This window comes from Medicago sativa, chromosome 3 (genome assembly GCF_051527215.1).
Source record: "Medicago sativa cultivar Bolivia chromosome 3, Bolivia_mono, whole genome shotgun sequence".
NCBI classification, from domain to species: domain Eukaryota; kingdom Viridiplantae; phylum Streptophyta; class Magnoliopsida; order Fabales; family Fabaceae; genus Medicago; species Medicago sativa.
The window spans coordinates 74,083,887-74,155,339 of NC_140751.1; the positions used below are offsets into that span (position 1 = coordinate 74,083,887).

At 32.9% G+C, this 71,453-nt stretch overlaps 8 protein-coding genes across 9 annotated transcripts in view; 3 read left to right on the top strand and 5 right to left on the bottom strand.

Annotated features, from left to right (window-relative positions):
* Positions 1–6,074: 6,074 nt before the first annotated feature.
* On the bottom strand, positions 6,075–6,952 carry LOC146940083 (small ribosomal subunit protein uS13c-like). The gene is made up of 3 exons (XM_085753655.1): positions 6,817–6,952; positions 6,523–6,747; positions 6,075–6,426 (listed from the first exon to the last, which is right to left on the bottom strand). Exons 1-3 carry the CDS (start codon positions 6,928–6,930, stop codon positions 6,265–6,267), a joined length of 501 nt encoding a protein of 166 aa, XP_085609781.1. The 5' UTR covers positions 6,931–6,952; the 3' UTR covers positions 6,075–6,264.
* A 12,951-nt stretch (positions 6,953–19,903) lies between these two features.
* LOC146940084 (uncharacterized) lies at positions 19,904–20,469 on the top strand. The gene is made up of 3 exons (XM_085749841.1): positions 19,904–19,959; positions 20,017–20,246; positions 20,312–20,469. Exons 1-3 carry the CDS (start codon positions 19,904–19,906, stop codon positions 20,467–20,469), a joined length of 444 nt encoding a protein of 147 aa, XP_085605967.1.
* A 1,621-nt stretch (positions 20,470–22,090) lies between these two features.
* On the bottom strand, positions 22,091–26,913 carry LOC146940085 (inducible nitrate reductase [NADH] 2-like). The gene is made up of 4 exons (XM_085753699.1): positions 25,834–26,913; positions 25,110–25,250; positions 24,797–25,029; positions 22,091–23,725 (listed from the first exon to the last, which is right to left on the bottom strand). Exons 1-4 carry the CDS (start codon positions 26,783–26,785, stop codon positions 22,421–22,423), a joined length of 2,631 nt encoding a protein of 876 aa, XP_085609825.1. The 5' UTR covers positions 26,786–26,913; the 3' UTR covers positions 22,091–22,420.
* Positions 26,914–33,867: 6,954 nt separating this feature from the next.
* Positions 33,868–34,704, top strand: LOC146940086 (auxin-binding protein ABP19a-like). The gene has a single exon (XM_085753700.1). The coding sequence runs from the start codon at positions 33,964–33,966 to the stop codon at positions 34,594–34,596; it is 633 nt and encodes a 210-aa protein (XP_085609826.1). The 5' UTR covers positions 33,868–33,963; the 3' UTR covers positions 34,597–34,704.
* Positions 34,705–36,651: 1,947 nt separating this feature from the next.
* LOC146940087 (inducible nitrate reductase [NADH] 2-like) lies at positions 36,652–40,608 on the bottom strand. Its single transcript, XM_085753701.1, has 4 exons — positions 39,512–40,608; positions 39,247–39,387; positions 38,272–38,504; positions 36,652–38,061 (listed from the first exon to the last, which is right to left on the bottom strand). Exons 1-4 carry the CDS (start codon positions 40,509–40,511, stop codon positions 36,733–36,735), a joined length of 2,703 nt encoding a protein of 900 aa, XP_085609827.1. The 5' UTR covers positions 40,512–40,608; the 3' UTR covers positions 36,652–36,732.
* Positions 40,609–55,812: 15,204 nt separating this feature from the next.
* On the top strand, positions 55,813–57,488 carry LOC146940088 (uncharacterized). Its single transcript, XM_085753702.1, has 3 exons — positions 55,813–56,205; positions 56,886–57,041; positions 57,141–57,488. Exons 1-3 carry the CDS (start codon positions 55,945–55,947, stop codon positions 57,186–57,188), a joined length of 465 nt encoding a protein of 154 aa, XP_085609828.1. The 5' UTR covers positions 55,813–55,944; the 3' UTR covers positions 57,189–57,488.
* A 1,462-nt stretch (positions 57,489–58,950) lies between these two features.
* On the bottom strand, positions 58,951–63,564 carry LOC146940089 (uncharacterized). Of its 2 annotated transcripts, none has more exons than XM_085753704.1 (2): positions 63,378–63,564; positions 58,951–60,382 (listed from the first exon to the last, which is right to left on the bottom strand). In XM_085753704.1, the coding sequence occupies exon 2, from the start codon at positions 60,367–60,369 to the stop codon at positions 59,422–59,424; it is 948 nt and encodes a 315-aa protein (XP_085609830.1). In that variant the 5' UTR covers positions 60,370–60,382; positions 63,378–63,564; the 3' UTR covers positions 58,951–59,421. The 2 variants fall into 2 exon arrangements, with proteins under 2 accessions (XP_085609830.1, XP_085609829.1); XM_085753703.1 differs by having other exon boundaries at positions 58,951–60,388.
* A 1,386-nt stretch (positions 63,565–64,950) lies between these two features.
* The window catches only part of LOC146940090 (mitogen-activated protein kinase kinase kinase 1-like), a 7,166-nt gene continuing 663 nt past the window's right edge, over positions 64,951–71,453 (bottom strand). The window contains exons 1-9 of the mRNA XM_085753705.1: positions 71,028–71,453; positions 70,266–70,350; positions 70,002–70,064; positions 68,989–69,146; positions 68,157–68,229; positions 67,962–68,021; positions 66,551–66,661; positions 65,861–66,098; positions 64,951–65,342 (exon numbers count right to left, since the gene is read on the bottom strand). The exon at positions 71,028–71,453 is cut by the window's right edge and continues 663 nt beyond it. Of these exons, the coding sequence (XP_085609831.1) occupies positions 65,895–66,098; positions 66,551–66,661; positions 67,962–68,021; positions 68,157–68,229; positions 68,989–69,146; positions 70,002–70,064; positions 70,266–70,350; positions 71,028–71,453 (1,180 nt within the window). The 3' untranslated portion in view covers positions 64,951–65,342; positions 65,861–65,894. The remainder of the gene's footprint in view (positions 65,343–65,860; positions 66,099–66,550; positions 66,662–67,961; positions 68,022–68,156; positions 68,230–68,988; positions 69,147–70,001; positions 70,065–70,265; positions 70,351–71,027) is intronic.

A 71,453-nucleotide genomic window follows, 5' to 3' on the forward strand; every position in this document is an offset into this window, starting at 1 on the left:
CCAGTAAGCCAAAGTTTATATCAGTCCAAATTGTAGGCAGAAAAGTTACAGTTTATTGCTAGTAGTATATAGGCTAGTATATAATGGCTGGGCAAATACGGGTCAAACCGAATTAACCCGACCAACCCGATGTGATTTTACACATTCGGTTCGGGTTAAAACGGATTTCGGGTTGAACGGGTGAAAAATACGGGTTGTTATGGGTACATTAGGGTCGGTTCGGGTGGTTAAGTTGAAACCGTTGTAACCCGAACAAACCCGACCAACCCATTATTATTATTTTATTATTATTCTTCTTATTAGTTTTTCAGACCAGCTTGTTTACTACTAGGCCCAAAACAAACAAAAAAGGTTATTTTTGACCCAGCAGCCCAAACCCATCTCATAACTCATATATAACTCATTCACATTTCCCTAAACCTAATTTTTCACTTTGTTCTCAACTCATATAGCAGCAGCGCCGTTCCTTGTGAAACCACTCCTTGGAGTCTCTCACTCACCTTTCCTTCTTATTGCTCATCAGAAGCTCCATTACTTTTTGGATATGATCTTTTCCTACTGTTACTTGATGTATAATTTGATTCTTTACTCTTTGGGATGCTTTCTTCTCCATGAATTATTATGCTGCTACTTCTTCTTCTTTTAAGATTAAGTCCACGTTGTTTGAAGGAATCATCATACCTGGTTTTGTTAATGAATACATCTCTGATGTGCAGATTTAAGGTTTTTGATAGCTCAGTTCTCAAACTTTGTCAAAATAAAATAAAATAATAATCTCTGTTCCCAAACCGAAATAAACCGAAGTAACAACCCGAAATAACCCGGACCCGAATGACCCGAACCCGATAAAACCGAAATAAAAAATACATTAATTAGGGTCAAGACATACAACCCGTCGGTTTGGTCGGTTTGGGGGTTCGGACCCGAACCCGAACCGAACCGATGCCCAGCCCTATATATTATGTCTAGTTTGTAGATCTAGTTTCACTATAGTAAGTGAATTATTAGGTTATTGATATCTTGCTATATTTTGTGGTATTAAAAATTGTTGAGGGTTTCTTTTAGTTCCTATAAAAAAATTCTGCACTCAGTTTTAGTTTTTATTAAATCTAAATTTATTTAATTATGTTCAAACTTTTAAGATTTTGAACAATTTTTTGTATAAGTGTCAAGAACATTACTAAAAGTTCCGCAAAAAATTATCTCAAAATTTTATTTCTACGTCCAGATTTTTGTTACTTTTATCTTGAACTTTTGTCTTTTAAAAATATTCATATTTAATTCATTTCATGTTAAAAAATTCTAAATTTTAGTAAACGAACCTTTTATAATGTTCTAAACTTGTCTCAAAAAAATCGTTCAAAAATTTAAGAGTTTAAGGATAATTAGAGAAACTTTGTTTTAGTATGGACTAAAACTACATATAAATTATTTTTATAGGGACTAAAAAAGCTATTAAAACTAAGTAAGGACTAAACTTAGAAGTTTCAAATTTTATAGGGACCAAAAAGATTTTAACCCTATATTTTGTGAATTCGTGCAATTTATAGTTTATTGTGTTCAATTAATGTACAACAAAAACATTTAACAATAACTCACATTATCACATTAGATCTACATCAATGTTGTATATCACCTATTAAGTACATATTATACAAATCTAAACACAACATCAAAACACATCAATAATATTTAAAAAAGCAATATGAACCCAAAATATGTTACATAAAAATCTGAGTAATGGAATGTTATAAAATAATTACCCTTAAAGGATAACACAATTTTAAATCAGGAATAACTCATATCAACTAGGGGTGTTCGCGGTGCGGTTTAGTTCGGTTTTGAGCAAAAAAGTCATCCAAACTGCGAGATAAAAAAACATGCGGTTTGGTTTGGTTCGGTTGATTTTTAAAAAGTCATCCAAACCAAACCAATGTGGTTTGGATTGGTTCGGTTTGTGCGGTTTATCGCGAGATAAAAAAAACATTACATTAACTCTAATATTGTCAACTTGTTACAAAATAAACATAGGACATTTTATTTTGATGTTTATATGATAAAATATTAGGTAAAATTTATATCAAAATAGGTAAAATTAAGAAGAAACATAAGCATGAAACAAATTATTGGGAAGTAAAGAAAACAAATTCATCACTGGAAATGAATTGAAAGAGATGGAAAGGAATTATAATCGAACCTGATGGTGCAACGATGGAAAAATCGAATCAAAAGAGATTATTCTTGAACTATGTAATTGGGCTAGTACATATTTAAGTAATATTCATTATTCTTGCGGTTAGGTTTGGTTTGGTTTGGTTGCTGAGATGCAAACCGCAAACCGAACGGAACCGCTCGGTTCAGTGCAAAAGTCATCCGAATTCATCCGAACCAAATGCGGTTTTTTGCGGTTTCGGTTTGGATTGGTTTGGTTTGCGGTTTTTCTATTGGGTTGGTTCGGTTTTGAACACCCCTAATATCAACCTTCAAAACATGCTAGAAAGAAATTGCGTGAAAAATATCTAAATTCGTTGTAGAATTAATATTTTTTAGATTTGAACTGGTTAAATTTAAACATATGTGCATCTGACACATTAAGATTGTTTTGAGGGTTGTTTAAATGATGGAGGGATGTCTGCAGATTTGTTTTGTATTAGACTAGATAAGACCCCTTTTGTGGGTGTCATTATCGAACCAAAAAGAGGCCCCTTAATCAAATTATAGACCATACAATAAATGTAGAAACATACACATTTAAAGTAGACAAAGAGTGTACACAAGGTCTATCAACCTGAGTACAAATAAACCCCACTTTAGCAAATAAATAGTTGTGATTTTATGTCAACCAAAATAATAATTGACACATTGGCCACACACTATATTGGGATGTTTGGTTTATGCCCACACACTGTTGGGACTAGCATATTTCATGAATAGTGAAGTTAGTGATCATGCTTGATTTTAAGCTTTTGTAGGACATGAAAGGGACCAAATCAATTTTGATAAATACCACATCACATGATTGCTTCTATTATTTTGATTTAATCCTCAATGGCAACTTATTTATGGTCCTTGAAATGGTTGAGGACAATGGCAAGAAAGTGAGTTGTGACCCCTTGAGGCTTGAAAGTTTGTATTAACAATCGACATATTGTTTTTGGATTAAATATCTCTTGTGTCCTAATTCATTTTAAAAGTTCAATTTGTAATATCTATCTGTCAGGTATCAAGTTGCACTAACTTACATAAGTGTTAGATTAATATTTAGTTGTAAGATTAGTATTTTTCTCATTCGTCCAGATTTAAATCCGTGACTTTCAACTTCTTCAATCCTTAACTCAAACCAATTGAGCTATTACATAAGTTAAGAGGCCAAATTAATCGATTTTAAAGTTAAGGGACCAACTAAGTATTTTTGAGACAGCAAGGACAACTCATAAATAAGTTCATGCAACAACTTGTGCCTTTGTAGACCGGGTCTTTATAATTAAACGTCAAGTTGCCCAATAGAAGAACCAAGACCAAGTAATGCAAATACATACGCAAACAAAATGCAAGAGTAAAAACACAAAACTTCTTATTATAAACATAAAACATGCATCATCAATATAATTCTAGTAAAGATATTTAATGAAAAATAAAGATAGATATCAATAGCTACTGTGTCAAAAAAAAAAAGATATCAATAGCTATTAGCTACAGATGAATAAAGAATGAAAAAAGAAATGTAACAAATGAAGTTAGTGTGAAAAATCTGCCAAAAAAAGAGAATGATGATGTAAACAAAAAAAGTATCGTTACATTATGGCATCGCTTGAAAGAGAAAATAGAATTACGTGTTTGGAAAAATCACAGTGAGCCATCGTGATTTGGTCCAACTCAGTGATACAAAACACACATTAAATAATTACAGCAAATTGCAATGTCGTATTCCCCCTTTTTTCCCTGTGAATTTGCTCAATTCCCCCTACGTTTGAACAAAAAAAGGAATTATAGTTGAAAGAATAGGTGGTAAGGAAAGAAAAATGTTTGTTTGAATATTTGTTATTTTAGAGCATTGATGCATAGATAAAGAATTGCTATAAGAGTTGGATTAAATTGGGGGTGGGAAAAGAAACTTCAAAACAATTTTTAACGTACTTGATTAACAGCTAGGAAGGCCCAAATTGAATCCAATTCGTTTTCCTATTCAATACTCCGGGAATCAGGGATACGATTTTCGTTTAGATAAATGCTTAATCTGCCCCTGAAGTTTACCGAAAGTATCCTTCTGGTAGTGTACATTTGATAAATTTTAGTGTAGGGGGCAGATTGAGAAATTGTTCTTTGTTTAAGCACTAAAATGGACGCATGCAACTTATGTGATTGCTTTATAAGCCACTCGGATCAATCAACCTCTGAAATAAGCCGACGGAAGCTATGCTCTAATCCAAAAAATAACTATCGGGTTGTAACCCCCAATTTTGTGCTATTGGGAGTTACGACCAATAAATCCGACCATCTACATCTTAAAAACGACACCAAAATAAATATGCTCATATTTTTAATGTGCAGCATTGCAAGTAGTGCAGATAACATGCTGTGTTTGGACTGATATATTTTTCCAAAAGTAGGGTTGGAGTAAATTTTTAAGCAAAGGCAGTATTTTGTTTCTCTGCTCGTGTGAGGATTTTCAGTTCCTCTCAGCAGGAGCTTAGCTTACGCTTGCACTCTTGCTTGGGATTGTTGTTTTATAGCTTTGATTTTCTAGCTAGTAAGCAGGTTTGACTTGCACTTCATTTCATCTGTATTATGTTAATCAAGGGGAAACTTTTCGTACGGTAAAACTGAGTTGAAATGGCTCTCACTTTCACTCCACTAGTGAGATCTAGAATATATACATTAGAACAGAAGGGATATTTTCAATACAGAGATACAGTGTATAGCCTGTTTGTGCATGTATCAAGTCCTAAGATTGATTGCACTAGCAGTTTTTTTTTCTTTTCTTTTACTTTTACATTTCAATTGTAAAATTTGCTACCAAAATAACTATTAAAGGAATCGAACTCGGTATCTGTTTGCCTTGTTTCCAAAAGGATTGATACCACCGCACAATTGCAAAAATTTGCTACCAAAATAAATTTGCTACCAAAATAACTACTAGAGGAATCGAACTCGGTATCTGTTTACCTTGTTTTCAAAAGGATTGATACCACCACGCCACAACTTATGTTTACAATAATGACAGAAATTTTATCATATATAGTTGGATACTATACTAGATAAAATTAAAAGAAAATCAGCCAAGTACCGTCTCACCCCATCAGTGAGATAGTATAAGAAAAGGAAATAGATTAGAGTTTTTCCTCTGGAGACTACCAACAATGATGCTATAAGGCAGGCAAGGAGAACTCTAAAAGGAAAAATCTTTTGTGAGAAGCCTTTGGAAAATAATACAATCAAGTCAATGATCCAACAATAATGGGGAAATCTAGAGGACATCGTGATATCTGATATTAGTGTTTAACTGAATCATGTTTCAGGTTCATGAGGAGGATAAACCAAGGAAGAATTGGAGAAATGCTCCATGGGATCTGCTAGGTTTTCTACTTTTGCTTTCGCTACTATTATCCACATATGGCAGTGGAAGAAACCAATCATGATAATTCTCATTTGTGGCTCCAAATCCATGTTTTATGGATGGAGAAGCTCAATGCTGATAATTCCATCAGAGAGTCTTTTCAGTAGGTATGAGATGAAAAAAAAAAATCTAAAAACAAGTATGGTAACTTCACTCTATTCAATTACATTTCACTCGCTAATCGATATGCAATCATATATTGAACACAGACTCGTCTAATATCAAAGACTGAACATTTGAAGGACTGGAACATACCACACCAAAATCATCCCACAAATAAACATACCGACACAACATGTGCAAAGCACTAGACCAGTGCTGTTAAACACCGCCGCTACACCGCTATAGCATAGCCGAATGTTGTCATATAGAAGCTATAATGGAGGGATAGCCATGTTTCATAGCCGAGTTTTAACAATAAAACATCATTTTTTTGAGCTGACAAATGCTAAGAGGATCATATAACTTCAACTTTTATTTCAACATATCCAAGCAGTAGTTCACATAATATATCACTAATAAACTTCATTTAAACTTTCATAACAACAAAATTACATCCAATTTAACAAAAACAATCGCATTATCCAAAACATTTTTTTTTCTCAATTACACAAATCAAGTAACTAAATTAAAAAGGTACTAAATATTTACTTTTTCTTCTTTCCAGCAACAGTAACCTTCTTACCCTTCAATGTCCTGCAGTTATTCTTGGTACGCTGTCCTCTACAAGGAAGTCCCTGAATATGCCTTATTCCTCTGTAACACTGAATTTCTTTCAACCTCTTTATATTAAGTGCATTAAACCTTCTCTGAAATTCACAAACAAATCAAACCATTACAATTACAAAACAAAATAATAGAAAACAAAAAACAAAAAAAATGAGATTTTTAATTTTTTTTATTACCAAATCTCCTTCAGTCATGTATTTGTTAACTTCATCCCTGAGACTAATAAGCTCTTCTTCACTCAATTCCTTTGTAACTTTATTCTCCATACTGATATCAGTTAGAATCTGTCTAGCTCTGTTCCTTCCAACTCCATGAATGTACTGCAACGAAAATTCAATTCTCTTGTTGTTTGGAATTTCCACACCACCAACACGAACGCACACAATGTTTAGCCTCTGAACCTACAATTCAATCAGAATCAGAATGGAATTTGGAATTTATCTTGAATTTTGAAACCCTAATTGTGTTACCTTTGACTTTGGAGTGTTGAGAACTGGGAAAGAAACTCGATTGGAGAAGTGACCATGGCCTTTGGAGATGATTGAGAGTGAAGGTGCCACAGGCATTGAGAGTGTTTGTACCATTTTTTCTGTTCAACAGCGAAATGAAGTATTCACCATAGCCATATCCTTATCATTATCTCCCGAGAGTTGGTGTTTTCTCCTTAAAAACACATGGAAAATACGTTTTTGCCCCCAACGGGAAAGTTCCGTCTTTCTAGCTGCGGTTAGAAAATTGCTGTTGACACATTGCATATGGTTGTGTCACACATGTAAAAGACGTTTTTGCCCCCTCGGCAGTTAACTGCCGAGGAATTCAAAACCGGCTGCAGTTAACTGCCGATGAATTCCTCGGTTGTTAACTGCCGAGAAAACATGTTTCATCTGATGAAACAGTCACCTGCTCCCCCTACACACTATTTTCTCATCAACTTCCATAAACTTCATCCAATCTCCCCCCACCCCAAATCCTAAATTTTTTTAATCAAATCTTGCTCCAAAATGATTCAAGCATCAAGCATAGGATGTATCAACACACTTTTGACGTAAAAAAACAGGTATTTTGCATTTTTTTTTTTGGGTTTATTTTTTGGTTATGCAATGGGTTACTACGTCAGTTACGTAGAACCCTGTTATGGAGAATCTCGGTAGGTTACTGCCGAGGAAAACCGCGGTAGCTTACTGCCGAGGAAAACCTCGGTAGTTAACTACCGAGGAATACATAGGAAAAAAATTTTGCAACGAAAAAATGGCAGCTACTGCCATTTTTTCAAAAAAAAAATTTCTTTGTTTTTTTTTTGTTTTAGTTCATTATGGCATTGGTGTTTATGCATTAGTCAGTTGTTAATTCATATTTTTGTGTTGTTTAATTATAGTAATGACCGAGAACGCGGAAGATGTTCCGGGAGAGACAAAATGAAATTTTGTCCAAATTTCCGGAGATGTCAAACCACCTAAGGTTGAAGCCAAACCAAACATTGATGGAGCTTCCGTCCATGTTGAAGCTTCTAAATATGTTAGCCGCGGTGTCCTCCCACTTCAAGCCCACGAAGTTGACACGGCTAGGTTTTTTTCTGACGACGTTAAGTTTCAAGATAGAGAAGAATTGCTTGGGTGGGTACGTTGTCAAGCAAATAAGGCGGGATTTACAATTGTTACACAAAGATCAAGCTTGATCCATCCAATTTTGCGCCTAGTGTGTGAAAGGAGTGGAGCTCACAAAGTGCCTAAAAAAAACCGAAGCATGCGACAACGGGCTCAAGAAAATGCGGGTGCTTGTTCATGATTAGTGGATATCAAAGTACGCAAACAAAGGAATGGGGATTGAACATTCTTAATGGAGTTCACAACCATGCGATGGAGCCGGCTTTAGAAGGACACATTCTTGCCGGTAGATTAAAGGAGGACGACAAGAAGATTGTACGTGACTTGACCAAGAGCAAGATGCTTCCAAGAAATATTTTGATACACTTGAAGAACAAAAGACCACATTGCATGACAAATGTGAAGCAAGTGTACAATGAATGTCAAAAAATATGGAAGGCAAACAAAGGTGACAAGAAGCCGTTGCAATATCTAATCTCGAAGTTGGAGGAGCACAACTATACTTATTACTCAAGAACACAAAGTGAAAGTACTACAATCAAAGATATCTTTTGGTCTCATCCAACATCCGCTAAGTTGTTTAACAATTTTCCAACGGTTTTGGTTATGGACTCTGTAACGCCCCATTTTAATTCTATTATTTTTAATAGATGTGTGAATATTTTTATATGACTTTATTTGTTATATATATGATTTTATGTGAAATATATATTTTATATGATTTTTGTGTGATAAATGTTATGATGCTATTTTATTATATGATTTATGGAGTTGTATTTTATTTGAATGAATATTGTCTTATTATTTGTGGAAATAATAGGAGAAATAGAAATAGGTAGAAATAGTATTTATTTTGGTTTAAGGGGAATTAAGTAGAAATTAATAGAAATTAAGGGAGTTAAGTGAGAAAAGAAAAGAGTTGTATTTTTTGGAGTAAAAGAAAGAAAAGTGAGAACAGAAACATTTTCACGTACAATTGAGAAACAACTGGTTTTGGAGAGAAAGAGGAGAAGAACCAAGAGAGAGTTAGGAAGGAATCGATTGTTGTAGCTATTCGTTCATTTTTGCTGAATTAAGGTAAGGGTGGGATTCCTTTCAATAATCATGATATATAATTTGAAAATTGATGAATTTGTTGTTCTTGAAATTAGGGTTTGAGAAGTTATGTTAGATGATGAATTATGATGAAACTTGTTGTTGAATTACATGATTATATGTTGTTTTGTTCCCTATGTTGTATACTAAACCTGTAAACATGTTTGTAAAACAATTTGGGTGATTAGGGGATCAAAGATGGGACTTTTGAGTGAAACCATGTTGAAATCGCAGCATTTTTCTGAAATCTGAAGCAGGACGCGAAAGCGTCGCATTAGCGTCCAAAAAGCGTCCACACCTTGTAGCTGCCCAGAAATTTTGTGGAGGACGCGAAAGCGTCTCATTAGCGTGCAGAAAGTGTCCACATCCTGAGTTACGACATTTTGGACGCGAAAGCGTGCTTCTCTCGCGAAAGCATCCTACCCCTTTTTGTAGAGGACGCGAAAGCGTCCGTCTGTAGCGAAAGCGTCCCTGGTTCTGTACTACCATTTTCTGAATTTTGTTTAGTGCACCAGATGTCTATTCTGATCATTTTAATATGTTCCCTTGATTTATTAAGAATTGTTTATGAGGTAGAAATTATATATGGAAGCAGAATGATGTGAACTCTTGAATAAAATGCATTCTAATATGCTAGATTGATTCCTTTTTGTCGTTGAAGTTGTTGTATCATCTGATGTCGAAGTTGGGGAGTGTGTCATAATTGTTTAGGCACATATGTTGTTGTTGTAGTCGTTGTTGAAGTTGTATGTTGATATACACAAGTTGAGTCCATTTGCATACTCACATCTGTTGGGGGTTTATGCCCTGGAATGTTCATCATTCACCCGTTGGGGGCTTATGCCCTGGAATGTTTATCATTCACCTGTTGGGGGCTTATGCCCTGAGATGCTTTAACCATCCAAATTGTTGGGGGCTTATGCCCTGGAATGCTTAGCATTCAACGCGCGTAGATTGGTACCACCTGCATGTTGCATTAGTTGTTGTTGTCGTAGCATTGTTGAGTTGTTGTTGTCGTTGTGGCATTGTCGAGTTGTTGTCGTTGTCGCATTTTCGAGTTGTCGGTGTCGTTGTGGATAACGTTGTTGTCGTTGTTGCTGTACTTTTGTTGCTGAAAATAATTATGTTGTTGCTTATGTATTTATTTATATACTTTATTAATGATGCATGTTGTGATATGTTGTTGTTTTCATTAATTCGATGAATTATATATTATTATTATTGGATAAGTTTCTCACCCCTTCTGCGTATATGTTGCCTCGACCGTGGGTAATGTGCAGGTAATGATGGCTTGTAGGTTGATTGGCTCAAGTGTCTAGGGCTCTGATACATATTAGGATGGGGATCGTCGCGAATGTCTTCTTCATTTCTTTTATGTATCATATTTTGAAAAGACCTCGTTGTTGGATTTATTATTGTTGAGGATAATATCTATTACGTTGAGGCCTTTGTGCCAATAATTTCGTTGACGTAGGATTTGGTTGAAATTATATTTTTAAAGAATTATTCCGCTGCAGTTTATTAAGATATTCTAAACGTTGATTTTAAATAAATAGATATTTCCTATTTATGAAATTTTGATTAGCAGTGTGACACTCCGTTGTGTGGTTACTCTGATTAAAATAACTAATATTACGTACTTGGGAGATCGGGGTGTTAGAGACTCCACCTACAAAACCAACATGTATAAGATGCCAATGTTTGAGGTAGTTGGGGTAACTTCGACGGATTTGACATATTCGGTTGGGTTTGGATTCTTGATGCATGAGAAAGAGGAAAACTTTGTTTGGGTTTTAAAAATGTTGCGTAAACTTCTCACGTCAAAGATGAATATGCCTAAGGTGATTGTTACCGACAGGGATGGATCTTTGATGAAAGCGGTTGGAATTGTTTTCCCAGAAAGTTATGCAATGAATTGTTACTTTCATGTGCAAGCAAATGTTAAACAAAGGTGCGTCTTAGATTGTAAATATCCTTTGGGAAAAAAGGATCGAAAAGAGGTGAGTAATAGCGATGTTGTCAAAAAGATCATGAGGGCATGGAAAGCTATGGTTGAATCGCCCACTCAAGAGTTATATGCAAATGCATTAGTGGAGTTCCAAGATGCTTGTAGTGATTTCCCACCTTTCCTAGCCTATGCCATGACCACCTTGAATGAAGTGGAGGAGAAAATAGTGAGGGCATGGACAGACCGTGTGTTGCATCTTGGTTGTAGATCCACCAATAGGGTAGAATCGGCTCATGCTTTGGTGAAGAAATATTTGGACAATAGTGTGGGTGATTTGGGTACTTGTTGGGAGAAAATACATGACATGTTGTTACTTCAATTCACTGCGATACAAAGAACCTTTGGTCAGAGCGTTACCGTGTTGGAACATAGATTCAAAGATGTCACTTTGTACTCCGGCTTAGGTGGTCATGTGTCTAGATATGCTTTGGACAACATTGCTATGGAAGAGTCACGTTGTAGGGAAACGTTGTGCATGGACAAGGAAATTTGTGGTTTTGTTCAAAGGACATCTTACGGCCTACCATGTGCATGCGAAATTGCAACTAAACTCCTTGAAGAAAAGCCAATTTTATTGGATGAGATACACCACCATTGGCAAAGGTTATGCATGGGCGAAGAAAGTAATGAAGTTGGTTTTTCTGTCGATGATGAGTTGAAGGGTATTGTAGAACGTCTCAAGAAACTCCCTTTCCAAATGAAACTTGAAGTCAAAGAGGCTTTGCAGCAATTGGCATTTCCTGAAACCACCATGATGTCTCCACCACCACAAAAAGCAACAACCAAGGGAGCCATGAAAAAAGTGGACATTGCGAGGTCTAAAGGAAGAATTACATCGACAAGTCGGATCCCTTCTTCATGGGAGGTTGTTGATTCCCAAAATCCGGAAAGTCAACCGTCACCATCACCAACAACATCATCATATAAAAGGAAAAAAGGTGCTCGTCTTGGTAAAGCACCAATTTCCCCACTTCCACCACCTTCTCGGTATCCAAAGCCTAAGGCTATCCCGGTCATAGTTTTGAAACTCGGCTCGAACCGGCCGGTTGGACCGGTCGAACCAGGAACCGGTGGGTAGACCGGTTCGAGCATACCTTCGGATCGGCCATGCAGTTGGCTCGGCGAGAACCGGTCAAAACCGGTCAAACTCGGTAAAAACCGGTGACTCGGCCGAGTTATGGGTTGAACCGGTTCTTCTCTTTTTTTTTTTTTTTTTGCTTTTAACTTAAATCATGTTACAAAAAATGCCACAGATGGGAGTTGAACTTGTGACCCACCCAATAAGAAACAACTTCCTAACCACTGAAGTGCTTGTTCATTTTGTTTTAAATTTTCTTTTAATAAGAATATATTAAGCAAATTTTTGGATAAGATTATAATTGTCAAAATATTGAATACTGTACAATGCAAATACCCATCAATTATTATTTTTTAGTTGATTAAAATGCCTCACAAAATTAACGTTTAATACTTTACAAGGCAAATACCTATCGATTTTTTTTATAAAAATAACTCACAATATTAACGGACAAAATCATAGACATATATAATTATAAAGCTTCCCTAACAAAAATATAATTATAAAGCTCAAATATTTTATTTAAAGCTCATGAATAATTACTCTTCGCTTTTTTTTATCGCATGAATAATTAGTCTATTAAATTATGTTTGTTGGATATTTATTTTTATTTTATATATATTGTTATTTTAGTTGTTGGAGTAATCGAGTCACCGGTTCAATCCGATTTAATCTAATTAAATACCTATACAAATTTAATCTTAACACCGGGTTATCTAACCGAGTCATCCGATTCTGTCGTGCGGTTCAACCAATGACCCGATGGTTCAACCATCGACTCAGTGACTCAGTGCCTCTGCCGAGTCGATGACCGAGCCGAGTTTTAAAACTATGATCCCGGTTATGAGGCCTATTGATTATATGCCACACTTCATGCTTCCATTTATTGAAAAAGTGGTGGATGTTATTGGCGATGGACATTGTGGATTCCGGGCTATAGCCGAGTTCATGGGCTTAACCGAACAAAATCATCTCCTGATTCGTACACATCTTATTCAAGAATTGAAAGATCATAGAGATGATTATGTTGAAGTATTTGCAGGTGAGGATCGTTATAACTACATTTTAAATGGCTTACATCCTCCCGCAAATACAAAAAGTTGTGCACATCTTGTTGATAAGTGGTTGACTTTTTCGGACATGGGACACATTGTTCCTAATGTTTACAAAAGGTGTGTTGTCGTGTTGACAAATCATGAAGTTGGTAACTCGAAATCTTTTTTCCCACTAAGAGGGCCACCACCGTCGAGTAAGCAAAAAACTCCCATCATGTGCCTTGGGGTAATTCCGAATCATTTTGTGCTTATTTACTTGAAGAATGGTTGTCCACTACCTCCATCATCTACGGAGTGGCACACTCACAAGAAACAAGATGCGGTGACTTGGGAAGATGAGTATTTGGATCAACATGAGTTGTTCCGAAAGCTCATGGCTATTGAAAGTGGAAACAAACCGCTGAAACCACAAAAGGAGTCGAACAAAGCGGCGCCTATTTTGTTGGACACTCCCGAAAAACCAAAGCAACAATTTGAAGTTATTGCGGAAGATGAGGAAGATTTTATGTCACTTGATCTTCTCCAATCACTTGGCCTTTAACGAGTGATTTTTTTGTCGGTGTTAGTCCTTTTTTTTGGTAGAAATTACACCGACGTATATTTTGGGGTCAAAATTGTAATGCCAATTTTTTGTGGCCAATATCTAAGTAACATTATGTAATTTATATTGATCTATATGATAATATGACTTTTATTGACTTGAAACTAGTGCAATACTTATTTATAGCTTATTAATGTTTACGCATTTGATTTATTCGTTATTACATTCCATTTAATTTTGTTCTAATCTATGATTATTTTGTTAAAGCTTTTGTCAAGTGAAACATGTCTGAGGTTGCAAGAATTGAAGGGCGTGTTAGGTACTGCGCGTTTAAAAAGACGGTTAAGGTTATGATAACACCGACGGACTCTCTTGATGATTTGAAGACACAACTTAACACTTATTTTGAGCATCTTGGTGAAAATCAATATACACGTCACTTGTCTGCTCTAATGCCATGCATAGACCTAGGAGAAGATTGAGATGAATTCGCATGGAAAACGGCAAGCTATATGCCTTGGCTTATTAAAGACGATAGCGACGTCGGATTTATGTTTAGAAATATGGTGGAAAATAATGTATTATATATGTATGTTCGTTCCATATGCAATTGTGATGAATGTAAGTAGGGATTTAATTTAATGATGTGTAATGAGTTGTAATGTGTTGTTTGATTATGGACACTATGTTCCGTTTTGATGAATTTCAAACTTTTGTGTAGTTTGAACCAAATGTCGGTTTGATTTAATTATGGACAAATGTAAAAGATATTGTATTTTTCTTGTTTATGACCGAGTTTCATAGTTGTATAATTTGAATTGCCTTTGGAAATGCTCTGGTAAAATTACAGGTAAAAACTGGCCGAAAAATGGCTTGGAAATGCTTAGCATTAATGCAGAACCTGCTGTCTGCATTAATGTTTTCCTCGGCAGTTAACTGCAGCCGGATTTTGAATTCCTCGGCATTTAACTGCCGAGGGGGCAAAACAGTCTTTTACATGTGTGACACAGCCTTCTCAAATGTGTGAACAACAATTTTCCTGCGGTTAACCACTGCTAGCTACAGCTGCAGTTAATTACTGCTGACTCAGCTGCACTTAAGCTTGGTTCCTGGCAGAGCATTACTTGTGATTTTGCGCTTTTCAGTCGATAAAATAAAAAAAAATTGAGACTTATTCGGAAAATCTATGGAACTTTACAAATCCTCTATGTATTTTAATAGAGGTGTTTGTAAAGTTTCGAAGCATTCCGACCAAGTCTCGATTTATTTTGATTTTTCGACCTAACCGTGCAAAATCACAATTTTTTTCCAAGTGCGAGTCCGAAAAAGTCACCTAGAGGTTGAATTTTTTCACGATTTCTACACGCATGTGCAGGACAAAAAAAACATCTCCCACAAAAAATTGAATTTTTCGACAAAAGACGGATTAAATATGAATTTTTAATGCGCCTAAAACTCAAGGCACCAAAACATCAATTTAGAAATCGAATGTTGATTTTTTTTTTTTTTTGCAGACACCTCTATAAAAATACATATAGAAGATCTGCAAATTTACGTAATATTTCGACTAAGCCTCAATTTTTTTTTACCGAAACACGTAAAGTTGCAATTATTTTCCCAACTGCACGTCTGGAAAAGTCACATAGAGGTTGAATTTTTCCATTTTTTTTGCACACATGTTAAGTGCATAAAAAAAACATTTCCCACAAAAATTTAGAATTTTCGGACAACGGAAGGATTAAATATGAATTTTTATTGCGCAAAAAACTCAAGAAACCAAAACATCAAAACATCGACATAGAAATAAAATTTTGAGCTGTTTTTTTTCTTCAAATATCTCTATAAAAATACATATAGAGGATCTGTAAAGTTTCGTAACATTTCGAATAAGCCTCGATTTATTTTGATTTTTCGCCTGAAACGCGTAAAATCACAATTGATTCTCTGCCAGGAACTGCACTTAAGTGCAGCAAAGCTAGCGGTAGTTAACTGCAGCTGGGAGCCAGGGGTAGTTAACAACCGCTGGAGGCAAAAATGTATTTTCCATGTGTTTTTAGGAAAAACACATGTGAGAAAAGCAATTCCTCTTATCTCTTTTCGGACATAATGATTTAAATTCAAAAGCTCATTGTTTTCATTTGGGCCCATCTTAATTCACAATACATTTGACCACATAGACCCATCTCAATAAAATTCCTATAGGACTACTATTTAGACTGCGAGGGTTCGTTCCCTTCAGATATTGGGAGGCCGACGTTGGGGTGAAATTGCTCGAAGGGGCTGTTAGCTAAGATAGAGGTTTTATAGAGGGGTTAGCCATGAAGAGGGATTCTAAGATTGTCGAGTTAAGAGATCTTCTTTCACAATTAAGGGATCCTTAGAGCGAGCTTCTTCTACTTCCACCATGCATGGGGATCACCAAACTTTATTTTGGCCTGAGAACGTGAAAACTGATTCACATGGAGGAAGCGGCTATATTGTTTGATAAAGAGCTGCATGGAGCGGTTGACAACATTGTGGATAGTAGATGTCCTTTCTTTGGGGACCTTCAAAGGAGGTCAACTTCTTTAGCTGTTAGGTTTGGGTGGGGGATTGGGTTTGTACTCATCAGTAGAGGGTTCTTCGTATGTTTTTGTTTCTTCTAAGGCACGATCTTGGATGCTACAAGATCTATTTTGAGAGATAATCTGATAAGTGGTATGGTCTTCATACGTTTTTACAGCATCCAAGACACAATCTTGGGTGCTACAAGGTCATGCTTTGGATGGTCTTCGTGGTACAATTCCAGATTTTGACGTTAGCAATTTTACTTGCAAGGACATATAGTCCCTCCGAAAGCACAAGATGTTTTGACGAGTGTCTTTTTTAGTAATAGTATTCAAGATTTCAAAGTTAAGTTTGACATGACCACTAGACAAAAGGCAAATTTAGGATGTTTGTAAGCAACACATGCACAATATTTTCTTCCATCTATCCTTACTGATGGATTAATTCAACATATGTCACCAGTAGAGTATCGTACTATTATTAGATATCTTCTTATGATTCCACTATTTCCTATTGATGAGGTGTTCCCTGTTTGTCGTAAGACGTGTATGGATACTTTTGGAGAGCATGAAGTTTATTGTAAGGAGCTTTCCGACTTTAAGTACACACATGACTTTGTTAAGAATGTCCTTTTTGATATATTCAGGCGGACAAGAATATTAGTGAAGAAGGAGGCGCCTATGAATTTCTTAACTGATCCACTAGATAAAAGATCAACATGTAGGTGTGTGGATGTTATGGTGTACAGATGGATATGAGGAAAATGTGTGTGTAGACTTGATTGTGATTTTACCACTTGTGGGATTAAGATCCAGAGCTTTTACGATAAGAGACAACCCTAAAAGCTTAGTCTAGCAAAGTGGTCAAACATAAGAAAACGTGTTCGGACAATAAACATACTTTTATATCATTTGTATTTGACACTTTTAGCTTCCAAGCACAAGAGATTGTTGACATTTTACATAGAGTTCAAAGGGGGGGTCATTCATAACAATGTCATGTCTCAAAGTTCCATGAATGTTGTGTTTACGAGGATTGATTTTGACATCCAAAAAGGTCTAGCGGCCTAGTTTGTTACCTTCTATTCATGGTAATTAATCCTTGATAAATATAAAAAAATTCTAAAAATTACACCTTTTCTAGGTTTAGGTAAGCCGAATCCCGATGAATGGGGTCAGGACTCGGGACAAGTCTCACAAAACGTTGCATATAGATTACCCATAGACACGTCGATGATAATAAGAGTTAATCTCACACCTTTGCCGTATGAGTAAAAATAAGATTCAATCCACGTAAAAATACAGTTAAAACTCTATAAATTAATAATGTCAGGACCGGAGAAATTTATTAATTTAGAGAGTTATTAATTTATCGATAAATTAATAATTATTAATTTAAAGAGTTTTTATGTAATTATATTGTACATACCAAACAAAAAGGCAAATTAGTTTATGCCTCTTAGAATTACGTTGCAGCGAACCTTGGGACTCAACGTAAATTAGTAACTATATTGTACATACCAAACAAAAAGGCAAATTAGTCTATGCCTCTTAGAATTACGTTGCAGCGAACCTTGGGACTCAACGTAAATTAGTAACTATTGTGTTCATATGCATTGGAAATCAATAATGACTTTTGAAGTATAGTAAATGTAAACAAGAGGAAAAAATGTGTTCAATGTATTCTTAATATATTTTTTTTAGTTTATATGAATTATTAATTTATGATTTTCTTGGGACTGAAAATTATAAAGGGATCTCCCGAAAAATTATTATCTTATTATTTTATCGAGTTTTTCAATTTTTTACATTGACCCAAGTCGGGACCAGACAAATTTATTATTTTAGAGAGTTTATTAATTTACCGAGTATTAAATTAAAGAGTTTCTACTGTAATCCTTTCTATTTTTCTCTCATTCATCAAGGCTTAACATAAAATGAAATACCAAATTTATTTCCGTTCGATTTTAATAAATAAAAGAGGTTAAAGTATCAACAATTGATTTTCTTACTTTCTACTTAGGTTATAGAGAAGCTAAACTCAATTGAATTCATATGAAAATATTCACATAGTTCATTCTCAAATATAGTTTTTCAAGAGATTGTCTTAGGCAATAAATAAATCAATTCTTATATTCATTTGATGTATTGCACTATATTCTTTTTAAAAGGAAGTTGTCAAATACATGTAATATGAGAGAAATGGGGAGATAGAGAGATTGTCTTAAACAAGAAATACATCAATTACTCTGTTCAAAAAGGAAATACATCAATTATAGAGAAATTTAAACATTTGTAATGCCACGTGCATCAAATAAAAATAACTTGATGATTCATCAACTTCTTTTTTATTATTATCTTTTATCTTAGCTTCTTCTACGATTAAATTTTGGATCCACCCCTAAATATAATATAGATGCATGCATTATGAAAAAATAACATGACAAATAACTTTTATACCAACAAAGAAAAATAACATTGAAATGATGTGTTGGATTCATTTGCCTTATTTCAAAGGACGAAATGTGAAAAGAGTAACGAGACTGTGCCTTTTTTTTTTGTTGACAGAATGAGACAATAACATGATAACATATATTAACTTACGTATTGAGAAGAAAATTTAAGTTTAAATACGCAAATATTACATGCAAATAGTACGATATTTGGTTTTAGTCCTTATAATTTTTTTTTTTGTTTTTAGTCCTTTCAAATTTATCACCTTTGCTTTTGATCTTTATTATTTTGTTGTAGTCCATGCAAAATTTATTCATGTGATATAAAGGATACTTGACTTTCTACTTAGGTTATAGAGAAGCTAAACTCAATTGAGTAATTCATATGAAAATATTCACATAGTTCATTCTCAAATATAGTTTTTCAAGAGATTGTCTTAGGCAAGAAATAAATCAGATCTTTTATTTATTTGATGTATTGCACTATATTCTTTTTAAAAGGAAGTTGTCAGATAAATGCAATATGAGAGAGAGATATTGTCTTAAACAAGAAATACATAAAAAAAAAAATTGAGGGAAAATGATACTTGACTTTAACACTTAAAATATTACTAAATAAATATTACACACACATTTTGGACTAAAACAAAACAATAAGGACCAAAAGCAAAAAATGATATATTTACAAGTACTTAAGAGAATTTATTATTTTACAAGCATTTAAAAACAAAAACTTATACATTAAGAGACACTCAAAATATATTTTAACCAAAGAATTATCGATATGCATAATTGTAAAGGACGTGGTATTAAAAATCCAATGAGACAACGAGGCGACAATAGAAAAATTTATTCAATATCAATGTAAAACTGTTAAACTTGTTTATAAAAAAAAGGAAAACTTGTTTTACACTGATAATGCAAATCCTTTAAACTCAAATATAAATTACTATTCTAGAGAGTAATTTCTTTGTTCTTTTTTCCTTTCTTGCTTCTGTTGTTTCTTCTTTTTTTTTCTTTACCTTCGTAACAAAAAAAAAAAAAAATTCCAAACCTCATGCATCATTTATATTTAACCTAATTTGTTTATGATAATTTACTTGTATTTAACCAAATTTTATGATAGTCTATGCTAAATCAAATGTTTATGATAGTCTGTGCTAACATAAATAACTCGATGGAGAGCATTCTAGTAAGTTTTCCTTCTTCTGCTACTGCTGCTACAGCTAACAGGTACACCAGATAAAATAATAATAATATCTCGGGTGCAATTATTAACGTGGATGGAAGTTGTCACGGTACTCCTACTAGAACCGGGTTTGGTGGAGTTCTGCGAAACGACTCGGGTTTATTCATTGCAGGCTCCTCTGGTTTTATTCCATACTCAGATGATATCTTGTTGGCTGAACTTTCTGCCATCTATCACGGTATGACCATGGCTAAGGATTTGGGTTATGCGGAGTTTGCTTACTATTCTGATTCTCTTGTTTGCATTAATCTTATTAATGGCCCCATTAGAGGTACCATATATATGATGTCCTTATCAAAGACATAAAACATTTGCTTCATCAAATCAATGTGATAGTTTCTCATACTCTTAGAGAGGAGAACCAATGTGCAGACTTCATGGCAAAGCTTGAAGCTTCTTCTGATGTTGATATTCTTCTTCATGAGTCGTCCCCTAATGGTCTTATTAATCTTCTCAGAAACGACGCCGATGACACTTTATTTCTCCGGGAGTAGTTGGCTTTTCTTTTTGTTTTGTTTTGTTGTTTCTTCCATTTATCTTTGTAAAAAAAAAATGTTTATGATAGTCTGTGCACACGTCACAACATATTTACACTAGTATCATTAAAGAGAAATTTATATTCAACTCTATAAAACTAAACAATCATGATCAATAATTTATGTAAAAAAACAAAAATTATGATCCATAATTCAAACGTGTAACCCAAAAGTAAGGGATTTATCCAATGACATGGATTAGTAATAATATATTAGAAATCAAACGTTAACTTTTGTCAAAAGACAATGTCAATTCAATTTATCAATCAAATTATTTTATTCATAGCCCTAGAGTGAATGAGATGTTTTCTCAAAATAAAATGACTTTAACCTTGTTAAAAATCACAAATTATTATTCTTTTACATTATTTTAGTGCTCAATTATATCTGATGTTTATCAAACTTCAGCTTCGGTAATTAAAGAACAAACAAGAATTTGAGTCTAATAAGGCAGACACTAAGACTAGCTTCGAATTACTGTTTGCTTCAAGCCGACGCTACATTTAAGGACTTTTTAAAATTAAATTTTAAAACGGAAAAAGGTAACGCAACTCATTTGGATAGAAATGATTTGGACTCTTTGGATAACAGAACCAAAGTGAAGTTTGAAGGGGAGGAAGCAAATCTCAATTAGGTCATCACAACTTCACAAGAATCGAATTTCTATCGTGGGGTTGTTTTATTTTGAGAGAAGGGAGGAAAACATGATGTAGTTTTTCTGATTGGTGGTATGATCCAATGACGTGTTTGAGCTATTGTTAAATCTTATAAAAAGATACTACAATAATGTTAACCCTTTTTTCCCACCCTCACTATACATCTCATATGAAAAGACATTTTAGTAATTTTATCTCATGTAAAAGAGAGTGCTACATGAGGTGGTGAATGTCACATGCTTACGTGTTACAATTGTGTGCGGAAGTAGAAGATGTGTGTGCCATCTACGGTGTCAACTTATCACCAACAGTACCTCTTTGGTTGGGCACCTATTGGCCACTAAACGCCACACACAAGCGTAAGCTTTAGGTGTGATCAAACAACACGACCCAACTTTATATACACAATTTTTTCTGCTTTTAAACTAACCATAGTTGCACAATAATGCGCTTGTATACTCACACTTAGTAGAGTAGCCATTAACAACATCAAGAGAGAATACCACAACATCTAGTAAGCTTCTTTGCGGCGAGACACCGACTAGCTTATCCTCAAGATCCAACATTTGAGTTTTTCTCCAATGTGAACAATGTTATGTACCACTTCCATTTCGTTAGCCATCCATTGCCCTTCCAAACACCTATCTTTGCAACCATAAAATCTCCAAACGGAAGTAATTTAGACAATAATTGAATAACATTCCTTAAGAGGAAGATGACCAATCTCTGATGACATAGCTTCGAAAAGAAACAAAATCTCTCTAATTTTCTTGTCACTAAGTTTTGTTGTTGATATCTTTTTCGTTATTAATTCATGTCACTATTTAAAGTTTTCTAGTAGCTAATAGTTAAGTTATATGAGTTCTCTTGTGTTTGTGTATGCTTAAGATGATTATTTGTTCTATACTAGACCAAGCTCCCAATTCACCCAAAAGCCAATGGGATGCCCTATAACCTCTCATAAAAGCTAATAATCTTGCATCTTCACACACACACGTCTAACTAGTGAAAAACAATGAATGATGTAGTTTAAAAGGTAAAATATATATATATATATATATATATATATATATATATATATATATATATATAAAATACATCTAATTTTTTGAAATAACAATACATGATGGATTTTTTATGACAACACACTGATCAATACATGCGTAATTATTTAACTAAATGCAATAAAATACACAACTATAAATATATACAATCTATTGACGATATAACGTTATTGTGTGTATATACACACACTAAAACACAAGCAAGTTGTTCTTGATATCATATCCTAAGTTCTCCAAATCAAACTTCACCCCATGAATCAACGGAGGTGGTCCACATGCCAATGCCAGTGTATCCTCTGATGCTTCTGGAACATGTTTCTTCAGTATACTTTCAGTAATGAATCCCACACTATATTCCCACCCTTCTCTTTTACTTTCTTGCACCACATACCACACTTTGAATCGTTCATGCTTCTTAGCCCATGAATCCATCTCTTCCCTCAACAATATATCATCCTCACTTCGATTAGCATACACAACATGCATTTCAGTTAGATCTTCTGGGTCTTCTAGAATCGCTTGAGCCACTTGGTAAATTGGTGTTATCCCCGTTCCACCGGCCAACATAGCTAACCTCTTTGCAAACTTAGGTTTGCCATGAACAAGAAAATTTCCTCTACCAGTATACTCTATGTGTCCCAATGGACCCTTTACATCCAAAATAGAACCAATAGGCAATGAATCTAAGTGTTGAGACATTAGGCCACCACTAGGGAATTTTGGATGAACACCTTTGAAGTAAATCTTAACCAATAGATCAAAATATCCCTTTTCATCTACACTGCTTGTTGGAGTGAAAGCTCGCATGCATAGCTTTTCTTCAATAGTATCACATAAAAATAAGTGTTTTCCAATTGGCAAACCCAAGAGTTGGTCTTCACAAGGTAATGCAAATCGAAAAATCCTAACATTGTGGGAGATTGATTTTTTTGACACAAGCTTACATGAAATTCTCTCACGTGGGTTAATTAAAGCCACATTGTTTTGCATTTGTGTAATAATAACTTTGTTGTTGTCTTCAACATTATTGCCATTGGTATCCGTGGTTACAAGCTCGCCGATTAAGTAATCGTCAAGCATTTTCTTTGCTTTATCAGAGTGGATGGCTTCAAACTCCTCAGTACAATCAGTGCCAGCGTTGATCAGGATGCTATCGACGCCTCCTGGGTGGTCTTTGAGGTAGGGAGTGCAATCATAAACGTGACCGTTAACTATGATCCAAGCTGAATCAGAGTTATTATGTTTTTTCACTTCAAACATGGTGTAGGTTTTTGAGCTAATGTTGTTTGTGTCCAATGATGAGGAGAAAATATTATTCTTAGGGTTTGGGTCAGAGTTTGATGGTTTTTGATATACTTGTTCTTTTTCTTTGACCATCCAACCACCAGATTGGTTCCCAGGTTGGGTTGGATGCTCAAACATTATCCCAATCTCTCCCTTTTGAGGCTTGTGCACGTTTGTTTTCACTCTGAACCGACAATTGTTCATCATGCCCTATACATTTCAAAATAAATTTTAGACACAAAATTAATACTTGTTTAGACATAATCATATACAAAATAAAATTATTAGGGGTTAAAGCGAATTAGAAAGTCTAGTTATTTGATACTTGTTTAGACATTTCTAAATTGAGCTTATAAAACATCAGAACTTAATTCGATAGTGATTTTATATTGAAAATTCATTTTCACAAAATCTAGTTATATGACTTTGAGGGTGAATTTTTCTTTTGGCCTTTGATTGTCTATTAAATAAAAAACCTACCTAATATCGGGTCTCTAATATGAACCTCCTATAAACCAGTCCAAAGATAACCCTTAAATTTTTTGTAAAGAAATTAATTTTATAACAGAAATGGGGAAAATATTTGTTTTTTTTTTTATAAATTTTTTTACTAAAAGTAATAATGGCTTTTCTTTATTTTATTTTTTTTGGCGATTCATATTAGATCAACTCTACAATATTGACAATCTTAGTGTCATGCAGCCGGGATTTTTTTTAATTTAAGGTGAATATTTTTTATAGTAAGGGCATTCGTGTGCCCCTTGACCTGGGGTGGTCTTGATCATATACTATACCATTAAATATTACTTAATTAGTTTAATAGCAAAACAAGTTTTATCGTACAGAGGAATTATTATTTTTAGTTACCCACTTACGCTTCCATCTTGGCATACTATTTTATATGTCTATATGTCCTTGTCTCACCCTCTGACTTTTTGATATCGATGGTTACCACTTTACCATATTTGCATTTTTTTTAAGGATGCCATATTTGCATTTATATATATCGTGAAAAGGTACACGAGGTGTTAGAAAAGAAAATAATTAAAAAAACACTGGTTTGAGAGAAATAGTTTTCTAAGATAAGAACTTAAAAACTACTCTCTGATCACATTTATAAGAAGAAAAAAAAAATACTTTCTAGGTACATTGAATAACTAATGTATTTGACCTATAATTATGACCGAATACATTAGTTATTCAATGAACTTAAAAAGTTGTTTTTTGCTTATAAATGTGATCGGAGGGAGTAGATTCTAAATCGTGATAGAATATTCTTACCATAAGATTCCAATTAAGATTTTCAGGTTGCGTGTTATTAGCCAGGTCCCATGCACGTACCGCAATCTCTTTGGCTCCAAAAAAGTCTAACACTTCAACCTCTAAAGACCAAAAGCACCAACACCAATATTTACCATATTTGCTTGGTTTCTCTGGATGCTCCAATTTGCATACTTGCCATGTTTCACCACCGTCCATTGTCACCTCAACTCTTGTCACCTTTCTCCCACCCCCTTCACATAACATAACATACAAATTAATTTGTGTGCTTAATTAATGACATGAAATTAATGATGTATGGAATAAAACTCACCGGAATATGCATAGCCTTTAAGTAAATAAGGCATCTGAGTAGTGTCTGAGTTCACGGCCAATATCTCACCGTGGCAAGGCGTCGTTATCACGGAGTTTATGTTCAACTCGTTGATAATATATTCCGGCTTGTAGAACCAAGCTAGTACAATTTTGAAATAATTCCAAAATCAACATCAATATTTAATTTTGTACATTAATAAAAGCAGTGGGATGCTAGGGACAGTGTTTATGAGAGAGTGTATGAGCAAGTTCCCCTAGCATTCCTCATAAAAGAATGGAATTCATTTTTGAAGGAATATATACATTTTCCTTCAAAAATGTATATATCTTCTATTAGCTATTACTGGGACGTGCAATGGGGAGAAGTTTGTCAAAATAAGTTATGTTAGTTATGATTTACAATTTTTTATATAAATTTTATGATATGTTAATCGATTGTTCTTTCATTAGCCATATAAATTTTATATATCACTTGATCTTGATGTAATTTATTCCTTAATTATTGATATAGTAATCAATACCTCTGAGACACTAGTTAAAGAAGCAAAAAAAAAAAAAATAGTAAGTTGAAAATGTCACTTTTAAGGAATTGACTGCACAACGTTTCATTTCAAATACTACTATATTTAATTCCTTAACTAGTGTCTCTGCCCTAAGGGCACTATATTTTCAATTTTATTTTACTTTTCTTCATTTTCTCGTGAACGAGAATAGTAATATACCTTCTTTATTGGCAAGCTCAACATCAACTTGCGAGGGAAGTAACCGATTATCATGGTAATGGTAATGGCTATCAGATTCTTTGGTTGTTACAATGATTCGCCTCAACCATTTCACCATTCTCCCTGCAGTGAAACCAGGAACGATAACCCGTACAGGAAAACCATGATCAGGAGCTAAAACCTCACCATTTTGCATATACGCCAGAATGATATCGCTTGTGCGATCCAATGCAACCTCACTGAGGATACTAGTTCCATATTTTGAACCACCACCGCCTGGAAGTTCCTCAGCACCTTCAAAGCATACATAGAGCCCCCCACTTTTACGATTAAATATTCCACAATGTTTGAGCACGGTTCTCAATGGTGCACCACGCCATACTGAAGTGGAAGTAGCAGACGGACCCCAGTTAAATCCAATAGTCTGCTTCACCATGTTTTGCTCCTTGCGACGATTCGCAGAGCAAACAAGCGTGACAGGAAGTTCACGGCTTGGAAAGTCATGGACGAGTTGGTCCATCGTGAAACTGGCTGTGTTTTTTACCAGGCCAGTTACTTCGATGGACCAATCATCCCAACAGGCTTTGGGAACATGTCCGTGATTGCGAACATAGTGGAGTGGAACGGGAGTTATGAAGCCATGGTGCATGAGGCTTTGGAGTGGTGGCTCTGAGTTGAAAGGGTGTTTGTCCGTGAGACGGATCAAGGAAGGATTTCTTTGAATCCAGTGATCTAAGGTTCCCACATCGCGAGGGTCTAACACTGAGGATTCTACTTCAGATATTCCCTTTAGGATTATGCTTTTGACCATGTTCAAGTACTTTTCATCCTCTTCTTTGTTTGAAGGATCTGATAGCAATGATGTTTTTGGGCTAATTGTTTTAAAGGGTTCAACGACGTTATATTCAAGACCAGTGTAGTAGGGTCGACGATTTTCAATGGAAGTAGACATTGAGGGAAAATTATTAGGACAGTTTTGTTCAAGGTATAGTGTATTTTTTTTCACAAGGTATAGTATATTTTTAGCAAGACTCCAACAAGTGAATGAATATTAAAGTAAAATGGAATCTTGTTTGGGATGAAAAAATGGAAGGAGGGAGGGGATTTTATAGAGGCATCTTGGTATCATGGTGAGAATGGGCCAAGGGGCTATAGTGACTCAAATTAATCACGTTTTTATTTCCTCTCACATAAATGCTGTTTCGAAAGTGACGTTGTTTTCGTCAAACACTTAACAATTCTTTTTTTTTTTTTATTGTACACATAATCTAAGTAATGGCCACGTATGTTTCGTGCTCTTCTTGCGTAAAATTCCTTCGAGACTTTGAGCAAGTCCTTTCCTGCATATAAGCCAAATAATTGAAATGTACAATAAGAGGTTTTTACGATAAAAGCAATCTCGTCGGTATAAACAAGTTTTACATATAAATTGAATTATAAGTTTTTTTAGGTTACATTTGAAGGATAGTGAGTAATTTAGCCATCAATAAATTAAAATTAGTCACTTGAGCAAATTTGTAAGTAAAGTGGAAGTTGGTTTATGGGTACCCCTTGGCACTTGCATTTTTTTTGGGTACAACACCACTTGCATATTTATTTTACTACTTTTAATTAGTTGATGAGTAAATTATCCATAATTCTTCAAAGTCTAATCCACACCTAAATTAAATCATAATATTGGGGTGTCTTATATGAACTTAATTAAAATATCCATAATTCTTTCAACAAAAAAAAAAGAACTTGGTTAAAATATGGACTTACTATAGTAAATTTTTTAATTAATTAATAAGCATGTGTTTGGTACAAGATGTTAGATGCATGGTGATGATCAAAATTGCAGTGACTTTTCATGTCAATGCAGAAGCTAGCATTTGTGGCTTCTCGCAATCACGACGAAAACACATCAGGGACCGTGAGAAATATGAATCTAGGGTAGAAAATGGGAAACCAATCACACTAAATATTACATCAATTTTTTCATTTTTGTATTATTATAATTTTTTGTTATTAAAAATGGTAATGATCGACCTTTAGATCATTTTTGAGAAGTATATTTGATGATTCCATAATATTATCATTATTTATATTTAGGCAAAATTACTTCAGGTTTCTTCTATCTTATTGATGTGTATCAGTTTATAGCGCTTTATTTTTTTTGTGCCGTCCAAATCTTTTATCTCTTGAAACGTTTGCAAGTTGTTGCTTTTTTTAATTTTCATTAAAAATCGTTGATGTGGCTTGCCACAAATGGTTATTAGGGTTGATGTTTTCTAAGTTTTGATTTAAGACAATAAAATCGTTGATGTGGCTTGCCACAAATGGTTATTAGGGTTGATGTTTTCTAAGTTTTGATTTAAGACAATAAGACTCAGTTTTTTTATTTGAATTTTATGGATTTGATGAAAAAGATGATGACAACAACGGAAGATGATGATGATAGTAAAGATGATGATCACATATGAAGAAGATGATTATTTGTTTTTTCTAAGATTTATTAACGAAAATAATTATTTATAATTAAAACTATTGCTAATAAGCATATGTGGCGAGCCACCTCAAAATTGCTTTTAATAAAAAAAAAACTAAATTATACATGTTTTAAAAGATAAAGAATTTGAGCGGGACAAAACAAAAGATAAAGGATAAAAGTGTTACAAATAAATAAGATAAATGACTGAACGAGACAAAAATAAAAAATAAAGAACTCAAATGTTATAAATAAATAAGATAAAAGACTCATAGAGAAATTTTGTCTCATATTTAAATGCGGTGAAAAATGGATAAACGGATTATTTATTTATATCCGTCTTTTCGCTAGTCTAACTAATGTTTCAAATCTTTTTTGCGTTTTTCAAATGCTAAATATAAGCATTGATTTAGTCACAAAGCCGTCAATCATTTTCATCATATGTTTTTTTTTCTAAGAGAATCATTTTCATCATATGTTGACCTTCTCATTTTTTATCACCTAATAATTACATATCCTTTAACTGTAAAATATGTTCTCATTCATGGTTTTTTTAGTCGTTATCTCCTCTCTTTTTTCATAGATAATAATAGATAATGTGAGTTTATTAGTCTGTTAAGTTAGAAGATAGAGTTTGAACTTTCTTCTCAAACTCTTTTTGAGTGTTTGAGTTTAAATTACTTGAGCTGCTCTTGTAAACTAGTAATTATCTCTTAGACCATTTCAGGTTGGAGCTGCATAAACGTTTCTTAATAATAAATTATCATTTCTATTTCACGTGTGATTTTGGATTTCATAGATTTAGGCTTGTTTGATTAAAATGTGATATAAGCTACTATTGATAGCTGATATAAAGATGAAAAGTTAGTTGGTGAATTGAAATTAAAGTGTAAAATAACATAAAATTACATATTAATTTAATTGTAATTTTTTTTTTTTTAGGAAAAATTACCTTCAGCTTTCCTAAGTTTTCTTTAAATGACACCAACACTCACTCTGGTTTTAAAACAAACACAAATCTCCCTTAAATTTTCATTAATTAGATTGATACATCCCTTCCATCTTAATATTGTTGGGCTGAATTGGTTGCACGGGTGCAGATGCATTCAATCATAGAGATGGGTAATTGATAGCAGTAAGGTTGTCTACCATAATTCAGAATTAAACGGATGGTTAACATAGTTAAATTGAAGGAAGGTTACTATATTATTAAAAACTAAATGGGGGGTGTGTGACTTTTAACTAAACATTAGGGAAGATCTTTGTAATTTTCCCTTTTAATTATGCATAGAAAATATAACACTTATCCTAAATCGCTAATCTCAATTAAATCGACTCTAATTAGAGGATTTGGTAAATATATGTTTTACGAATTTAATTGAAATTTGTTTTCTTATTAGTGTTAACTTTTTTCTGAGAGAATTATCGGTGTTGTAAGTTAGCTTTATAACCTTAGTGTATTTAGGTGGGTGTAAGTTAGCTTGCTAACTTTTTTCTGAGAGAATTATCGAGTTTCATCATTCAAATGTATCGACACAATTTTTTTTCATACGAGTTGTACTTACGGGGCAATGGAAGGAGCTTTAAAAATGAATAGTCCGGTGTAACTTTATAAACAAACTATTTTTCCTATAATTCAATTGTATTTCTTATGAGTGCAATGTATTTTAGTTCAACAATTTCTGTTGAACTATAAACTATTATTGCATTGTGAATTACTTTAGTTGTTGAAATTTAATTGTTTGTATGTGCATTAGCTTTGTTGCACACCCAGTTTGTTTAACGTATGTAGTTGATTTTTGCTACTCATAATTATTACAATGTTCAAACTTTGAATTTGCTTACAGATTTATAATGGCGTAACTCTATAGACACTGGTGTATGATTTGTACTCTATATCATTTAAGGGAATAGAGGATCAAAGCTAGCTCTCTTAAGGTTGTTTAGCTATATATATGTCATTCATGGTTAATATTGTGAAATATTCATTATGTTTCAAAGGTACTTCCCTTCAATTCTACTTCACGCTCTTTCCTTTTTATATGTATTCCCGTTGCAGCTGCAATAGTTATCTTCTCAGTTCACACTCTTGTTTGGAATAGTAAATAAGTATTTGCAATAGTTTCTATGAGACTATGACACATCTTGCGCTACAAATATTAATAAAGTCTATTTGCGTTCTAATATTGTGTATATATATATATATATATATATATATATATATATATATATATATATAGGACATATCTTATGAGAATGACATCTTTATATGAGAATGATGAGAATGAATCTCAGCCATCAGATCAAAATAAATGGTTTAGATTAAAATACTTATTTTAAATAACAAGTATGTCTTTCCACATGCTATTCAACTTCTCATCTTCTCCAACCTTCGAAATCCTTGGTGTCTGGTATTTCTTTCTTCTTTTCATGAGATTCTAACTTCTCTGTACTACTTTTTTGCCGTCCAAACAAACAAAACATGCTTTGTCTCACTTAAAAAAAAAAAAAACAAAAAGCTTCGTTTCACTGTCACATGAAAGGATCAAAATACAAGATCTATACTCATTTAATTTCAAAATTGAGATCTGGAATTATAAAATTGGAAACGATCACCGTATACATTCAGCAATAAAAAATGATTATCTTATGAGTACAAATAAAAAAACTCAATTGCTCTCTCTACATGCAATTTACGATCAGCAATTGAAATAACAATAAAAAAAATTCAGTACTCATGTTTTTCGATTGTTCATATGAAAAAAGAACCTGATTTATAAGCTTTGTAGATTTGTTAAAATAAAAGACAAGAATTCTTACGATATTGGAAAATCAATTTTTCCGAACAAGGTGAGGGAAGAAGAGAAGATGAAAGGTTCACAATTGATTGAGTGTGGTAAGATACATGTGTTAATTAAATTGTAACTTTTAATCTGGACCATATATTTTTGATCTAATGGTCGGTGATCATTCTCATCATTCTCATATAAGATAGGCATTCTCATAATATACATCCTCTATATATAGAGATATATATATATATATGTGTGTGTGTGTGTGGGGATGTTAACTTACACCCACCTAAAAACACTAAGACTTTGTTTGGGAGTTTGGAGGGGAGGGGAGGGTTTTGGAAAAAAGGAAGGAGCAAGTGGAAGAAATAGAAGACATTGGGAGGAGAGGGCTTTGGAGGTTAATTTTTTACTCATAATAAAAAATCTCCCTCATTTGGGGGAACTCAAAAATTGTATTGGGGGAGGGTTTTGGGGATTATGGAGGGTTTATAATTTTTTTGGTTAGCCCCCTTCTCTGACTTCTGCCCACCTAGTTATAGAAACACGAGAATATGTTCACAAAACAAACAAACAAATAGAAAAATTCCATGGGGTTCCAACATTTTAAAAAACGGTTACGATTTGTGTTGTTTTATTTTGAAAGACATGGTTAAATTGACAAACATACCCTTCAAATCCAAGTGATATAAATTAGTGCTTATTGGTTTTTTAGTAAAATATAAGTGGGTGTAGCTTGCTAACTTGCACCTTAAGCTTTGTTTGGGAGTTTGGAGGGGAAGGGAGGGGAGGGCTTTGGGGGTTGGAAATATATAGAAAAATGGAAAAAAAAATGGTTCAACGTGTGGTTTTTTCCATAAAAAACGAAAAGAAAAGAAAGATTGAAAAACAACAAGTGGACTTTGAGTATGCCAGGTCTCACGATTGTTTCAACTTGCAAGCGTAAAAACCGGATACATTATGTGCGTGTTTTTTTTATTTGAAAAAAAAATGAAATTGACAAAAATGTCCTTTAGTTTTAGATGACTTACAATAAAGAAATTTGGGTTTTTGGTAAAATATAAGTAGGTGTAACTTGCTAACTTGCACCTTAGTGTTTTTAGGTTGGTATAAGTTAGCAGATATATGAGTCAGGATCCGTTGACATCAGGTGTAAGTTTTTTGACTTACACCAAATCTTAACCGTTAAATTTAATTGATCGTATGGTTTAAATTATATCCACAAAAGAATCGGAAGGAATACATATCACGGGATCTCGTTAAAGCATGTCATCTACACCAACTACAACCTTCTGTTAGTTTCGCTAAAAGGATCAGATTATAAATCAAATGATCTAGATGCAATTGAAAGTATTGAAATCCAAAAACAATCATAATTGAAAAGCAACGCTAAAAGGGGATAAAGAACATTTAGGTGATGAAAAGAAACGCTAAAAGGGGATAATCTCAAAACAATCATAATTGGATTCATACAATTGTTGGATCCCATGATTTTTTATCCAAAGAAAAATTTGTTGTCACATTAGAAGGTTTATTAGGTCTTGAACCAATGAAGAATGGATCTCAAGTGATGGTAGATGTGAGATTGTTGATGACTGAGTGGATCTTAAGCCAGAGTAAACGGAATCGCAAGTTTCATTGTTAAAGAAAAAAACTACTATGATGAAGGAGAAAGAATGAGCCGTGTTCCAATATTCAAATTTTATAATGATCGTATGATTGATTGGTTTTAACGGTTGTGATTTGGTGTAAGCCAAAATACTTACACCTGGTGTCAACAGATCCTGACTATATATATATATATATATTTCATCTGTCTCCGTGAACTTAACTCAGTTAGCAAGGACAATGCATAATATATGCAAGGTCCAGGGTTCATATCTCAAAAACCACCAAGAAAAGATATATATATATATATATATATATATATATATATATATATATAACGTTATGTTGGTGGATCTTAAAAAAAAAATTACTCCCTCTGTCCTAAATTATAAGGAAAAAAATATTTTCACATTTATTAAGAAAACTAAAATATTGTAATTTGGAGTATAGTTTCTTGTGTTACCATTGGAATAAGTTTCATAGAAAAATGTAAAAACAATTTTTATTGGTTGGGAGAGCATAATGAATGCAAATTGCATTTAATTTCTCTTTGGAAAAGATAATTTTTTTAAAAAGCATAATTAAATATCATAAAAGTTAGTCTTTTTTGCTTATAATTTGGAACAAAGAAAATGAGTTTTTTTTTCTTATAATTTGAGACGGGTGGAGTATATTGGTGGAATGTAAACCTGTCCCATAGTTATAACCATTGGCTTCATCATAAAAAGAGAAAGAAGCTATAACCTTGATTGTTCCTAATATAGTCATAACTAAGGAAAATTAAACTCTCCATTGCATCTCTACATACATTCTAGCCAATATAGTGCAAATGCCCTTCTTAAATAAAATACAAAATGATCACATTAATTTTTTGACTTATATGTATTGTCATTTACTTCTCAAAGAAACCGTGTTACCATTAGTAGAAAACGTGTTATCTCAAAACCTTTTTTATAGGATGTTATCTTTTTTTTCTTAGGCATGATAGGATGTTATAAAAAAAGTCATATATTGTACAACACAATTTACCTTTTTCTAATAGAAAACAAAAACTAAACAGATTTTCTGTATGTGTGTTGTGTCCATGGAAAGAGAAAAATTAATGAATAAGAAAAATCACTAAGGTTACATTGTTTTAAGGAAATCAAATCAAATTACTAGTACAATATTTTACACCTACTACAAGCCCTAGTAAGAATATATCACTATATAAGCAGCACAAGCCATTCTCACATTCCCATAACCCAAATTCAATTTTCAAAGATGAAAATGAATCACATTATTGTTTTCTTTTTTGTTCTCTTCTCATTATATACCTCCCATGTTTCTTCTTCTGCCAATGATTTCTGTGTAGCAAACTTGCTCAACAATCCAGACACTCCTTCAGGCTATCCATGCAAATCACCAACAGTTGATGATTTTGTGTTCTCTGGCTTTGTACCTGGAAACATAAACAAAGATTTTAATGTAAAATTAACCAAAGCATCTGTCATTGAATTACCAAGTCTCAATGGACTCGATGTCTCTGCGGCAAGAGTAGACATTGGTGTAAATGGATCTGTTCCGATGCATACTCATCCCGATGCAACTGAATTACTAATCATGGTTCAAGGTAAAGTTACAGCTGGTTTTATTAACCTTACAGAAGTTTATGTCAAAGATCTTAAGCTTGGTGATATTATGGTTTTTCCTAAAGGACTAATGCATTTTGTTGTTAACTCTGGTGCTGGAGAAGCTATTGCCTTTGCTACTTATAGTAGCTCAAAGCCTAGCTTTCAGTATCTTGATTATGTATTATTTAGAAACAACTTACCTACTTCTATAATTGCACAGACTACTCTTCTTGATGTTTCACAAATTAAGAAGCTTAAGGCTCGGTTTAACGGCACTGGCTAGGATTTCTTATGAATATTGACTTCTATGTAACCAAGTGTGTTTGGTTATTATGTTTCTATGTCAATTTTCATATTAATAATACAAGAAGTTAGGATGGTTCTTATCTAATCTCAATGGTTTTTACTATGGTTCTTATTCTTATTTTCATATAATCTGTTAACCGCAGAGATGAAACTTAACTATATAATCAAAAAGATATTGATAGATTGACATGATACAATAAAAACGTAGCACACATAATGTCAATCTTCTCGAATTAGCTAAAACCAATTTAATTGTCATGTTTTTTCCGTCTGCTAATTCGAGTTTAGATTCAGATTGAGAACCATTTACCGAAATCTGCCAGTCCTGAATGTTCCTTGACATTATAATTGTCATGGTTGAATGGCTGATTGTTCCATTCCTTGTAGCTTAAGATAGATTGCCTCAATAAGGATTTGAATGTTTTTATACCGATGCATTGAAGCAAGATAAGATGAGATCGCATAAACTAATCAAAATGTCATTGAAAAAACCTGTAAATTTTACTGTGCTGGAAAGTTTTGCCTAAAGTTTATTAAAGCTATATATTTACACTAAAGGATGGTTGACTGCTATGCAACTAAATAGACCAGCTTTTAAGCCAAAATGACTCTTGATGAAATTTTGAATATCATTTCCAACACAATGATTTTCGATCTGTAAGAACAATCAACCTTATCATCGTTATTTTATATGTCATAACTTATGATATTATGCCTAGAATTGTTATCTGTACATGAATGAAGAAAGCATGAGACACTATTCTCAATGTTAAGAAGCTCAAAACAGAATATCATTTCCCAAATTATCTTCAAAAAGGGCAACGTTGTTTCTCATGTATGAAAAAATCAGTTTCTAACATTGAGAACATATCACTATCAGAGTTGACTTTATGTTTTGATCGTTGTTTCCCGGTGATTTGATTTCGTATTGAAATGAAATCTATTACTTTTAGTCTACCTAATCTAGCAACTTTGATTTCTATAGCAGTGATTTTTATTTTTTAGGTTAATTTGATGGATTGAATGATCTGTTTTCATTTTTGCAATTTTAGATTCTTCCCAAAGCAAATACTTTCATGTGTGAGTTCATTGCAGCACAATTACGTAGGTCTCTCTCCCTCTCGCTCATGTTTCCTTCTCAAACTCATCATCATTTCCAATTATTTTCCTTTATTTTGAAATATTTTTGCCTAGTAGCTAATTCTCCAATGTGTTCATCCACTTGGTCTTATTTTGCTTTTGATAACAAGTTATAGATTCTGTTTTGGTGCTATTTAATCGTAAATCCCTTGATTTGTTGTTGGAACAATTGAAGTTCCGGTGTGAAGATTGAGAGAATGATTGTGATGAAATAGAACAATGAGAAAAATTAAAATCTTATTAACAAGGGATGGAAGTGAATGGAATTAAATAGTGAATCATGATAGGGTTGCTTATATAGAAAGCAATTCAACTAACTATCTCAACAAACTAGCTAACACCTCTTACTTGTTCAACAAGTCACTAACTAAAAACTGTTATGTAAACAATATAGATTGATTCACCAATCAATTCACACATTACTTGTATTACAAGTCATTATTCTTAAACATGATAGTCAATAATTCGTTTTTATCTTTATGCTTTTGCAATGTTCTAGTTATACGCCACATTCTAGATTTCATCGAGTTATATGGCTTCTCAGTTAGCATCAAGAAAAATATACCACATAAAGAGCTACAAGACAGAAGAACTATAATCATAATGCTGTTAAAAAGGTCTTTGATGCTATTTTTTTCTGCAGTTTCCACTAACCTGCCAAATAGCAGAAAATTGTTTGCAACTTCCTTCCTCTGTCAATTGTATTTCAGTAAGTTCGCTCATAATAGTATTTCAATTTTCTTTTTACGGATATAAATTTCATTTCTGAACAATAAAATTTATACGTTTGATAATTCAACGTACGCTTCCAGACTGATAAAAACTTCTGAGCCTTAATAAAACTTATATGCAAGTCATGTAATTTTGAGGAATATCACGTGAAAAACTTGGATACAAGGAAACTAACAAAATTGTTTATTTATGTACCAAAACATATCCAGATATCATACATACAGCGTCATACTCAGCGACATTAAAAGAGTAGCAAGTTGTTGGTAACGTCGTAGCCCAACTTCTCCAAATTGGGCTTTACTGCAAACTGAACCATGGGTGGCGGCCCACATGCCAACGCCAATGTATCTTGAGAAGCCCGTGGAACATGTTGCTTCAAAATACTTTCAGTAATGAACCCCACACTATATTCCCACCCTTCTCTTTTACTTTCTTGTACCACATACCACACTTTGAATCGTTCATGCTTCTTAGCCCATGAATCCATCTCTTCCCTCAACAATATATCATCCTCGCTTCGATTAGCATACACAACATGCATTTCAGTTAGATCTTCTGGGTCTTTTAGAATCGCTTGAACCACTTGGTAAATTGGTGTTATCCCACTTCCACCGGCTAACATGGCTAGTCTCTTTGCAAACTTGTGCTTACCGTGAACCATAAAGTTTCCTCTACCCGTATACTCTATGTGTCCTAATGGACCTTTTATATCCAAGGATGAGCCAATAGGCATTGAATCCAAGTGTTGAGACATTAGGCCACCATTAGGGAACTTTGGATGCACCCCTTTTAAGTAAATCTTAACCACTAGATCAAAGTGTCCCTTTTCATCTACACTGCTTGTTGGAGTGTAAGCTCGCATGCATAACTTCTCATCAATAGTAGCGCATAAGAATATGTGCTTCCCCACGGGTAATCCCAAGAGTTGTTCTTCGTAAGGTAATGCAAAACGAAAGAGCCTAACGTCGTGAGAGATTGACTTTTTAAAGAGAAGCTTGCATGAGGTTTTCTCATGTGGGTTTATAGCTACGCTACACAAGGGTGTATCTTTAAGCATTTCCTTGATGGGGGCCAAATTATTGGCATCATTGTGCATTGAGTTATTTGGTGACGAATTGGAGGAGTGACTGCCACTGGTTATGAGTTCACCTATTCGATACTCCTCAATCATTTTCTTGGCTTTGTCAGAGTGGATGGCTTCGAACTCCTCTGTACAATCGGTGCCAGCATTGATGAGGATGCTATCTGCGCCACCAGGGTGATCTTTGATGAAGCGTGTGCAGTCATAGACGTGGCCGTGGACAATGATCCATGCTGATTCAGCGTTATTATGTTTTTTCACTTCAGAAATAGTGTAGGTTTTTGAGCTAGTGATCATGAAGGGTGAAGAGAGACTCTTCTTGAGGATTGAGTTAGAATCTGATGATTTTTCCAACTGTCTTTCTTTTGCCATCCAGCCACCTGATTGGTTCCCTGGTTGAGTTGGGTGCTCGAACAATATTCCAATCTCACCCTTGTTAGCTTTGCATAAACTTGATTTCACTTTGAACCAGCAGTTATTCATCATGCCCTGAACAAATGCATAGTAAAAGCTTGTTAATTCAAATACTTTATTAAAGCAAAGTTTTAATGTGATTTACTCCCTCTGGTCCTATATATAAGTAGGAAAATTGAGTCAATAAAAATTTATATATTTAAATCAAATTTTAGACCAAATGCATTAACTTTAGTTACGGTAGCTAGTAGTATTAAGTGATAAGTTTGGGGTATGTGTACTTGCCATGAGATTCCAAATGAGGTTCTCAGGTTGGGTGTTGAGGGACTCATCCCAAGCTCGTACAGCAATATCCTTGGCTCCTAGAAGGTCCAACACTTCAACCTCCAAGGACCAAAAGCACCAGCACCAGTACTTACCGTACTTGTTTGGTTTTTCTGAATGGTCTAATGTGCATACCTGCCAAGTTTCACCACCGTCCATTGTTACTTCAACACGTGTCACCTTTCTACCACCCCCTGCACAGTCATCAATAGTTGAGGTTACTCTCTTTGTTTTCAAAATCAAATACAGGTAGGGACTATACAATCTTGCAAGTGGTAACTACTACAATTCTGCATGGTCAAAGTACGTTATATATATATCAACTCTAATATATCACAGTTCGGCACTAGAAACTAACTAGTACATACATATACATAATATTTTTTATGAAACTTTAATAAATAAGATTAAAATCTAAGGGTGATTATTATGCCATGTCATTCTTGAATTCATCAAGAAAATCCATTCTTGATATCTAGCATTTTCCATACATATATATAAGACAAACACCAATTAAGTTCCAATTTGAATCTGCAACCATAACATATCAATACTTTCCCTTTCGGATACTGCTGGTTTGTGTTAAAAAAATTAATAGTATATTGATACATAGTTGAGTAAAAAAAGGACCTAGTTGCCAACAACAAGTGTCCCATATATATATACACACACACACTAGTATAGTATTAATTTTAAATTGCAGACAGGGACAGCTTAAAAACCATCCTCTTTAAAAATAATTGTCCACTTCGTAAAAGTTGAAATTAGACACAGATTTAAATTTTGGGGAGCCAAAAGTGATTATGAAACATAATAAAATTGAGTTTAGACTTTAGACTTTAGAGAAGAGAATTGATTTTGACTAAAAGTTAGGACCTTAATCTTTGGGAACAATCAAAAATGATTTTCCTCTAGTTGCAATAGTATAAAACTCACCTGAATATGCATAGCCTCTAAGTAAATAAGGCATCTGAGTAGTGCATGAGTTGATAGGCAGTATTTCATCATGGCACGGTGATGTTATCACAGAGTTTACATTCAACTCGTTTATAATATACTCCGGCTTATACCACCAAGCTGAAAAATAAAATTACATTACACAGATTAATCGCACTTATATAAAAATGTCTTGTAAATACAGTTCAATTGATAACTACAAAGACGATGATATGTATAGGTCGTTCGAACCAAAATAAATTACCTTCAGCATTGGCAAGCTCAGCATCAACATGAGAAGGAAGTACTCTATTATCATTGTAGTGATAATAGTTATCAGATTGTTGAGAAGTAACAATAATACGCTTCAACCATTTCACCATTCTTCCTCCAATGAAACCAGGTATTATAATTCTAACAGGAAAACCATGATCAGGTGTTAAAACGTCACCGTTTTGCATATATGCAAGAATTATATCACGTGAAGGATCCAATGCAACCTCCCTTGTGATACTAGTTCCATATTTGGACCCACCGCCACCTGGCAGTTCCTCAGCACCTTCAAAACATACATAGAAAGCTCCACTGTTACGGTTCAAGATGCCACAACTCTTGAGCACGGTGCACAAAGGTACACCGCGCCACACTGAAGTGGAGATACCAGCTGCACCCCAGTTAAAACCAATGCTTTGTTTTATCATGTTCTGTTCCTTGCGCCGGTTACCCGCGCATACGAGAGTAACCGGGAATTCATGACTTGGGAAGTCGTCGATTAATTGGGCCATCGTGAATTGGGTCGGGTTTTTTACCAGACCTGATACTTCGATGGTCCAACTATCCCATTGTGCTTTTGGGACAGGTCCGTGGTTGCGGACATAGTGGAGTGGGACAGGTGTGATGAAACCATGCTGTATTAGTTCTTGGAGTGGTGGCTCTGAGTTGAAGGGGTGTTTGCCTGTCAGACGGAGCATTGAGGTGTTCCGTTTAATCCATTGATCAGAGGTCCCAGCATCGCGTGGATCAAAGATCGACGGTTCTAGTTCTTTGGTGGTTTGCTTTGATTTCATAATGAGGTCGTTATTGAAGTTTTGAATCTCCTTCTCTTCGTCTTCGTCTTCCTCTTCGCTTAAGGAATGATAATTATGAAATGGCAATGGCGGTTGAGGAGATTTATTGAAATGCATGACATCTGGGGTTGACCTGAAAGTGTGGATTGGACCTTTTTCAAGGCCTGTCCAGATGCGATTATCTACAGAAGCCGCCATTGAAGAAAATTGGTTGATGAATGATGAGGTAATAGTAGTGATGAATGAGAGTAGTTGATTTTTGGATATGGAAGAGGTGAATTGATTTTGAGCGGGTAATGATGGAGTGAATGAGGGAATATATATAGAGAAGTATATGGGATTGGATTATGGGACAGAGACGTGACAGCTATACACAGAAAGGTCTTCAAATTGATTTAATTAATTGCTACTCCCTCTGGTCACTATTATAAGCAAAAATTCCTTTTTAGATTCATTCAATAAATGATGTATGTAGTCTATATATAGACCACATACATCATTTATTGAATGAACCTAAAAAATCAACTTTTGCTTATAATAGTGACCGGAGGGAGTACTTTGCAAGTAAATTATATTATATTTATTGATTGATTTTACTCCCTCCGTCCCTTAATGTAACCCCCCTTTGCATTTTTCACATTTCTTAAGAAAAGTTGTCAGTGTAATTAATGTGTCTGTTTTGTGTATTAATATTACCAAATTGTCCTTTGTTTGTATGTGTATTAAAGTTGACTATTCATATTTCAAGACAGGTTAGTATTATTAATTAGGGGTATGTTTAGGAAAAAAGTAATAAATGCATCTAGTAATTTGAAAAGGGGGTTACATTTAGGGACAAAAATAAAATCAAATGAGTGGTTACATTAAGGGACGGAGGGAGTATTAAATTAGATTTGATTAGTCCCCACACAACACATCGCTAAAAAAAATGATTGTTGTTTACACTTTTGTGTAACAGTCCCTTGGTTGGACATGTATTCAAATTAAACCAGGCAGCTCAATCCACAGAATGAAGGTCATTCAAACTTCTAACAGCAATTTTTCAAGCACACATTTGGATGAGAGAAATTAACCATTAATCAACAAAGAACTCATAGTCATTTCATAAAGTTTAATTTTCATACTCAGACATTTCTTGGACTGTTGGGTGTTTGAATTTATCCGACTAATTTCTTTCCTTTTTTATTTTTTTTGTGCTCTTCTGATAGTGGGTCGAAAAGGTCTAAGTTGCGGATACTTTAGGACGTTATAATGGATGTCAAAGATCTTAATTAGGTAGGTTTTATTAGCTCACGTATCTATGCATGATTTCGGAAAATTACAAAGAAAGACAAAAGAATTACACACACATCGATTTGAGTTGATCTGAATTTGAACCTCTTAAACAAGATCTTGAGTTCGAATGTTAAAGATAAAAAAAATGTAGTTAAAAGGAAAAGTCTCCCTAAAAGCAGCCAACCAGTTTCCCAACAATATAAATTGTTGGTAAAACCACCAATAACATGGTTAAAAATGTTGATAAAAACACCAATAACATGGTTAAAAAAACCATGGAAGAAAAGTCCCGCTATATATGTTGCATTTTGTGATTGTTGGATATAAAAACTCACAATTTTCCGGTAATTATCTAGCTAAAAGATCTGACCAAGTGAAACAAATTCATGAACTTGTTAAAGATCGGGTGCCTCCAAGATTCCTTAAATTTTTAAGGTACAAATCAAGATTCCTTTAATTGATCGGTATATACCCTGATAAAATAAAAAAGAGTGTGTTGGATCCTCACTCGGTTGAATCATCACATTTGATTAAGAGCAATCATAAAATTAAAATTAGATCGAACATCACATCTTCATCCAAAATTCTAAGGTATCACATACACAGTGGCGGAGCCATGAATTATAGAGCCTGGGCAAAAATTATAGAGCTATGAATTCTTGTGCGCGCGTGTGAAAATGTTGAGTTTGCCCAAATTTTTTTTTTTTTAAGTGGGTTAATGGGCTACTGGGTTAGGTCAAATATAAAGAAAGTATCGATTGAACCCGGGTGAGTGCTCAGGCTCGCCGGGTGGTGGCTCCGCCCCTGCACATACATGAACTCTCTCGCTTATATGTTGTTGAACATAAATTATTTCAACAAATCTAAGACGTTTAACTCGTATTATGAGAAATGATATTTGCACGACCATTTTGTAACAATTTGTGCGACAACTTTCTTTTTCATACTCAAGTTGTGTTTTTACTTTCTCTCTATTATTTTGGTTTCCATGTCAATATCTACTTTTTTTTAAAAAAATTATGGTTGTTCCGAAAGTTATAACACGCAATGCTGTTCAAATAACACCTCTGTTAACATACCATAACAATGCGATTGATGCATGTTCAGAGAGATGTAATTTAAAATTGGGTCTTGCTAACAAGTGTCCTAAGGGCATTGTTTAAGGAACCTAAAAAAAGAAACTATGTCTTGAAAATACAAGTCAAACACTTTTTAAAGTCATAACTGTACAAGTTTCAATGCAAAAATTGTTACTTTTAGATGCTTAAACAATGCCCTTAGGGCACTTGTTAGCATTTTCCTTTAAAATTAAATGGTAAGGGACAACCAATGTACACTATAGTATAGTATTACTGGTAAATTGGTACTCCCTCCGTCCCAATTTATTTGACCCCTTGGCTCATTTCACACAGATTAAGAAAAATGTATAAATAAAAGGGAAAGTGAAATATATTGTATTGGGAATGATAAAAGTAGTATTATTTAGTGTTATATTGTATTGGGAATGATGAAAGTTGTATTGAAAATTGAAATGGGTCGGTTATTTTGGGACACTTTTTTTTAGAAAATGGGTCAGTTATTCCGGGACGGAGGGAGTAATATTAAAAGACTAAATAAAAGGGGATGGAAGGACAAATACGAAAGTGAGAAGTGGCGCATCGTGACTCTGAGCAAAACAGGGAGCTACTTTACGTAGCAAAGGCAAGAGACATACGATGAATTCAATTCAATGGGTCATGTATTTGGAATTTGGGAACAAAATGAGAAGGACACACAACAAGTCTCTAACTAGGGGCGGCTACTTGAGAACTGAGAAGGTTAATACTATCTTGTTGGCTCTTTGATGAACCTTGGAGTCACTGCTATTTTGGTGGCTTTCTATGTCACACATATATATGTCTCTCTATCACCCAATCTCAATTACGTCTTGGCTAGATATACCCAATAGAAAAAAGATATTTTTTAACTATCATTAAGAACTGAATTTGGTTGGAACTTTATATAGATAAGTTTATTCTCAACAACTCAACTCTTTTTTATAATATAATTTTAAATTTACACAATAATTTAAAGGTATTTAAATATAACTACAAATTAGTCGACATGAATGTTTAAATTCCTATTTAAATTTGAATTAAAAAAATGGACATGAATGTTTAAACCAAATTGTATATAAGTACAAATAATAGATAATACAAAACTGAAATGAGAAAATTAAATTTAAACTTTTTTTTTTCAAGTAGCCTAGTGGCTGGTGAAGTGGAAAATCCGGGTTCGAACCCCAACTCTTACACAAATTATCCTGGTAGCTACCAACAGAGCTGATATTAAAACATATATATTATTATACAAAAGAAGTAGAAGATAGACAAATATGATACAAATATAATTCAAAGAAGATATATTGTCGAATGCAATGAGCATTGTATTACTCACGTAACTCCAATTTTTAACCGCATTCTAAAAACAAATGTGATTCTCATTGAATAGAGTGTAAAGTATAAAATTAGTTTAGAATGGTGATGCATGTTGTTCATTGTTCTAATAATTAAAAAAAAACTTGATGTATATCAATTATATACATATAAAAATATTTAAATCAATATATACTAAAAATAATATTTTAATTCTAAAGAATAGAATAAAATGGTGAATTTTTTAAAATATGTATCCGATAAAATATATTGAGTGTTGTAACATTACTCAAATGCCAAACCGTATTATAGATTTTAAGTTTGTATTAATTTTTAAAATATTTTAATATCCTTAGATACACATTAATTTCTTATATAAACATATGTGAAAAATGTGTCATGTGAAAGTCAATACTTAGTTCGATTTCGACTACCATTTTTGTTGCTTAAACTGTTTATGTGTTTGGTAGGGTTATTTAGTTTGTTTCTTTCTTGTTTTGGTATTGCGATTTCCAATATTGTGTTGTACATTCTCCGGTCACTAATATAAGCAAAACTTTACATTTTGTATTCATTCAATTAATGATGTATATAGTCTTTATTATAGACCACATACATCATTTAATGGTGTATATCTTTAAATAATTTTTGAGTCTTTTTCTCGCACTTCTTGTACTGGAATTAATAGTTTGATTAAAGTATTTTATTTCTCCCTTTTTTTAAAAACAAAAACAAAATGTCAATATTTAGAATAATATTTTTAAATTGAAATATTAATACAAATGGTCATGTGAACTTTTACTATTTTTTCGTTGCAATGTGATATCATTACTAATATGACAGTTATCATAGCAAATATTATATTTTTTATTATTATAATTGCCAATAATACCACTTGTAGATTCACCATAAGTCATACTTGAACCGTCAAAAATACTGAAATTGTTAGGTTGGACGTTGTGTTTGAGATTAGAAGTTAGAACTCCAACTCCTCTACTTGTGTATGTTAGTTTTGTGTGGGTTTCTAATAATTATTGCCATTTCATCTGTCTATAAAAAAAAAAAAACAGAGAGAATGTTAACCAGTGCCCCGGGGCATTGGTTAAACATCAAATGAAGTAAGTTTTTATTAGAAAGTAATGTAATTATTACTTAATAAAAAGTGACAGTTTATATTTCCAAGACAAAAAGTTCTATTTATAGATTCCTTAATCGGTGCCCCGGAGACACCGGTTAACAAGACCAAAAAAAAGAAATACCACATGTAGACTTGTGTAACATGTATTTAAAAAAATTAAATTATAAAATTATTGATGGTTGAATACATTTTCGTACGAGCGAGTTGAACACGAAATTTAAGTGTAAAAACTTAAAAAATTACAAATATTAATGTTCAATTAGAATTAATTATAGAGACAGAAAATCAGTTCCAACCAATGTTATTAATATTCACTAGTCTGGACACCCGTGCCAAGCACGGGCTAGATTGTCGACTATTTTTTTTTTGTTGAGTTAAGTAGTCTAGTGGCTAGAGCTCACATATTTTAAATGTGAAGAAGTGGAGTGTCATGGGTTTGAACCTCCGCCCCTGCATATATTATATAAACATCAATTAAATCTTAAATTTATTATTATTATTTTTTCATAAAGCAGATTTATTAGTTTTATACACGATATATCAATAACATATGTATCGTTACTTTTTTTTTTAACTAAACATTATACATTAACATTAACGCGTATATATTTATTTGGATTTCTGTATCTCCAAACAACAATAATTTAACGCATGTAACACTGAAATAGTAGTCTTTAACGCCGAAAGATTCCACATGGATGAATAAAATCAAGCATATATTTTTAATATGGATAACGATAATAAAAGAATTAATCCAAAAACAAAGCAAAATTAATTATGGAGATGTGAGTTTTTTTTTGTGTTATACCTATAATTGGGGTATTTGGGGTCTCGAACTTAACCAATGCATATAAAATGGATTGTCTATACCAATTGAGTTAAGCTCACAAAAACTTAATAAATATTTCCGTAAAAATAAAATGAAATCAGCATACTATCTTTTGTTGTAAATTGATTTCCATACCAGATACACTTATATATATTTCCGTAAAAAAAAAATGAAATCAACATACTTCTCAGGAAAGAAATGAACATAAATCTCCATCTATGAAACCATCATCAACCGACCTTTTTGAACATAGCGCGTCTCCGTTCGACCTTATTTTATTATGTCACACAATTACGAACGCAGAGAGTTGCACACTTGATTAATATAAGTTAATGTGTCAAATGTGAGATAAAATTATACATTGGATGGAAGAGTATATTTTGAACAGCATATAAGTGAAATGACCTATATACCTAATGCCTTGAGATTTTGGATGAATATTTGGTATCAAACTCAATTGTTTGGTTTCTCTCAGTCAAATGTGGTGTTCAAACTAAGTATAAGATTCTCCCAGAAGTCCCAAAATTACGATGAACTGTTTTGTTGGTTTTTTAATATGATTTTTTATCTTAAATTTAAGCTATTGGATGTCATTCGTTTTCATATTATTTTTTTATTCAACCTTCAATATTTCAAATTCCTTCAATTTTGGTCTATGGTGGAATCTGACAATGGGAAAATGAAGACGTGTTCGGTTGAGTTGACAAAATACTTGCTTATTAAAAAATTAAAATGATGTGTCATTTTTATATTTGAGTTTAATTGTTTGGTAAAATAATTACCCCAAAATCTCAAACTCTTTAAAAAAATCAATAGATTAACATTAACTCACTTTATTTCTTATACTCTCACATTCAAAGCACACACTCTATCTTTTTTCCTTATTAATGCTCTTGTGATTAATTCCCTTTTCATTTTTTTTACATTTATTTTATTTCTTCTCATGAAAGAAAGGAAGAGAAACCTTCCTCCATGAAACCATCATCTACCCACCGTTATTACCACGTTGTGCCTCAATCCGCATGACACCATATCACATTGGATGAAAGAGTATATGGTGATAAACATATAAGTGAGATGACTCATACATGTAATGTCTTAAGGTTTTGGATGAAGATATGGTGTCAATCTTACTTTTGTGGTTGCTCTTAACCTAATGTGACTATCCAACCCAGTTTATACTCCCCAACATTTCCAATATTATGATGAACTATTTTGTCAGGTTTAAATGTCTTGTCAGGTTTGAATGTCATTTGTTTAATTCTTTATATTAAATTTTAGTTTTTGGATGTCATGTTGAGGTGACAAAAGAGATGTTAATCATACATTTTAAGTAAAGTGGTGTCCATATCATTTGTGTGATCGTTCTTAGCCTAGTGTAATCATCCAATCCAATGTAGACTCTCTTTGTTGTCCCAACTTAATAATGAACTATTTTGATAGGTACCGGATCAAATTTATTTACATTTTTTTATGCTAATAATGTTCATGCTATTTTTTTTATTAAACGTGTATTAATTAAATTCTTTAACTTTTAGACTTTGGTGGGATGTGACATTGGAGAAATACACATGTGTTATGTTGATAATAAAATACATGTTTATTAGACATTTAAAATGATGTGACATTTTTTTAATTAAGTCTAATTTTTAAAATGATGCAACAATGTACTTTTTTCTCATGTCATTCTAATGTTTTATGTACTTTTTCTGTACATTTTCTTAAATCAGTCTTTATAGGTATCCAAAATCAATGCAAAATTAGTGTTAAACGTTTTTATTTGCATTCAATATGTTCAATGTGAAAATGGAAGAAAAAAATTGCATTGACTTGGACTACTTCTATAAAACATATTATTACTGAAAATGAAATACATCACTAAAGCAATGGAAATATGAACAAATGAAAGCAATTAAAAAAAATTGAAAGCAATTAATAATAGAAAGCAAGATTATGCGTCACATTTACTTTTAAACTCTTGCAAGTCAAATGTTTATTATAATGATGATGATATAAATAATAATATAGATTTTAAATACTAAACAAAATATTAAATTACTGTTAGAGAAAAGGAGGAATCACATTTGATTTCTAAAGAATGGAACTACCACTACTTAGGTTAGTTTTTTATTCATGGATTTATTTAAAAATATAGTGGGACAACTCTACAATGGTTTGAAAATAACCCATTAAAAAAAGGTATAAAAATAAACTTGGCCTTCTAATTAAATGTTTTTTTCCTTCTCTTTCTTTACAAATAGCAAATGATCCAGTTCATCAAAGTCTCTTAAACAATTTTTTCTTTAAGATCGGCAATAAATAAATAGTAAATGATAAGTTTATTTAATTTTTAAATTTATTTTAAAATAAATAAGCAAATATAAAAATATGATATGCCATTGAATTCTCAAAAGAGGTACATGCTCAATCAAGGGTACCGAGTGTTCACGTTCAATTGGTACCATATTTCCTAAACTAAAACCGAAACAAAATAACATATAAAAAATCATTAGAGTTTCCTAAAAAAATAATCATTAGAGTTAATTGGTGGCATATTTCCTTCCTTTTCTAGGTGTTGTTCGTCTGAAAGACAACAATAAAAAAAAACGGACAAATACAATTTTAATAATGAATTTAATTATAAAAAAATTCCATAAGCAGCCCAATTTTCTACGCTTTTAGAGTGTTGGAAAATTTTAAGCCCGTGTTCAGAGAGAATATACTTAGAATTTTTATGATAATTTTATGTTATACTAAAACAAAATTATATTGTACATGAAGAAGATCATTAGAAACCAATAGAAAAAAATTTGCGCAGAAGCAATTCAAAGACAAAGATCACGGACCTTCAGTTATTTCATATCATTCCTAAGTTTTTACGCATTCAAAATAATCATGATTTTTTTTTTTAGTGCACAAATGAAGTCATTTAGGAATAAATTAATACACTCAAGAAATAATAAAGACTAAGTCAAAGCTGGCAACAATAAAAAAATCAAAACCCACTTGGGTTGATGGTATTGGCTTGAAACCTGAGATTGTGTTCGATCCTTGAGGTTTCATGTTCGATTCTCTCTAGTGGTTCGATTCTCTCTAGTAGGTGGGATAATTTAGCTTGTAGGTGGACTCTCTAGTAGGTGGGATAATTTAGCTTGTAGGTGGAATAATTTAGCTTCTTTTAGCTTCTTAAAAAAAAAAAGAAACTGATTGAATAGTAGGTGGGATAATTTAGCTTCTTTTAGCTTCTTAAAAAAAAAGAAAATAAGAAAATCAAAGTATGGAATACTATCAAACTTAATATATTTTTCTTTCCTCTTATTATTTATTTACTTTCACTTACTCCAAACACCTAAAAATTATCTCATTTTCCATTCACTTTCTACCAACATTCATTTCTTTAACATTATTTCTTCTTACTTTTTTCTCTTATCCAAACAAAGCTTAAAATAAAATATTCTACACAAAAAATTAGTGTCAATTTAGGTGGGATAATTTAGCTTCTTAAAAAAAAAAAAATAAGAAAATCAAAGTATGGAATACTATTATCAAACTTAATATATTTTTCTTTCCTCTTATTATTTATTTACTTTCACTTACTCCAAACACCTAAAAATTATCTCATTTTCCATTCATTTCTTTAGCATTATTTCTTCTTACTTTTTTCTCTTATCCAAACAAAGCTTAAAATAAAATATTCTACACAAAAAATATTTCATACAAATACAAATTAACTACATTTGACGGTTGAATAATCAACCACATTTGTGAAAATTAAACCATACATAAAGAATTGAGTAATGAGAAGTTTTCTGATGATAAGAGTAATATTAAATTGACAACTAAAAGGTTCTTCAACACCAAATATTTATCGAGGATTGTGTATTATTTTATTTTTTATTATTATCTCTCTCACACACACACACTTAGTCCTTCAAATTTGAAGAATGAGTATCACCGTTGTTGTTAATATATACCCCATTTTGATTTGTACAAAAATATGGATTTGAATAAAACAATTAATATTTTTCTCTAAAAAAACATAATAATTTAATAATCTTTAATTAGAATATTAATTTTAATAATTGTATGAATTCATTTACATATTTAATTTGGATAAAGAAATAAAACATAAATGATTACTGGGTTTATTATTTTTTTAAATGCACTTAAAATTTTAGGATAGCACCTTGCTCCCTTTTAGTTAAAGAAAAATGAACTTTTTACCGAAAAAATAAATTAAAAATGCCATAAAAACGACTTTCTTTTTTGACATATACATAAAAGTATCATTTTCCTCTCAAAAAAAGATCATTTGGAAGATGTCACTCCAAAGTTATCAATTCAACCTGTTTTGTGAAAATGAGATGCATTTCTTCTTGTCTATCTGGTTTCCATCTCAAGTATAAAGTAGGAAAAATAGAGAAAAATCAAATATACTCACCAAAGTAAAATATAAAAGAGCAAATTATCAAAAGTAAAATAAAAACATAAGAAATATAAGAAAAGTTAAACAACAAAAAATAAATAGATAGAAAAGGTTGCTAGTATCGAGAGATTAAAATAAAACAAAAGGGTTATAGAAATCATCGATATATTTTTTGATTGATATGTGATGCATTTCTTCTTTTCTCTTGATTGACTTCCATGTCTAAACTAAAGATCCGGTCAAAATCAAAAAACTTATAAACACAAAAAAATAATTGAAAAGAGAGAATATGAATAAGAAAACAACAACATAAGAAATCACAATATAAAGTCACATAAGAATAAGAAATGTTAAATAAATTAAACAATAAAACAATAAAAAATAAGAAATAAATAAATAAATAAAATAAAAGAGAATGGGGTTGAAAGCAATGATTTTTTTATGGAAGAAAGAGGTAGATGAAAATAATGAAAATCAAATTGTCTATATATAGGAAAGAATATGTCATAATCAACTTTGATTGGTTGATGAAAAATAGATGAGTCATATGATTTATTTTGATTGGCTAATAGAAAATGAATGAGTAAAGATCCATTTTGATTGGTTGATGAAAAAACATTAAATGAGATGGAGAATATGAAGACGCCACGTGTACTATTGCTTATAGATGTATGCTTTTGTATTATATAAAGATTTTGGCTCTCCTAACCGTAAGCACACTAAATGTGCCCCTCAAAATCAAGAATATGTACTCCCTCCGTCCCTTAATGTAACCACCCTTTGCTTTTTTCATATTTCTTAAGAAAAGCTGACAATGTAATTATTATGTCTATTTTGTGTGTTAATATTACCATATTGTCCTTTGTTTGTATATGTATTAAATTTGATTTTTTAAATTTCAAAACAAGTTAGTAGTATTAATTAGGGGTATGTTTAGGAAAAAATTAATAAATGCATCTAGTAATTTGAAAAGGGGTTTAGATTTAGAGACAAAAATAATGTCAAATGGGTGGTTAGATATAGGGACGGAGGGAGTATTTGAAAAAGAGGTCAACAAACAAATACTTGTCAAAAAAAAAAAAATTCAAACAAATAGTATAAAAGGAAGGAAATAAAGAATTGAACAACAGAAAAGATTCGAGCGGTTTTCCATCTTATAAACAACTGTCCTTTTCAGTCCCACAAATTACAAACCTAGGAACACTTCAAACAAACGTATAATTGGTGGTTCTTCGTAGGATTTTTCTTGTCCGTTCCTTATTTCCTCTTTTTTTCAATCACATGTCCACCTACCATTCCTACGTAGTGACTATGCTTTATAGTACTATCTTTGTTTGAATTGGATATTACAAGCGCAATTATATAATGAGCTAGAGAAATAATCAACTCTCATTAGCCAAAAAATCAATCCTTCAATGAAACTTTAAAAAGGACTAGTGCTTACATATAAGTAAAAACATAATACTCACACGAGAAATTCTTTCTTGATCACAAACATAAGTAAAAAGTGTTTAGACACGCACACATAATTGAACAAAATTATAGAAAAAATAATAAAATGATATGACTAAATTCTTTTTTATTTATTTTTCTCAACTTGTGTGAATGTGCTCAAACCCTTTTTATTTGTATTTGTGTTCAAACAAGTTTTTCTCATACTCACTCATACCAATAAAATGATAAGAATGTTAGATTTTTTTATGAATAAAAGGGGCCTAAGCCCGAATGTTATTGATAAATCAACGACAATTACTTTTTCCACCCTATGAGTTTCTCGCGCGCCTTATTCGGATTTTAAAATCCAAAATATTTTAACTTTTTTTTAGGTTTTTATGAGGTGTTTATGCCGTTCGGATTCCATAATCCGAATTGTATAGGACGTGAGAGAAGCACATATGATGGAAAAAGAAGTAGTCTAAAACAACCATCATGAAACCAAATTTTTTTTATTGGGTTTTATTTTTGGGGTTGTATTTCTTTTATCATGTGTTATGGCATTTGCTTAAGCAGCGTTTTAGCTATGCTAAATCACGGATGTTAGCGCTGGCAAATAAAAAATTGGGGTTTTTTTGGGGTTAAGATATTGGACTTGGGGTCATAGATGTAATCAAGAAGCAAGTCTTGATTCAAAGATCAGTGAAGCAAGTCTTGTTGTGTTTGTGTTGCTCTTTCTTTGTTTTTCTCAATAAATGATTCTAAAATCATTTGTGTGGATATTTCTTCTCTGTTCCCAATTTGTTATTTTAAGATTATAAGCTACTTACTTCGGTCCTACTCCCTCCGGTCCTAAATATAAGAGAAGAATATTTTTTTGGTTCATTGAATAATCAATGTATTTGGACTACAATGTGAACTAAATACATCATTTATTCAATGAACCTAAAAACAGAATCTTCTCTTATATTTAGGTCCGGAGGGAGTATTTATAAGAAAAATTGATTTTTTAGATTCATTGAGACCAAATACATTATTTATGCAATGAATCAAAAAAATCATTTTTTTTCTTATAAATAGGACCGGAGGGTGTATGTTTTATGCTTCTGCTGTTTTGAATGGATATAAATATTTTCCTACAATGAATAGACTCATACTAGGTGTAATATGAAGGACTAAATGGAGAAACTCAATTTGAAATATCATTGTCTCAATCTGGACCGTTTGATGACCCATTGATTTTTAGAAGGTGCCAAGCATGGTATCAAACATAGTAGAAACATCTCGACTTACGTATAGGTGTATGTAAACTCAGGGACTATATTGTTATTTCGTTTAAAATTTGAGGGACTATTTTGCCAATAAGTGAAGGATTTAAGGGTCTGAATTGAAATATTTTATTTTGAATTTTGCTTGGAAAGACTTGTGAACTTTGGGGACCAGTTGTCTACCTTGATGTTTTTGTTGCAAGACCACCACCAATTCAACCACCTATAAGAGCACTAGCACTCATGAGTCATGAGAGGACCTCAACAAAATTGTGGGAAGAAACCCATAAATTATGAAAACCCAGAAAAAATAAAAAAACCAAAAATGGGGGCGTGGGGGTGGGGGGAACCCATTAAATTTCAGAGGAGGACCGGAATTGGGAAAAAAACTTGGGAAAAAAATTAGGGTTCAATTACTTTTTGAAATAGACACGAAAAGAATTATCTTTCAAATAGGGTTCAATTACTTTTTGAAATAGACATGAAAAGAATTATCTTTCAAAGTTTGCAAAAAAAACATCATTAAAAAAGATAGAAGGCAGATTTTTAACGGAAAGTGAAGTTATCTTTGAAAAAAATGTATATATTTTACAATAATATCGTCGTATACACCCTTGTGTGACATAGTATGATGTTGGATACGATTTTGTGCTGTCACGTAAACAGTTAAAGATCACGACATATTCGTAAATGGATAGAAGTAAGGCAAATTCTATAATACATCTAAAAATTTGAGTGCAAGCAATTCACAAATGTCATGCCCTACATTTTTGGGAGGCAATTTAGAAATTCAATCAAAGTTTCTTTCAAATAAAACTATACCATTAAAAAAACTAGAATTTTTTTTTATAACAGGCTAAAATATATTATTAAAAAAACAGAACCTTGTGAGACCACGTTAAATGGTTTTAGACTTGGATGAAAAATAAACATATTGCTAAAGAGTTCGTAAGGATTAGCTCGACAGACAAATACAATATTGTTAGACTGAGAACATTTATCAAGATTAAAACTCAAAACCTTATGGTTGTGCGTGTGAGTTTTTACTCGCTCCGGTCCTTATTACAAGAAATAAAACCAAAAAACATTAAAACCAATGCAACTACTCCCTCCGTCACTATATGCACTACTAGAAAAAGCAAAATTAGAGAGGAAAATTAGTGACGGAAAAAATAAAATCCCTCACAAATTCTCTGGTCGCAAAATTTAGTGACGGAATTTGAGAGGGATTTCATGTTTTCCGTCACTAAATTTCCCTCACTAATTTTTGTTTTTTTAGTAGTGATGTAATAAAAGGGTGCTTACATATGGGGACGGATGGAGTATTAATTAGTGTAACTTTTTGAATATTTTTACAAATATACTCTAATAAAAAATTGTGAAGCATTAAGTACACCCACTAATATTAAAAAAAAAATATAAAGGGTATAAAATATTTTAAACAATAACTACATTTTAAAAACTGTGATATTTTCTTATAAATATGACCAAAAAGATTTTTGAAAATTTTCTTAAAGATCGGAGGGAGTACTTAAATTTACAACTTTTTCTACTTTTAGGACTCTAGCAATTTTTTTTTTTTTTTGAATAATTTTAGGACTCTAGCAATTGTTTAAACACTTTCTTTATATGGATCATTCCATTGACTAAACTTTTTTTTTGTTTCTTTGTATGGATCATTCCATTGACTAAACTTTTTTTTGTTTGGTTGCCATTCCGTTGACTGAATTAATGGCGTAAAACTTTTTTTTTAAGATGCCAAACCAAAAATATATTAAACGGGACAATCAAAACACAAGAAATGTTATGATTGAATTTGTCAAAAAAAAAAATGTTATGATTGAAAGGATATAAAAGTAATTAAAAAAACATAAATATAATGGTGCTGCAATCAACCCAAAACAAAGATTAAAGTCCAAGAGTAATAACACCTAAACATCTAGGCAGTCGAATACTCTATTGGTAGTAGGAAAAACTTTTTTAAGTGCGATCAAATCATTTTGCAATGTCATTTTATATGTTAATTCTTAAAATATATCCCACAAATATATATGTGGCGTGATTTAATTGGACTTACGTGCAATCAAACCATTTTATAGTGTCATTTTATACGTTAATTCTTAAAATATTTTCTACAAATATCTATTATGTGACGTGATTTAACTGGATAAATATGTAAAAGAAAAAAACAGTATTGTCGGTGCATATCAATTAAATTAAGGAAAATGCTATTTATCTAGAAAAATAGCATCAAGAATTTTTCAAGACACATGTGGCAAGTTTTAATTGCATGATTTATTTGTCCACTTCCTATTTTTTAGCCACACTTTCTTGACTTGTGGCAAATAGTGCATTGTGATTGGCTATTCTTTATTCTTGAAGAATTCTTGATGTTTTTTTTCCTAGATAAATAGCATTGCTCTAAAATTAATATCTATAAAGTTCATGTTGGTATATATGTAGGGTCAGGGTTCAAACCACCTTAAATACATCCACTTAAAAGGATAAATTTCTAGTTATTAGGTTATTTGACCAAAAACTAAATGTAAATATTTATAATTAATTTTCAAAATTAACTTTTTATTTTTTTTTTCAAGAAAATTCACTTATTTTAATGATTAATACTAGTACAATAATTATCGGGATATTTGTGAATATAATAAAAGGTCTCAATCCCAAAAAGCTATCGTTTCAAACAATTCATTGTTACAACGTGGGAGATTTCACAATCCGTGAACGGGATGCGAAATTCAGTGGCATTAAATATCCTTGAGATAAGTTTCTGTTCCATTTTCAATTCATGATTGCAAACCCAGTTCCAAAATCAGTTTCAAAAAAATTAATAGCATGGCCACATCATCATCAAATGAGAAGAAAAACACCAACACCAATGGGGTCATTATCAAAGTGTACGTGGAATCTCCTAAAACTCGTTCCACAAAGAAAACAAAGCCACGTGAAAATCTTATAAATGCAGAAACGCAGGGATATGAACATGATCGTCGTGCTTTGCTTCTTGCTCATTCTCGATCTCTTAGAAAATCAGCATCTGAAAACAAGGTTCCATTGCCCATTGTTCAATCAAATTCAAGACCTAAAATTAAAAAGGTAAATTCTCTTCTCTTTTTTCTTGTCCTTAAATTTGATTTTAAGTTGATGGTTAAGGCGAGGGATGTGAGATTATCAACATATATTATAGGATGACAAAAAAAAATTCGTATATACCAGTGCCTGTAGATAAAATAAACAGATGTTTAAACTACCCGTAAATTAATGGTATAAAAATGAATGTAACTTTCTCACACACCATAACCTAATTCCCTGAATTTTTTTGTATATGATATGATTTAGTAATTTTTTGTTGTCAAAGTGATATCAACAAATACCAGCATATAATGCAAAATATGCTAATCAATACTCATGTAGCGGAGTATACTTTAAAATATGTTAAATACTCGTATAGAGGATACCAGCACGGATAAGGAGCATGCACATATATCATTTGTATGAGGTGGTGAATAGCAGATGACTACTTTTTCTTTTGAACGACAAACAAACAATTTATTAAAAAATAGAATGAAAAAGCGGATGGCTACTATTCGCGCATGCAGATAGATTACCATTGTCAGTCCTACTTACGTCCTAACCTACTACTTGTCCGTACGTAGCTCAAATAACATTGATAAACTTTGTTATCTAAAGATTTGTGGACTTGACTGATTTGAACGTGAGATATTACAAAGTTGAGTTGTAATTTGTAAGGTGAGTTATACCTTTCATGTTTTCAGGCCATGTCTTATCAACCGGTTCGAATATGCTCTTGCTCGCCGTCAAAGGAAACTGTTCCAAGCTTAACTATTCGGAGCAGAAGTGAACCCAAAGAGAAAAAAGTTCACCAATCCGAGAAGAAGAAGTCCAATGAGAAATCCTCTCCCCAATTTTTGGTAACATTTCAGAGACTATGATTGCTTATTATCACTACTTTGATTCTGATTTGAATTCCTTGATTTATGTTTATGTTTGGTTTTAATTTGTATATGCAGGGTAAATGGAAGAGCATGTTGAAACAGCTATCATGCAAAGAAATCTAGTGATAAAGAAGAACATGTTGATATTTCTTTTCTCTTCAGCTGAAACCCCATGGGGACTAATATAAATAAGGTGGGGAAATGTGTATATTAATTAATGTATTCGATTAGTTGAAGACTAGTTGCATTAGATCCGTTATTATCTCAAAAGATTAACGCCATCGTCCTCCTAGAAGATTTTATTAGGCCTAGTGATCGTGGAAATTCTAAGTTTTGTATTAAAAAGATGTTACTACGTGAAAAACAATGAACCATGTATGATTATTTTCTCTGGCAAAAAATACGTATTGTGGATTTGGATCATCTTCAACATGCATCCCTCTCCGACAAAATAAATGTGAGTGGGGAGAAATTTAGAGAAATGAGTTCTACTAATAGGTAACTATAACAAACTCGAATAGAATTCGGTCGCACAAATTCAGCACAATGCAAGTACACAATAATAAGCCAACCTTATGAATAAAAGCATTTGTCATGGAAGTTATAATTTGCTTTGCAGTTGTTATCAAACGGTACAAGAAAGAACGGTGAATTCATGGAAGTTATACTTTTCTTGTCCATTATCAACGGCACAACAAGGACCCCGAATCCAAACAAATTTGTACTACTAGTAGGTAATTATAACAAACTCGGACAGAATTCAGGCACACAAATTCAGGACAATGCAATAAGTATACAATCCTACTTAGGATTCCTAAGTCAATTTTATGAATAAAAGCATTCGTGATATTCAGAAAACAAAAAAATAAAATCATGTTATTATCTTGAATAATGTTTGGTTGACACCTCAATAAGTTTATACAAGGATTCTTTGTCTCCCTTCATGTCCCTATCTCTCATCACTTCCCTCTCTCATCCTCGTCTCTTCATTTTTTATTTTCAGTTACTCTCTCCTCACTCACAAAACCATCATGTTTGGAAAGAGGTGTGTATATACCTTGAGAGAGAAAGAGATAAAGAGAATGGTGAGATAAATTGATAATATGATAAGATGAGAGAAATAGAGATAAAATATGGTGTTCAATGTGTTCAAAAATTTGGAATGTCTAAATATCATTGTTGTACTATCTTATTTAAAAACGTGATGGTTATGACACTTCAAAAGATAAAACCAGAGATAAAAATAAATTATAACATTTACATACCTATTATAGTTTTTTTTTTTTCTCACTCAATATACCTAGTTATACAACATACATACACGTGAAAGAAATTATTCGATTATTTTCCAAAGCCCTTGCGTTCTAAAATGCACTCTTCACTAAACTAGATAAAGGAAGGGCCAACTAAATAACATCTGAAAGACAAATTAACAGTCCATCATAGGAGCTGTATGATCGCATCCAAAACACGGCTCTGGGGTCCTAATCACTAATCAGTACAGACTTAAACCAATGCTAGCCATTTACGAACAGTCAAACACCGAAGAGTCAAGTATATAGGCCATGATTTGAAAGTTTAAAACTGTCTAATAGGCCAAGATAATAGGAAAAAAAGAACAGTCTTCAATTTTGGAGTGGAAATGGGAGCCCAAGGGGCGGTCTCTCAAATTATTAAGCAGGATATTCTTTAAGCATAACGTTCTATTTATAAATGGCCATATTCATATACTACTGTTATGCAGGACATTTTTTACCCAACACTGTCCAGATTCTCAGAAACATCTGAAGGTAAGTTAAACTGCCTAATCACGTTAACTAAACCACTTGCAATATCAATAGTGACACGAAGGACAGGACATGCAGTAGTTTATAAAGACATTCAATTTTCCTAATACTGTCAAAGATGAATCGTTATTATACAATAATAATTCAAACTGTACAGTAATAATTCATCATAGGAAGAATAATGCATCATTTCAAAATGAAATTATTTGGAACATCCTCGATGCCCATGACCACCTGTTCGATTCAATTCACCACTTTGCATGACCCAATGACAATAAATATGACCTGAATCTCCTAAACCTAAAAATAATAGGCAACGAGCAATCTAAAATTGCCTTTTGTACAGTCTATTTGAAAACTGAAAACAGGGAAAATAATGAAATACACCATATCAATCTATAAGTGATTCATGGATGGTACATAGCTAGAAAGTGGGCCAACCGCTTTACTCTCCCAATTAAATTAAATAATGCTCTGGCATGGCAACAAAACAAGCCATGTCGAGGTCCTTGATGTACTATTGAAGATGAGCAACTCCTTCCCCACATTTCTGTAGTTCTTCTCTTAATTTACCGGCCAGCATTCAGTACCCTATGCCTCCGTCGTCTTCTAGGTCTTTCCAACAGTATCCTGTGGAATCCACGTCCAGAAAGAGCAGCAGAACCTGTAGATGCAACACTCCGAAAACCAAAGTCATCGACATCAAAAGGATTCTGATTATACCTGATAAAGCTGCCAGTACCACCCAAACCAATGGAGCCGAAGAAGTCACCATCATCCTCCCCAAATTCATCATCAGAATCAGTTTCGTCGCTGTATAATCCACGGTCATTTGGCTCGAGCACATAATCCCCCAGTACCATAGCCCCTGGAGTTGAAGACAAAATTGTGCTGATCACATCACTCCGTTCTCTTTCACACTCGAATTTTTTCCATTTTTCTTCTCGTACAGGGTCCACTTCTCGTGGTCGCGAACATGGATGCTTAGATCTAACATGCTTCCTAAGCTCCTTGTAACTCCCCGCAAAAGAACAGCCATCTTGCATACAGCTTCTTTTCTTGCCATTCAGAGACTTCCGGGCTGCTTCAACCACAGTCCAACCTTTCACCTGTCGGCGGCAAAGGGGACAAAGAAGCTCAGGAACTTTTGCATCGTCACTACGGTCGCCAGAATTAGAATCAAAATTCGAATAGTCTGTTTCTTGCTGCGAACTTTGAACAGAAGTTGCTTTTGTATACGCCTTTTTATACTGTTCAAAACAGTTAGAATAGCGACGGCTAGTAGCACACATATAAGGGCGACAGCCCTTGTTATACGATGAACAGAGGAGTAGGATAGCATTGTGGGGAACCTCCATACAGACTGAGCAGGTAGCACCTTTCCAATCTTTCTTTTCTACCGCTTTAGAAAACCTCTTGACATTTTTCATATTTTTTCTAGCACAAGATAAAAGATATGGGGTTTCCTTGTGACCTCGAGATTGGGACTTGCACCGCATCTTGCCAACTTTAGCCATTTAAATACTGAACCTGAGACTAATCAGAAGAGAAATATATATTAAAAAGAGAGAAATTCAAACACAAAATGAAAATGGTGCCAATTACAGAACAAAATAAATCAAGTGCCTAACACTGCAGTACATTTCTGATGTTGTAGTATGGCTAGCCCCAAAAATGCATGTAAAAAGATCAAGCAATTCATTTATTATCTGCAGCTCATGTAGAACACTTAAGTCACAAATGGCAGTACTTTTGTACAACTACTAAATACTTTGATCTTTTCTCATAGCAGTTAGCATAAATCATATGATACATAGCTAAACTAGTATAGACACAACCGCGACGAAACTCGGTCAAAAACCCATCACCATGTTTATGATGTAATGTTGACTATTCAATACTTGAATGTTAACTAACATGTTATTTAATATATATATATATATATATATATATCCTTCAGATGCGCTTAGTGTACATGTTAGAATAAAAAATAACCAGGAAATCATGTTTTAGTGTACATGTTAATTAATCAAACAAAAAATAATTTCAAAATAAAACTATATCAGCGAAAAAAATAAATCAATGAAACCAAAAATATAATCATTTAAAAAAACACCTGCATACTATATTCAATACTTGGTAGGAGAAATAAGAGTAAGCTTTATTACCAACATGAACATTCATTGAAGTTAATTGACAACGCCCACAAAAAAGAAAACATTTCAAACAACTAAACAGAATATTAGACTGCTATATGAATCATGACAATTTAAACTTTGAAACTGGTAGAGCACAATTAAGAGTTGTACAAAAAAAAAAAAAAAAAAAACTTCTTGACTTCTGCTACTTATACCCTAAGGTCCAGGGTGAGAAAGACTTGGACTGTTCCCAAACAATAGGAACATTAATCATCTCAATTGAGGTTAAAGTAGTGATATTTAGAACCCAGCCTCTGTGGAGATTGCACGAATATGCCAATAAGTGTTTTGGACGAGGTTCAATGAATTAATTGTATGTAGAGAAGCCAGAACCAGCAGTATTCAATGGCCTTGGTCAAAAATTTCTACATATGATATTAAGCCAATCAAAATAAACTATGAGTCTTATGCAATCGGCACAAGGTCATTCAATCAATAGCACATATCAAATTACTGACAAAATAATATAAAAAAATAATGTATTCATGTTAACGAGTCTCATTTTTATACTTCAATAATGGATTTCCAGACACAACACACCAGGGTAGAATATAGTTAAGTGGAATTCGGAACACTTCAATTACAAGGTAAGTTGTAATATTTTGAGTCATGACTTGGGAAATGACAGTAATTTAACAAAGACTATACAAGGCAGATAATATGGCATAGAATTAATGGCTTTTCATTTTGAATTTTAAAGTTTAAACACCCAACATGGATAGAATCGTTGACAGAGATAAATTGCACCACACAAGAGATGTATAAATTAGAACGTCTTCCATTCTATTTTTTAAAAGAGATGTATAAATTACAACATCCTCCATTCTATTTTTGAAATTTAGACTCCTGCCACTTAAGAGAAGAAATGCACCACACTTTAGTGCCGATTAATGTAAAGGAATTTCATAGTGTGGATGAGCAACCATGTACAAGTTTCCAAAGGAATAATTTTGAAACTTCAGAAGATCTACAATTTTCGGTGTCACCAAAAGCTAATTTTGAAACTTCAGAAGATAAAATGAAGCTTCAAATGCACTCATTACAGGTGCTTTGTTTCAGCTTTTAAAAAAATAGATTGTGTTAAAACAATCTAGAGATTTTTTTAGAGATTTTAAAAAATTATGAAGCTATCTTTGTTTGTTTGCTACCCACAAAAATCACTTTCAACTTTGTTTGTTTTTGAAAAAATAGATTTTGGGAAAAGCTAATCTTAATAGCTTTTGATATTAGAATCAAAAATGATGCTTTTTTTTTAAATCCTAAACAACACTATTAAAATAACAAAACTGATTTATCTATCCTTCGAAAAAAAAACTGATTTATCTATCTATATATAAAAATTAAAAAATCTTCTAAAAAAATCAAAACAAACATGCCCTATATCAACTTCGGAGCTCCACCCAAAATCTTCATTGCAATAAGTCACAGTTTTCATCAAGAAAATAAAGATTAAAGAGAGATAGGGATTAAAGTTTTTAAAATTGGAAAGGAGAGCACTGCAAATTAAACATTTCTCAAATGAGGGGAGTTATATAAGGCGTGCAGGTAAGCAGATAACAAGAAAAGAGTTAAAAAGCAAACATTCACAATGCAGTGCTAGCATTGCAAAAAGTTCATGAATGTCACAATGTAGTTCTGCATATTTTTTTAAAAATATTCAATTTTCCATCAGATGTTTATAGATGTCTATTAAACAGTTAAAACGTGAAGCTTAATCACTCAAAAGCTTAAAACTTTTAAAAAATTACAGTGTGTTCAATAAACCACTTTCTCACAAATAACAGAGTCTACAAGTAAAATTAACACATTCAATCTGATGCACGAAAACAAATCATCCATATTTTTTCCAACAACAAATTAAGATCACCAATACAGAATGACACCAAACTTAAATTGAGAAAAAGTCCTCAAGTTCACTCGTAGAAAAAACAAAGTACACATATTTCGCCTTAGAAAAAACCTAAGTGGCACTCTCACAAAAATTGAATTATCCAAACAAATCAAATTGTTAAAAATTCAGATTCATATTTAACCATCCACACAACTCAAATTGTTTTCAATAAATCTATTGAAAATGAAACACAAAGTTATCAATTCACGCTCGAGCAATTCAATTCAATTCAATTTCATGAATGCAATTTAGTCCAAGGAACATAATTCAAAAATCGTAACCGGGGAGATCTCACAAAAACACAATCAAAATTGAATAAATAAAATTGAAAGTAAAAGAAAAAAAGGAAAGGCGAAAGAATATGCATATAAGAGATCGGAAAATGGAAGAGTGTATGAAAAGCATGGATCGAAAGAGAAAAGGAAGAGTAGAATACCTGAGGAAGTGTTTGAGGGTTAGAGAAAAAATGAATTGGATTGGATGGAATGAAAGGAAATCGAAGAGAGATAGCGATCTTGACGTTCACGTTCTCTGCAGAATCCGGAAAAACATAAACTGTCTAGGGTGACGTGTGCGGCAACACCTAACCCCCTCCTATGCTATGCAGTGTTTGTTACGACGATGCGATCGAAATGAAGACTGGCGCTGGGTTTTGTGGGCTTATCATCAGCCCATTAACATTCTACTATATTTACTCATTAATTCAATTTTTAATTTTATGTTTTGTTTTTTTAAGGAAAAATAAAATTACAATAATAAAAAATTGTATGTCACACAAAATCATGTATTATTATTGTAAAAAAAATCCTGTATTATTTATTTATCTATATTTGATTGGATTCCATCAATTTTTTATTTATTTTATTCCTCGTAGTTCAGCATTCGTACGGGAGGTGAGTAAAATCATCCAAAAAAAAAATTTATAAGAGAATTTTAGGAAGAGAGGATGGTACATCAATCCAAAAAAGGATAGTCCTCGTGAGCATAGCTCAGTTGGTTGGGACAATGCATAAAATATGCAAGGTCCGGGGTTCAAACCCCCGACCACTACCAAAAAAAATCCAAAAAATGATAAACCTTCAAGATTAAAGAACAGTTCTAAATGAATTTTATTTACCTCTTTTTAAAGATACTTTTCAAGAATTTACACTAATTCTCTCAAAAAAAAAATAAAGTGTTTCCACTAATATTGGTTTAAGATTATGTGAATTCAACGTCATAAAAAACAAGATTATGTGAATTCCACCATTTATCTTATTTTGTATAAAAAAAAAAAAAAATATCCTTGGTAAACTCCGTTGCCTTACTTCACTTGTAAGTTCTATTTGGACGGGACCGTATATGGTTGCCCAATTGCTTTACGAATTTTCTTGTTATCACCTTGAAGGCCAAACAAAACTCTACAATGTAAAGGAAGATATTAAGGTTTTTTTTTATCCAAAAAATGATAAACCTTCAAGATTAAAGAACAGTTCTAAATGAATTTTATTTACCTCTTTTTAAAGATACTTTTCAAGAATTTACACTAATTCTCTCAAAAAAAAAATAAAGTGTTTCCACTAATATTGGTTTAAGATATTGGTTTAAGATTATGTGAATTCAACGTCATAAAAAACAAGATTATGTGAATTCCACCATTTATCTTATTTTGTATAAAAAAAAAAAAATATCCTTGGTAAACTCCGTTGCCTTACTTCACTTGTAAGTTCTATTTGGACGGGACCGTATATGGTTGCCCAATTGCTTTACGAATTTTCTTGTTATCACCTTGAAGGCCAAACAAAACTCTACAACGTAAAGGAAGATATTAAGGTTTTTTTTTTTTCTCAACCAGTATTGAACCATTTTTATCCATTGGTATTCTCATAAGATCAAATTTTCAGACAGTGCAAGGAATACATTCAAGAACTTCAGTGATATAAACAGAACTCCTGCAGGCCGCGAGCGCTAGGAGAAATGATAAGGCATTACCCAAAAACAACTGAAATTTGTCGTGCTGCGTGGGTCGGTCATATGAATTGAACATTTCATTATATTCAACCAAATTTTCAGAGAAAAACATTAACATGGATTCAAAAAACAAAAAATATGAAAAACACAACTTTGAAAATAAAAATATACACAAAAATGGCATGCTAATAAATAATATTTACAGTAAGAATGGTTATCTGATCCTTGCCACTGTTGTTCCAACATCTAAGCTCTGCATTTTTTTTCATCAGTTGGCTCATTTGACTAGAAGGCGGGGGTAACTTTTTTCAGCTTGACATTGTCTTTGCTTCAAAGGACAAATCATCATCTGTGGAGCTCCATATCAATTGATCCAAAGCAGTGCTTAAAATCTACTTGAGTTAAAAACAAGCAAACTCTGAATGGCACAACATGAGCAAAGCAACAATTGCTGCAAAAATGGACCCCGGGTCAACTCCAGCAATTTTAAGAGTGAAAATTGGAAATATTACTTCGCTACATGCAGTGTAATATGCAAGAGTAAAATAATCAAACAAACCACTGAAAGAGATCAATTCAATCCATGTTATGTTACAATGATTTTCCCAATGCATGCATATAATATTGTTCATCATTTCAAAATTCCACCGGAGACTGGTTAAAACATTTCCTGCTTTATTCCTTTTCATAGTTTGTCGGTTATTCTCGCAACAAAATTCACCCCCAAATAAGAGTGAAATCACACTTGAACCCCACCCAATTTAAATATAGAAATTTTATGTGCAACAAGAAAACCAAAACTGGAATTTTAAACATCTTCCATATTTTTTGTCCATGTCATTGCTCATTAGTTATGAATGGGAATTCTTTTGAAAGGTATGAAAACAGTTTTTTAATTGATTCCAGTGTCATCATGATATAAAGAGGAAATCAAAGCATCAAGGTGAGATGCCATGTAAAAATATTCACCTTCATTATGTTTCATAGTTGAAGATGACAAAGTTTAACCCCTTCTGCCATGAATGTAAGGAGATGAAGACTGGGAAAGTGGCCTTTGGAGAAATGGATGGTTTAAGAGTTGAGCAGCAGTAGAACGATCATCAGGATTAACTTGAAGGCACTGCATGATAAAATCTTTTGCATCTCTTGAAAGACTATCAGGAATAGGAGGTGGCTCACCTTTTCCTATTCTAAATAATGCCTGCATCTGTTATTAGAAGAGATCAATCAAAAAATCAAAAGTCGGAACCAGCATTAATGCAGTTTTGGTAGATATTATAGATAAATTTTAATATTTCATGGAAAAGTATCCATTTTGTTTTTATAACTATAAGTATCAACCAACATTTCTATGTTATATAGGAAACACTAGACATAGAACATGAACAAAACCCACAAGTTAATTTACAAATAAATAGCAGGAAAATTAGGTATTTGGAGCAAAATGGGTAGCCTGAACTGTTTAATAATGGTTAACAAAATACAAAAGCAAAAACTTATGTAGAGGCAAACACGAGAACCGAAAAAGACTGTGAGTGGAATTAAAATCCAAACTGAAACTTTGAAAATTGAAGAAGCTCTCCCTTGAGACAGAAAAGGGAAACATAATCAGGGGTTATATAATCCCCCTAATGGGAGCAAAAATAATATGACACATACAGGTTCCAAATTGGAGTACGGAATTTGGCCCGTTAGCATCTCCAGAACAGTGCATCCCAGACTCCAAATATCGGCTGGAAGCCCGTAACCTTTGTTCTTTCCTCTCACAACCTGCATATACATGATTAATAATTAGAATAGCTCATTCTTCACATGTTCAATCTCAAAAATCCTAGCAAAATGTTGTTATATTTTCTGTCAGAGGTAGAATACAATGCCATGGTGGAAACAACATTAAAACTTGTGTAGCTAAAATAGTTACTTCAAGAACTTCAACTAGGAGACATCATGAGCGTGAAATTAGTATGAGATAATCAAGCTTCTCTACATATTGCTCCCAGCTTTGTTTTAAATGAAAGGATCAAATGGCAAATGCATATTTTGGGCGACATTTTATGAGAAAAACGGTCCTTTTATTTCAAGAGAAATCACAATTAGTTATCAACTTCAACGACCAATTAATGGGTATATTTACTAAATCTCTTGGGGGACCTCAGTTTGAATTTATTTCAACGAACTATGTGCATGTGACATGCATGTTCCAGCTTGCGGAAAAGTGTGAGAATAGAAACTCATTCTTCACGCATGGATTGCACCAATGGTGTATAGAAATGTGATTACTATGCTCATGTACGTATAAACAAAGCAGCTGTCTTAACTACACACACTTTTCAAAAATATATACAATAATCAATAGCTATGCTATCAAGAAATTAAAAGATTAAACACCAAAGCCAGATAATTTTAGAAAATTTCAAAAGCCTCTAATTGCAACATAGACTCAATCTAATGTCCGCTCCAATGTTAGCCCTTAATTTCATTTTCATTTGGTTTAATATGGCAGGAATAGTTTTAGCTGTTTTGTTATCGTCGATACCAATTCTAAGTTCATGAGTGACAATGAATTCTTGAAACAGATTACGCGTGATCACTACATCACTGTCAATAGTTATATCAATTTGTTCATCACATCGATCAAGTCTCATGGCAAATAAATGGGACAAAGCGGAGAGAATTGTATAAATTCAACATGCAAGAGTTTCATTGTGTCAATTTATCAAGTAACCTATTAACAGAGCTCAACATGATCCCATGAAACTATGTAGATTACTTTGTGACGCTATAATATTATCCTTGAATTCTACGTGAGAATACCACCAACTTCACAGATAAGTAAACGCATCAATAAATATTCACAGTTTAGTATAATGTAATTTCATTTAATGTAGAAACTCAAGCTAGAATTCTGCATCCAGGCTATTAACATAATAACGGTTGATTAAATTTTCATAAAAAAAAATGTTGATTAATTTATGTAGAAGTTGGAACTATGTACACTCCATGAAATAAATTTGAACGTTTGAACCATTAATCAGTATTTTCGTTCATTAAGTTAAGATTGAAGGCAAACCTCAGGGGCCATCCAGAATGCTGTTCCCTTGCATGATTTAACATCGTTCAATTTGGTTGCCTGAAAAGCAATTTATAGAGCATTATCAGAAAATGGAAATTGCAAGTAATTGCATGTTGTTTAGATATCTATAACTGAAATTAAGACGTTGAAGAAATAAAAGCCCTTGAAAGAGAAGTATAAACTAAGGAATACCTTTGCTAACCCAAAATCTGCAAGTTTGACAGACCCACTTGCATGCACCAATATATTTGCACATTTGATATCCCTTAAATTGGAGAAATATAATTAGATTCTATTAATAATGATTGTTTCATCCTAATTACACAACTGATACAGGAATGCAGAGAAGATCTCAAAGACATGATAGGCTTGACTCAGAAAAAACTCCAAATAATTTTTTCAAAACAGAAAATCCCAATTGTATTGTAACTATTCAAACTCTTGCACTTATTCTGATATTGATGAACATGATGTTCCTTCTTTAATCATTAGAAAATTCACATTCAAAGCTCAATTCCTACCACAAAAGGCATTTGTTTGGGGCAAGAAAGGAATGGCAATGGCAATCATTGGATGAAAAATCATCCTTTTTCCCTGGGGAGTATTTGAAACAAGCTAAATGCATATGGAGCGATAAAAATGAAGCTATATTACCACAGGGAATAAAGACACGTCCAAATAACAAGAAATTTTTTTTAAGCAAATGCATCAAAAAAGAAAAAATTAAACAGATACATCGAGTTATTTGCAACAACTATTTATTTATATTGCAGTTACGAGAGAGCAAGCAAAACTGAAAAATTTACAAAGAATATTTATATTGCAACGATGAGACATTAATCAAAAGTGAAAGTTAATTTTAAGCAAGGAAAGCAAGTACCATAGACAGGACTCTTGACAGCACTATTACAGAAATGGGAACCATACCATATGATGCAAGACCAGAATTAACACAGAAAATCAGTAATCATATATGCATAAAGGAAAATAAAAGTAATTTAAGAAAAAAAAAATTGTGAGCTACCTGTGAACCACATTTTGATCATGAAGGTACTTCAAACCATGCAGAATCTGTCTTGTATAGGCAGCTACTTGGGAATCTCGAAGAGTATACCTCTGATAGAGGCTTCTAAGAGAACCTTTGGTTACAAGCTCAATAAAGATATGAAGCTTAGATTCATCCTGCAATAACATCAAGCAGGGTATAAAGTACAAAATTTATTTTGATTCGTACTCTGTTGGATGTACAAATACAGACAACGAACACTGCCACCCAAATGAAAATGTTTAAAATGATAACAATAAGGTGCTAATATGTTGCAAAAATGTTTAGTGTCTGGTCTGAATCTTCATCTTTGCTAATTATTGTATAGTACTCTTGTGGATCCGTTGTAGTACAAGTAACAGACTACATTTCATTGCCTATCATCAAGATTGTCTTGTGAATTTACTCAAGACAGTATTTAGTCGGAAAACGATAAATTAAATTAAGATGGGTTCTTAGCGCCGGTCCAAACCACATTTCATTGCCTATCATCTAGGTTGTCAAATAGAAAGTCTTCTTAAATTTTTGGAATCACAATAAATTTGACGCGTAAAGTTGTAAGAGTTTACTTCATATAAAATTTAAATATTTTAAGCAACCTATAAATTAAACTCAGACGGTTTGATAGGTCCAGACCTGACAACCAACATAGCATCACAATTCAAAGTTGATGAACAAATTCAAATATCACAATATAGGTTTATGATTCAGGATTGAACAAGAGTATAACAAGTTCAAAATTGACAGACTTTATTCACAAACATTTTACTTATACTAAAAAATATTGTAAAAATTTTGAGATGCGTAAGGACCTTTTAAGTTTGACTTAATCTGTAATGTCATTGTTCAACACAAATTCAACAATTAACATCAAGAAAGTACCAAAGTGAGCATGAAAGAAGAAGACAAGACGGAACAACATAGATTCTACAATGGTAAACAGCAATAAAAGATCAAATTGCAAAAGACTGGACAACAAGAAAGTACCATACCATTTCAGTGCCATAGTATTGAACTATATTATCATGTTCAAAACGACTCAAAAGTGCAATTTCCTGAGAGAAAAGAGAATGAATAATGTGAGAAAGTAAATATAGTAAGAGGACCAACAACCTCTCAAACAATTCAACATGTTGCATAAAATAGGACTATAGTAATGTAAGAAAACTTCTTATTTATTCTTTATCAATGAATGCTCAATATCGGAAAAGTGAAGTGTAATAAGTGATCAAATAAAAAAAGTGTAAGCCTGTCACCTGCTCCAGTTGATAGACACTTTGTTTTCCCTGCTCCCCTTGATCAAGCAAGGAAACTTCTTTTACAGCAAAAAAGAATCCATCGCTGCAGTGATTCAGAAGATATGAATAACAAGGTAGTAGTTATCACTTATAGCATAAAATAGGCGACTAAATAATCAGTACAATCATCACACTGAGAAAAGCTTTGTTCTTGAGCTTCATACAGAAAAATTCAAAAGAAAACGAAACTCAAATGCAAATAGGGGTGGGTCAACTTGGAGGGTTCGAAAACCCCTGTGATCCTATTGTAGTCGAAAAGTAAACTGCATTAAAAGGCAAAATCATGAAAAGAATTGACAATGTTATCGTACATACTGCCATGTCTGAGCAACCTCGCCCCTTTCTACCCAAAAAAAAAAATCTGTTACAGGATACAAACTAGCGATTTTTGAGTAATTAGTGCAACATGCATTGACTGCCAGATTCAACTAGCCAATTCCCTTTATTATTCTACTCAGTATAACAATAAGCTACCTTAATTTGAAAATGATTATTCGAGAGAATAAATGTTAGTAAATTCCTCAACTACCTAAGCATTAAACTCAAGTCTAATCCTATCCCACTCTCATTCATGATTCAAATATGGAATTTCCCTACCAGCATGTGACTGTCACACACATATGCTAAATTATTACTATTACAGCAAAGAAGCATAACAAAAAAAAAAAGTAAAATACACACACACACATATGCTAAAGTAAAGGGATTGATTACACTTACTCAGAAATTCCTTCATAGACAGATCCAAACGAACCACCCCCCAAAAAACCACCCTTTTGCCAGCTTCCAGGCGTAATAAAACGCTTAATTCTCCCGTTTGGAGATACATTATTCGATCTAGGTTCCATAGCAGTACTAGAAGAATCATCTTCATTCGAATCACTAAACAAACTCGATTCCATAAGACCAGCAACAATCTCATCAATCCTCGCCTCATTATCCACCACCTCCTCTTCTCTACCAACTTCCTCACCTTCACTCTCCTCCACTTCCCGGTCAAAACCCTCTTCTTCCCCTTCCCCAACCGGAGCCAAATCCTTCAAAAGATCCCAAGTGGAACACGTGTTATCAACAACCACCGGAACTCTCATCCCAGGTGGCGGCTTAATCATCGGTGGACGAGTTCCATTAATACCACTACTACTA

Coding starts and splice junctions, on each gene's coding strand:
- LOC146940083 (XM_085753655.1), bottom strand. CDS start 6,930: ATGGTACAAACACTCTCAATGCCTGTGGCACCTTCACTCTCAATCATC. Junction 6,748..6,816: donor TCAACACTCCAAAGTCAAAG/GTAACACAATTA, acceptor ATTGAATTGTAG/GTTCAGAGGCTAAACATTGT. Junction 6,427..6,522: donor ACATGACTGAAGGAGATTTG/GTAATAAAAAAA, acceptor TGTGAATTTCAG/AGAAGGTTTAATGCACTTAA.
- LOC146940084 (XM_085749841.1), top strand. CDS start 19,904: ATGGAGAGCATTCTAGTAAGTTTTCCTTCTTCTGCTACTGCTGCTACA. Junction 19,960..20,016: donor ACTGCTGCTACAGCTAACAG/GTACACCAGATA, acceptor CGTGGATGGAAG/TTGTCACGGTACTCCTACTA. Junction 20,247..20,311: donor TATTAATGGCCCCATTAGAG/GTACCATATATA, acceptor TCAATGTGATAG/TTTCTCATACTCTTAGAGAG.
- LOC146940085 (XM_085753699.1), bottom strand. CDS start 26,785: ATGTCTACTTCCATTGAAAATCGTCGACCCTACTACACTGGTCTTGAA. Junction 25,251..25,833: donor TGAGCTTGCCAATAAAGAAG/GTATATTACTAT, acceptor AAATTGTACTAG/CTTGGTTCTACAAGCCGGAA. Junction 25,030..25,109: donor TAAAGGCTATGCATATTCCG/GTGAGTTTTATT, acceptor TGTTATGTGAAG/GGGGTGGGAGAAAGGTGACA.
- LOC146940086 (XM_085753700.1), top strand. CDS start 33,964: ATGAAAATGAATCACATTATTGTTTTCTTTTTTGTTCTCTTCTCATTA.
- LOC146940087 (XM_085753701.1), bottom strand. CDS start 40,511: ATGGCGGCTTCTGTAGATAATCGCATCTGGACAGGCCTTGAAAAAGGT. Junction 39,388..39,511: donor TGAGCTTGCCAATGCTGAAG/GTAATTTATTTT, acceptor TTTATTTTTCAG/CTTGGTGGTATAAGCCGGAG. Junction 38,062..38,271: donor ACCTCATTTGGAATCTCATG/GCAAGTACACAT, acceptor GCATTTGTTCAG/GGCATGATGAATAACTGCTG.
- LOC146940088 (XM_085753702.1), top strand. CDS start 55,945: ATGGCCACATCATCATCAAATGAGAAGAAAAACACCAACACCAATGGG. Junction 56,206..56,885: donor CAAGACCTAAAATTAAAAAG/GTAAATTCTCTT, acceptor TCATGTTTTCAG/GCCATGTCTTATCAACCGGT. Junction 57,042..57,140: donor AATCCTCTCCCCAATTTTTG/GTAACATTTCAG, acceptor TTGTATATGCAG/GGTAAATGGAAGAGCATGTT.
- LOC146940089 (XM_085753704.1), bottom strand. CDS start 60,369: ATGGCTAAAGTTGGCAAGATGCGGTGCAAGTCCCAATCTCGAGGTCAC.